Source organism: Onychomys torridus, chromosome 1 (genome assembly GCF_903995425.1).
Source record: "Onychomys torridus chromosome 1, mOncTor1.1, whole genome shotgun sequence".
NCBI classification, from domain to species: Eukaryota; Metazoa; Chordata; class Mammalia; order Rodentia; family Cricetidae; genus Onychomys; species Onychomys torridus.
In genome coordinates this window covers 176,835,622-176,907,710 of record NC_050443.1, presented here as the reverse complement: position 1 = coordinate 176,907,710, position 72,089 = coordinate 176,835,622, and the positions used below count along the sequence as shown (strand labels likewise).

Below are 72,089 nucleotides of genomic sequence, written 5' to 3'. Positions count from 1 at the left end.
CAATCCTCAAAGAAAAAGTTACAACGTTAGAGTAATGCACAGCTATGGCTTATTTTTAGCTCAGCAATTTCAACCCAATTTTCACACCAGTGTTTTATTACAATCAAACATTTCCTGGACGGTTTAAAAACATGAAGAAATCTGGCCCTTTTTTGAAGCTCGTGAATACAGCTTTAAAAATTTCCCAAGAACAATGAGATTTCACATGAAAAAGAATTGAAGCAGGGCAGGCCAGATGGCTAAGTGAGTATGGACTCTTGCCATCAAGGCTGGCCACCCTGGAACCCACATGGTAGGAGATGAAAGCTGGAAAGTCACCCTCTGAGCATGCACACATAGGAGCCTCCAATAAATAAACAAATAAGCCAGGTGGTGACGGTGCACACCCTTAATTCAAGCACTCAGGAGGCAGAGGCAGGCAGATCCCTGAGTTTGAGGCCAGCCTGGTCTACAGAGTGAGTTCCAGGACAGCCAGGACCACACAGAGAAACCGCCGTGAAAAACCCAAACATAAAAGTAAGTTCGAGGCCAGCCTGGGCTACCAAGTGAGTTCCAGGAAAGGCGCAAAGCTACACAGAGAAACCTCATCTTGAAAACAAAACAAAACAAAACAAAACAAAAAATAATAAATAAGTAAATGTTAATAGAAATAAAAACTAAAGCAACACCCAAGGATGGGTCTTCCTTTTTTTAAGAAAAAGAAAATCAACTTGCTGTACACATTAAATAATTCAAATCAATGATCCTTTTAAGTCCCTAGCAACGGCATGAACCAGTGGGGGAAAGCCATCTAATACTTCATGCATTTAGGGGATTACACTAGAAAGACTTTTAGCCTGATTCTGCTTTTATGAATGCAAATGTATGCAGAGCAGACAGATTGGAATCTGTACAATTTAGCAGTGATCGAAACTTGTAATTTTTGAAAGTGGGACAGATGTCCGGACTAGTTACGTCAAGATGCTTCTTATTGAAGAAGCCAAACAAACCGCGCTCTCGCCTCTGTTAAGCGGAAACAAACAAACAAAAGCCGCCTCAAACTGCGGCACGCTGTGTATAAGTCTCGCTTCCTTCCTGGGTTCTAAAGTTGAGCGGCAGCTCGGGGTAGCAGAATTAATCTCTCCTGTGTGATCACTGCATTATTTATCATCCTGTTCTCGAGACACAGAAATGTGGGAAACGGTTGCCCACTCGGGACTAACTACACCGGGAGAAAGTCTAAATTAAAGAACAGCTACGTCTCCTGGGCGTGGAGCATGCTCTCTTTGAGACTGGCAAACCCGAGGCCCTAAGAACACTGCGCATGTGCTGGATGAAGGCCGGCTCACTTGTTCTAGCCACTTAATCTTGATGAGCTTCCATTTGGAACGTCACAGCTTCCGAGATTTATTCAAGGATGTCGAGGGCCTCAACTACACCAGGCACTGGGAAATGTAGATGAAAAGCGTTTGCGCCCACAGCCTAGCAGGGAAGACAGGCAACTAAACACACTATTAGAACGGGGTGTTAAGTATAGTAATAAGCTTATGTATGAGGTGTTGAGGTAAATGAAATGAATATGGATTAATTCTGACTGAGCCATTAAAAAAGACTTCGTGACTATAAGTTTTAACTTGGGCCATGGAAAGGCACGGGAAGGATGCTTCCATTAGGAGCTGGCCTGAGCCCACTCCCACATGCTCCTGCGCTGGAGATGCCGCCGTCTTCAGTGAGGCACTGCTGAAGGTAACGAAACCTTCAAGTGTTAGGGGTCCAGGGAAAGATGGCTGTGTCACTCAGAGTGCGATTTCAGAAGGGATCAGCGTTGTTCTCATGGGCTTCCAGTGGGTTCCCACGAAAGTGTGACACTGGCCTCATGCCTGCCTCCTGCTTCTTTGACTTACAGTGTGATTGCTCACGCCATAATGTGATCTACAGTGATGAAGCTCAGGATGACAGCTGCTAGCGCACCAGCTCTGGACGCGCACAGCTGCGATTTCTCTTCTAGACATCCCACCAAGCCTCAGGTTTTTGTTTCAGCGACCCACACTGGCCTAAGAGAGTAGTGCACACATCCTATGTGGACTAGTATGTACAGATGTGGCTACACTTGCGTATATATGCACGTGGAGACCAGAGATGGAGGACACGTATGTTCCTCTATTGCTTGATTATTTAGGCAAGGTTCTCTTGCTGAATCTGGGGCTTGCTGACTCAGTTAGACTGGCTGGTCAGCAAGTCCCAGGAATCCTCCTGTCTCCACCTTTCCATGCTAAGATTACAGGTTCATGCCCCTGGACCTGGGGTTGGTCTGTCTGTTTTTGTGGATCTGGGGAGAAAACTCAGATCCTCCTGCCTGCATGGCCCACACCTTCCCAGCTGAACCATCTCCCCAGCTGCTGGCAAACACTTTTTCTTTTGGTTGGTTGTTTGAGACAGGTTCTCACTATGCAGCTCTGGCTAGCCTGGAACTCTCTTTGTAGACCAGCCTGGCCTCCAGTGCAGACAGCCACCTGCCTCTGCCTCTCAGATGCCGGGATTAAAGGCCTGTGCCAACACCAGCCTCCCTGACACATCTTTATATGAAGATGGTGCCAAACACCACCAATGAGGTGGGAAAACTAGGTCTGGCTCACCCAGCTTTTTTTGGTGGGTTTGGGGAGCTTAAGAAGGGAAAGTGATACCTCACTAGGCAGAGGATGGCATGGAAGGAAGACCCAGGAAGTTTAACGACCTCTTCTTCAAGAGCCCTGGTGGGCCTAGCCCAAGACAGTTACTGGGGCTACAGAAAGAAGGCATGCAGCACACATCCCACTCCAGTCCCCTTCAGGGAGTTTCTGTGCATCCAGAATCACCTTCATATAAACCCATCTCCACCTCTTTCTTACTGCCGCACACTGGCCTAGTTGTACGTTCTAGAAAATTTCAGACACGACAGCTCCTGGGATATCAGGCTTTGTTCATGCTTGATTGCCGTCAGCAGCATCCAGATCAAATATTTATATTCCTCCAGCAAACTGAGAAGCAGACAAGGCCTACACAACAAAAGCTCTTTAGACTTCCTGCCATAAACAATCAAAGCAAGAAGGTGAGGTGAGGTCTTCTTAGAGAGGGGAAATGACGGAATGAGTTTGCTTTATAAATTCTTCCTTAAAAAGAAAAAAAAAAAATAACAAAAAGCCTGCAGAGCTTCGAGGCTCACACATGCTAGGCAGGCACGCTGTCAATGAGCTAGACCTCCAACTCGATTCTCTATTGTTTTGATTTGGGCTTATTTATTTTTGCATGTGTGAGTGCAAGTGTGTTCAGGTGTATCTCTCCAAGTGTGTGTGCATGTAGAGACCGGAAGTTTGCATCTGATGTCTTCCTCTATCACTTTGCATCTCTCACTCAAACCCAGAACTCATAGCTTTGACTAGTCTAGCTAGCCATCTTGCTCTTGGGAGCCTGTCTCTGCTTTGACATGTTGGAACTACAGGCTGGTCACCAGGATACCCATCTGGCGTTTATATGGGCACAGGGGATTCAAATGTGGTTCCTACTTGCCTGGTGAGCACTTTTACCTGAAAAACTATCTCCCCAGTTGGTTTGATTGTTTTCTGTTTTTGTTTTAATCTCTAGATTTATGGATGTTTAGTGGGGTTTTCAAATATTTCCCTTCCTGCTGAACCTCGAAGCATATGACTCTTAATTCCAATGACCTGAAAGGCAAGACAGAAGTACTATAAATCAGCTGAGCAAATATCAAACTCACCTCCACTCTCATCTAAACACACACACACAGATGCACACACACAGACCCCCCCCACAGACATACATGCAGACATGCACACACAGAGATGAACACCTTTTCAAATAACCCAAACACATCAAACTCACTTCTACTGTCATCTAAACACACACACACACACACACACACTCCCCCCTTTATGGATGACCTTTTTCTTCCCAAACTCAACAAGAGGAGACTGTTTCTCCATTTGAGAGACCAAGATTCTGTCATTCCAAAAACACCAGATCTTCCCTCAATGACAGAAGATCAGGGACGGCCTGTGAGAAGTGGTTCAGCAACCTGCCTTTCACCTTAAGAGACCCATCTCTGGGAATGACACAAGAGAGGGGCACTGCTAAGGATTTTCTATTTTTTCCAAGACAGGGTTTCTCTGTGTAGCTTTGGAGCCTGCCCCAAAACTCACTTTGTAGACCAGGCTGGCCTCAAACTCACAGAGATCAGCCTGCCTCTGCCTCCCAAGTGCTGGGATTAAAGGCATGTGCTACCACCACCACCAGCGCTAAGGATTTTCTTGACTTCCACCTACATCTTTAGAAAGGGTCTTTCATCTCAAAAGAGCAAGATGGACAAGTTCCTGGGTCCTGGTTGACTAGAAGTCTGTTCACCCAATGGGAGGCATTATAAGTCCCAGAGCCCAGGGACAGGTGAACTGTTGAATTTTGTTCAGGAAAACGTAATCAACTATGGTGATATTTTATTTGTACTGAAATGGATTTTATTTGTATGTTAATAAATAAAGTTACCTGGGGGTCAGAGCTGATAGCAAGCCATAGCAAGAGCCGGGCAGTGGTGGCGCATACCTTTAATCCCAATCACATGATAGACAGATCTCTGTGTGTTCAAGGATACAGCCAGCATGGAGACACACGCCTTTAATCTTAATACCAACCATAGAAGACCTGGAGGTCTGTATAGACAGGCAGTGACAAGGAGGTCATGTGGTTGGGTTTACAACCAATGAGAAGGCAGAACAGAAAGTCAATAAAAAGACAGATACACAGGAAGAAGGTCTTTTTCTGAGGGGAAGGACGGCAGTGACAGCGAAGGGTAAGAAAGGTTTTTTAGTCTCAGCTCTTAGCTACTGCTCTCACCTCTTGGGCTTTTAACTCTGCATTTGGCTCTGTGTTTCTTATTTAATAAGACTGTTACATCTACAGTCAACACTTTTTTTTTTTTTTTTTTGAGACAGGGTTTCTCTGTAGCTTTGCACCTTTCCTGGATCTTGCTCTGTAGACCAGGCTGGCCTTGAACTCACAGGGATCCGCCTGCCTCTGCCTCCCGAGTGCTGGGATTAAAGGCATGTGCCACCACTGCCCAGTGTCATCAACACTTTATTGTTAAGGTTTGCAAGCATATGAGAAAGCAGAGAAATAGTAAAATGTACTGACAGTACTCCCCTAAGAGTCAGGTGATCATGATTTGCCACTCTAGCTTTATCCATCCTTCTTTCTCTCCTCTTCTTCCTCTGTTCTTCCTCCCTTCTATTTCTTTCCCCTCATCTCTTTCTTTGCCGCAGTGTTATAAAGCAAATCTCTTTATAAGTTTGTCGTATGTCAATAATCCAGTGTATATAACACTGGAGAAAAGACTAAACCTTTCATTTATTTACTCTGTGTGTTTGGTTTGAGTAATAATAAGCTCAGAGTCACCAATAATGTGTCAGTGTCACATCAAGGAAAGACATCCAAGCACTTCCCCTGGATGTCACTTAACCAAGTGCCAGCCAAGATTAGAATTCTCTAGTTTACTGTTCTTGTGTCTTCTGTTGTCCTCTGTCTGTCTGTCTATGAGTCTGAATCTGTGCCTGCCTGAAGGCTGTCCTATCCATCTGTCTGTTCCTCTCTTCTCTCTCTCTCTCTCTCTCTCTCTCTCTCTCTCTCTCTCTCTCTCTCTCTCTCTCTCTGTGTGTGTGTGTGTGTGTGTGTGTGTGTGTGTGTGTGTGTGTTGGTCTGTCTGTGTCCTAACAGAGGGTTTGGCTCTCTCTTTTATTGACCAACAAAGAAAGTATCACATGGGGAAGGAATGAGGGATTTTTTGCACAAATCTTTAACAGAGTTTTACGTGGCATAAAGTCACTGACTTCAACTGACTCCACCTGACCCAGATAACAAACAAACACAATCAAGCAATATCTGAATGCTGCTTTCAGAATGTATGGTGGATACTCATATGGCCACTTTCATCCTATTTGATACTTGCAGCAAAAAAAAAAAAAAAAAAAAAATGCAAACACAAATGTATTACTCTGGGTCAGGGGCATGAAAGAACATAACTTCAGATTACAGCTAAGCATTAGCTTAAGTTGTAAAAGTTGTTTAATCCAAGGCAGGTAAGGTTGATTGTTACATTGTCCTCCTAAGGCAGGTTAAACAAACAGCCTGAGTACAGAGTAGGAGAGCAGTACTACATGACCTCAGGGCGTGCTATGAACTCTGGCTGTGAGTCCAGCAAAAGTTCAAATCTCTTAGGATGTAAGAGATACTTTTATCATAATACATTGCCACACATGTGACATGTGTGTCACAGCATTACATGAAAAGGTCACAGGGCAACCTGCAGGAGTCAGTTCTGCCTTTACACCACGCTGAGTTCTGGGGAGCAGACTCAGGTCATCAGCCTCAGTGGTGGTGCTCTTAGCTGTGGAGCCATCCTGCTGGCCCTCCCACTTTTGGTTTTGGGGACAGGGTCTCATTTTTCTAGGTTGGCCTCAAGCTTGCTACATAGTCAAGGATGATCTAGAATTTCTAATCCTCCTCCCTCCACTTCCTTAATGCTAGGCTTACAGGTGTGTACCACCATATCTAATTATATGGGGTGCTGGGGACTGAATTTAGGGCTTTATGTATACCAGGCAAGCACTTGACCAATTGAGCTGTATCCCCAGCCCTGACATTTCCTTATCCAACCATAAGGCCATTATCACACCTGACCAAATGAGTCACAATGCTCTAACACCTAATACCTAGTTCCCAAGAAAGTTTTAAAAACCATAAGGCTTGAAATTTCCATGGCTTCTCTAGAGAAAGGCTGTGCCACAGCCAGCCTTAATAGATTCATTATCAGGAAAAATTTTATATGCTCAGCTTAAGTTTTTATCCTATTATTGTACATCATGCCCCTGTGTGTTGTATTAAATGAATAATCTCCCTTTTTAGCATTTACACACTTCAGATACTTGTATAAATTTAGCCTCCTCTCTCATATTTGCTTGGCTGAGCTGCACATATTTAAATCTGCTGATCTGTGCTAATAAATCCACCAATCAGCTCCTCCATCATGTTGCTGCTTGTCTTTGAACTGTGCCCCGCTGGATTTCATAAAAATCCATACCAAGAAGTCCCAGACCAGATGTAGCCCAAGAGGGTCTCACCCAAGTTAAACCACTGCCGGTTCCACCCCGTGCTCAGTCTCAAACCAGAAGTATCTCATTTTCTGCCATGCTAAAATGGAAGCAAGTGTCTTTTTATTTAAAATTGTTTTCTTTTCTTTCTTCTTCTTTTTTTTTATTACAACATGTGTTTCATCCCTCCCACTAAACATCTGTGCCTCAGAGCACTTCTCTCCAGATGTGATCCAAACAGCCCTAACCCTGCCACACTCCTGGTGCACCTCTTGGGGAGTCACCATGCCCCCAGTGCCTCTTCAAATTCTTCACCTAAATAAAGACAGACCTACTGACCTCACAGGATTACCTGGAAGGGACTAATGAAATGTGAGTGAAAGGGTTTTAAGGTAATTAGCCCCTTCTTATTGCAGGGGAGCATTCCAAGCTCCCCACTGAATGCCTCAATCTGCAGAGTACAAAACTCACGTGTGCCATCTTCTATTACACATCTATGATATAAATGAGGCAGTAAGGTACAACTGACCACTAACAATAAAACAGAATGGATGAAAAACACTCTAATAAATACTACCTAGAACTTATGAAATGTTTGTAGCTAGAAATTCCTATTTTATATTTTCAGATAGTGACTAACTACAGATAATGAAACTGGAATGTGAAACCACAAAAGAACTGGTGTGCTAATGTTAATGCTGTGTCTGTATATGTATAGACAAATCTGGCTTGGGATTTCTTGGTACTGTTTTATAGAAAACAGCTGGGCATGGTTCAAAGACAAGCTCTTAGATGGTGGGGGTATGATGGGAAGGGCCTCCAAGCAAAGAGTAAATGGATTAAATATGTGCATTCAGTTTAGGGCACTCAGTATACCTGCTGTGCAAACGTGGATGACTCTGTTCTCTCAAGTCTTTTCCACTTGCATCAGTGGCTTTACCTCACCATTTAATAATGTCTGCTGCCACCATGTAATAATGTCTGCTGCCAGGAAAGTGTAGTTCACATCTTGTTACTCAAACAAGAGAAGTGCATGTGGTTAGGACCCACAGACCAGAGAATGTCACCTCCTCCTCCTCTGTGTAAAGTCAGGTGTGTGGTAAATGCGGCTATTCCCTGCTCGCTATTTCCTGGACTCTAAGACTCACACTAAACACCTGTCTGAATCATCTAATTTGGAGTTCAGGACTGACTTTGTGAAGGAGAGTATTAACACCCACTTGACAAGCAAGGAAACTGGGGCTTAGGAAAGTGAACTAACTTGTCTAAGGTTAATAGCTAATGGTAGCAGCAGGGCTGGGAAAATGTCACCCAGAACCCACACATTCAACCACTAGCAAGACTTAGTGCTTCTATCACAGTTAGGAAGCCCTATCTAGACCAACATCAGCAGACTCTACACACTACACCCTCTGGAGAGCCTTTCCAAGAGGCTCACCCTCTGGTAAAAGAGGAGAATGCATGGTGGATATCCCCATCACAGGCAACTGTTATCAGCTACTCAATGCCTAAGAAAATGCTACTCATACAAAATTTCAGCTTCATTTCCTTCAAGAAAAATTATTGCTAATCATTTTGTCCTTCAATTTCATAACCCTCAATTATCTAGCAAATCACTAAGGACCATCAATTTCTTTTTTGCTGTTCATTCAAATGTCCATTACCTAATGATACTTCAGTTTGTAGTTTATGACTTCAATCTGCTGTGACTGCTCCATACTCATTTCTGACTGGGTGTCTGCCTCCTGTTTCTACCTACTTAACTGTGTTAGTGTAACCTCCTTAAGTAAAGCTGCCATATGAGCCAGTCTGTCCTCTGAAACATCACTGAATCCTGATGAGACTTCAAGGCTCCAAATGACATCATCCCAAATGACTCAGACCTTTTCCTCCATTCAGACTAGACTCTTACTTACTGACCATGCCATGCCCTCTGCCATCTTTGCTGGATTAGTCTCTCCCTCGGCTGCTCTGTCCTCTGGACTCTCTGGATATACAGTTCAAGAGTGACTCAAAGCCTGTCTGTTCCAATGACATCCTGTGTTCTCTCCTCTCCATTCAGCAGGAGTGTTACAGATGTTTTCAGGAACCAATCATTGTTCCATTAAACTCTTCTTGACAAACACACTCACTGATGATGGTACATAGCCCTGCACTGCTACGTGTTTGTGTGTGTGTGTGTGTGTGTGTGTGTGCTTTTTGAAGTCCCACCTCAAGTTAAGTGAAAGCTCTTAAAGGCCTGGACCACGTCTTTTATAGACCATACCTTATCTCCTCAGAGGAAAGTCACTTGTGAATATTTTGACAACTGATTTATTTAAATTATATAGAATAAAATGAACCAGTCATCACCTTTCAATCATATTGCCAGCTCCGTGGACCCAGAGAACATTAGTGACTTGATACCTGGCCTCTAAGTGCTGTCCTGGCTAATGCAGTAATTTGGAGGTAGAAGCCACTTTCCTGCGCTGTCTTCTCTTGTAATGAAAGGATGAGAAGGGGAAATGTTCCAAAGCATCCCAATACAGGACCAATTAAATGTTTTCCTTAGCGCTTGACAGATTATGACTTTTTTCTTTTTTCGAGAAAGGGTTTCTCTGTGTAGCTTTGTGCCTTTCCTGGAACTCTTCTGTAGTCCAGGCTGGCACTGAACTCACAGAGATCTGCCTGCCTCTGCCTCCCAAGAGCTGGGATTAAAGGTGTGCACCACCACTGCCCAGCCAGATTATGATTTTTAGTGTATATATGTGTGAGACTGTGTATATGTGATTGTGTCTGAGTGTGAGACGTGTGTGTGTGTGTGTGTGTGTGTGTGTGTGTGTGTGTGTGTGTATGTGTGTAGGCCACAGCTCAACCTTGGTTCCCTTTCCTCAGGAAGCCTTCCACTTTGTTCTCTGAGACAGTCTTTCACTGGCCTGGGATTTGCAGACTGGTCTCAGCTGCCTGGCTGGGGAGCACCTTGTCTCTGCCTCCCCTGTGCTGAGATCACCAGCATGTGCCATCACCTCTGGTTTTCTACATGGATTTGGGGTTGAACTCAGGTCCTCACGCTGTCACAACAAGCATCCTGCCAACTGAACACTCTCCTTCACAGATTGTTTTCTAAGGAACTAAAATTAACTACATTAGTTTCTTAAACACTTTTAGGATACAGTGGGGGTCCATTTTTACCAAAAATAGACGAAATAATCTCAAAATGCATTCAACTATAAATGCTGGGGGGTACAATTTAAGTACATAGAAAGCCTCAAGAGAGTATCAAATTCTACCCTAATCATAACAAGACACTGGATAATGCTTTGAGACATCAGGGTGTGAATGATGCAAGGTAAATTCGAAGGGGTAAGAAATTCCTCTAAGAGATGAGGAACAAACATACTTTGGGCAAAATACAGAACAGGCAGGCAAGATTGAAGTGGCTGTCCAGTCATGATTCTCCAGTAGAACTAATAGTAGATAGGCTAGATGGATGGACAGATAGGTGACAGATGGACAGATACATAGAAGACAGATAAAAATAGACAAATAGTCATTTTGTTGTTTCTGGTCTTTGAGTGAAAGCATTTGTCTGCTTTTTTGTTTAAATAAATATGTTGCTGGCTATAGGGATTGCCAAGATGTAGGTTATCTGGTTGTAAAAACTGCATGTTGTTAGCTCTTGGCATGTTTGTAGTCTTTACATGGTTATGATTCCATTTAAAATGATTTCCATTGTGATGTATCTTTTACCCATTACGTTGTTTTGAAGTTTGTTATTTGTTGTTTCTAAATACTAGAGGAATTCTGATTGGTCTCTTAATTTTATTTTGTTGGAGATCACAAAACACATGACTATAAAATATATGGCTTTAATCTCATAAGTGTGTTACAAGTTGCATTAGGAGACCGAAATGGTTGACCTTGTACTGACTTATGTGCATTCTTTGCAACTGTGTTCCCACTGTTGGCAGAGCATTCTGTAAGTCACTTAGGTCACATGATTGCTAGTGTTCAGTTCTTCCATAGCATTACCACACTTGGTTTTGTTGTACCCACTTTGTCCACGAGTCAGAGGGAGAGCTGATGTTGCCAGTTCTGACAGTCTTCCCTGTTTCTCTCTTCAGTTCTGTCTTTCGCTGTGTACCTGGAGTTTTATTACAGGCACATACACACTTCACATTTGGAGCAGTGGTGCCTCTGGTGTACCTGGCAGAGCTAATCTCCATGCCTCTGCAGGGATGCTCTGGAGCAAGTCACTGTCCACACAAATAAAGATTCCTGGAATGAACCCAGGACCCCACTTTGCAACACAGAGGACAGTCTGCCTTGGCTGAGAATTAGGAGATTTTAAAAACCAGTATTAGAACATACTCTGTAAGAATTTGAGATGAGTGAAGTAAGACAATGCCTAAATGTGAATGAGGTCCTGGGTTCAATCCTTCGTGCCATGGAGAGGGGCACACAACCCACACAAAAGAGAGGCAGATTTTAAATAATACATTATATATGATATACTGTGATGTTTTAGAAATAAAACAGAATACACCAGTCACTGAAGTAAATAATTGGTAATAAATAAAAATGGCAGAAGGAAGCATTTGGAAAAAAGATTTGTGGAAACTAAGGATTCAGCACAAAGGGATGAAGGGATGGGAACCATGAAAGAGGGGTTAGATGTCCAGAAGGAAATGTGAGCATACGAGAAGATTAATAACCGGAAGACATGTACTATGCAAAGAAATGAAGGGTGAAAATCTCCCAGAATCAGTAAATGTCATAAACTCTCAGTTCCTGAGGAACGAGTTCCTGAGAACACAAAACCCACTACTCGGCTGTGGACAGTCCTAGAAACAGGCCAGATGGTCTCCTTCATCTCAAGGGTGAGTGAACTGAGTCCCTCAAAGATAACATGATCCATCAAAGAGCTGAGAGATGGTATACACAGAAACAATCTTATTACATCGTTTTCTAAGAGAATTGAAACAGAAAACAATACCTAACAACGTTGTGACTGGCTTCAGCATTTTTAACATCAATCTGAAAACATAGTATTTGAAGAACTTAATTTACATGTTACTAAATGAAGGTATTGCTGATCTAAGTGACGAGTGATTCCTGCTTAACATCTGTATTCACCAGAGGGCAAGGCAAGCTGAACTGCGCACACCTTAAGAACCAAACACTCTAAGACAGTCCTTCTATCTAAATTTTATGGCTATTAGAATCATTTCAGTGCCCAAACTTCACACTGTTGTTTCCCTCTGCTTAATAAATTCACGGCACTTTAGAGTGCTTTTGAATCATGTTTTTCCATTATCCAGATCATGATACGATGTAAATTACTTTCTTCCTTTGAAACAGAATGACTCACCATCTAATTGAACCTCTAAGTGTTCATTGTATGTTTGATATGGATTTCAAACTAGTCAGAGGAGTATAAACTGTCCCAGTTGTTGTTAGGTGGGGGATCCCAGTGAGTCTGCAACCATGAATTACTTCATTATGGGAGATCCCGTGAGCACAGGGAAATGTGAGTTTACCCTGCTTACCAATCGCGATTTTGAGTTTATAAAGAACAAATTCCCATATTTTGATGTTTGTGGACTCAAGGTCAGAAAATAAATCCTATGACTATTTTAAACAATTTTCAGGTGAACACAGTATTTCTCAGAAACGTAAGGGTTAAAGAATCAAAATGAGGTGATTGGGTATGTTCCATGCTGGGGTATCTTCAGAAAACCCTTACTTGCCTTTTGTCTGCAAGTAAAATGTTTTATTATGTCATGTATCTTAAGGCCTAAGACACATAAGTCACATATATTTCTTCAATGTTTTGAGTAAAATTTAACAAAGGATGAATCTTGAACTTTTTCAGAGTTTGTGTCTTGGTTTCAGCTACCCATGAAAGTTAAAATATTTTAAATTTTAATATATTTTAACCACTCATATTCACACATCTGATGATGGCAGAGGGAAAAAATGAAGAAAATGAGTCAGCAAACACAGGCAACAAAACCCAAGTCTAAAAAGCAAGGCACCTGTTCTTGGTGCCGCCAGCTTGGCTGGCTCCAGAGCCTCCTGGGAGACGGGCCCTGGGCATGCCTGGGAGGATGATCTTGACAGGCTAATTGAAGCAGGAGACCTGTGTTAACTTAGCAGTGTGCAGGGCCATTCCCCAGGCAGGAGTCCTGGATTGTGTAAAATGGAGAAAGCCAGTGAGTACCAGCATTTGTGGCAGAACAGTCTTGACGGTGGGGCTCTGAGCAGCATGCCTTCCCTGCTCTGATGGGCTGCACCCTTGAACTGGAGCCAAAGTAAGCGCTTCCTTTTTAGGTCACGTTTGTCAGGGCACTTAATCACAGGACCTGGAAAAGAAACTAAGACAGGTCATGGAAAATACTTCTGCTAAGCACTTACTATAAATCACTCATGCACTCATATAAAGAAACCATCCAGACATTTATTTATACAAATGAACAGAGTATAAAGACAAATCAAACAAAAGCAGAGAAACTTTTGCAACAATGTATAAAATCCCAAATGGTGAGACTGTAAATGTGGGAAGCGCAGAACTGTTCTTACTGCACTACCTACAATAACCACACTCAGAGAACTATCCTAAGAAAACTGAGAAGCACTTACTTACGTGTGCACCAACAGGACTGAGTTCATCATCAAGACTAAACACACTCAGATAAAAACCACATGAAAAGTCAATCAGAGCATAGGTGCCTGGATTATGTAAATAAAAAGGGAAATACAATATGAAAATAAAATCTAAAATGGCTGCATTAGGATGGGGAACATTATGAGTAATTTTTCTAACGTGTACAATTTTCCTCAGCACTTTCAAACAAAAGGAAAAACTGGCTACCACCTCTAGAACTTACCTGCCTTTTTACAGTCTACTCTTTCCTATCAGAAGAGTGTATGTGTAAAGTTTATATTGAAAAAGAGAAGAGAAATCCCTCAGATGTGTGGCCTATTCGGACTTCAGCTGTTGGTGAAGACAGATTATTGGCAGCCTGTGCCGTTCTAACAGGCAGGATCTACTGCCGCATTTACTTCCACAAATTACAGAGAACTAGACAGGAGCAAAGTTACAGACTTACAGGGCCTCACTCCATAATCCTGGCTAGCCTGGAACTCACTCTGTAGCCCAGGCTGGCCTTGCATTTACAGAGGAGATCCACCTGTCTCTGCCTCCTGAATGCTGGGATTAAAGGTTGCACCATGACAACTGGCTCAAAATTACAAAACTTCTAATTTATAAATTTACCCTGATTTTTCTGTCTTATACTAAGAATTAGTTTTTCAATTAAAAAAGTTGTTATTCATTTTTTATGTGTGCAGGGGTGGGCATAAGTGTGCACGTGCTATACAGTGGACGTGGACAACTTGCTGGAGTGGTTCTCTCCCTCCATCACATAGGTTGTCTCGGGACCAAAGCTCAGTTTTTATCAGGTATGGGGTAAGTACTTTTCTTTGCCTGCTGAGCCATCTTGTCTGCCCAGAATTAGTTTTAACATTCTTATTAAAAATGTTGCCAATATACTGAGAATGTTCTGTAGAAGCTTCTAACTTTTTATATTAGGTTTACATTACAGTAACCCTAATAAGACCATTAGTCTACTTATTTAAAATATTTTTAGTTAAAGGCAACAACCTTTAAAAAGGATGGCAATCCAAAAAGTATAAAACTTGTATTTTATGAAATGTTTAGTAAATCTTTTTGAAGCTATACTTTAGGAAATGAAGATCTGAATGTTGTCATAGATGCACAGTATATTACATCCCTACGTGACATAGCGGTGTATGCCTGTAGTCTCTACATGTGGGCATAGCTGCACATGTATTGTATCCTACGTGAGATAGTGTGTGCTACTGTAGTCACTGCACTTGGGAGTAGAGACAGGAGCAGCCCTGTACAGTGAGTGAGGCCATCCTGGGTTAATCCATATACCTTTTAAAGTAACTATTTCATCTGTGTGTGTATGGGGGCATGTGTGTTCACAGGTGCCCACAAGGACAGAAGTGGGTGTTGAGTTGCTTTGGGTTTGGGTAGTAGGAGGCACCTGATGTTAGTGCTTGGATCTAACCTCTGAGGTATGCTGATAAGGAACCGAGTCCTAACCATGGAGCCTCTTCTCCAGCTCCACTACCCTGAGTTAAGGTGACCTTATCTCCAAGAACCCAAAACACACAAATAAATGAATAAATAAATATTCCCATAACAAAAAAATTAGGCACTCATGGAATTTGCTATTTTTAAAAGTGATCACATTCTCAAGATCCTATTACAGGGGGTGAGAGCTTCCTGAAGCTACGTGAAACCAGCATTTGAGAGTTACAGAGGAGCTGGCGATGCTGGACCGTGCTCTCCACACCACAGTATCACCTGAAGGAGTAAGTAAATACAGAAACCATGTCATGGGGATCAGCTCCATGGAGAGACACAGACACACACCGACGAGCAGGCAGGGCCGAATTTTAATCCAAGATACATTCTTTAGTTTATATCCTAAAACTCATGTTTTTAGTTATTTGATGTGATGTGGTCGACCACAGAAACAGCTGCCACAATACACAGCTACAGGAGCCAGTTCTGCCCTAGACAGGAGACAAGACTGACCACATGTTAACCCACCACATCCTGTCAGTGGTAGAAGCAGACAGAGGTTTATACATTTGCAAGCATTCATTAGAAATACGCATTCAGTTTCAAGATCTAAGAAACACAGCCCATCAGTACAGTGCTTCACAACAGCCCTGAGCTTTGCAGACATACAGGACAGTTCAACACTGAACACTTCAAATACACTCAAAGAATTTCAGAACAGTGGAAGCCCCTGGCAGTTTAAACAAAGCAAATGTGACACTTGGTCCACTTGTTTCTGTGACACTAACAGGGCTACTTGTTTCCCGTGACTAGAAAATTACTTTTTCATATGAAAAGGACTAAGGAAAGACCAAATTCAGAAAGCTTATTTATCTGAACCCAATCATAGTCATCATTCAGTGATATTAAGACAACTTGCAAAGAAATGACCACTCCTGGGTCGGGTGCGCACACCAACCAGGAAACAACCTTCCCCCTGGCTGGTCTCAAAGTGTCTTGATTGCATCCTCTTCACTCTTTGCCTCTCTTAGAGTTATATATTCATAGCTTAAAGCCTGGTCACTGGATTGCTCAGATCTTGATTTTTTAAATGCCAGCTCATCTGGCAGAAGAGATGTGCAGTGCTCCAGGGACTGTGCGATGTCATCGATGGTCCACCTGTCTTCAGGGAGGGCATGCTCTTCAAGTGTAAATGGCCCCTGTTTGGTGCGGATCAGCTCCAGCACGTTGGCACAGGAAGAGAGTTCTACAGCACCCAAAAGTGAGAACAGAAGGTGAGTCACCTGCAAATTTTCAAACATCAGAACTCTACTCAGACGTCTCCGGGTACTAGCCCAGTGCAAGAGTCCAGAGCCTGAGCTTAAGCAGGGAAGACTCTTTAGTGGTTTAAACTTACTTACACCTGCTTTTCAAAACCATTTGGCATTTGAAGCAACCCCAAGAGGCAATTATTCCCCTTATTGTGCATATAAGATAATGTGTCATGTGACCAGGGAACAGGAGAGGCAGAACCAGAACTCTCCAGGTGCTTGTAAGATTGTGGCTTCCAGCTTAAGAAAAAAAAAAATTGATTTGTATCAATGTAAATAGTTTTTAGACGGATAAATCTTTTTGTTCCTGACATCCACTTTGAGTTAAAATGTTCTTTACTTGAAAAAAATGTTGGTTTTTTTCATCCATTATCACTGTGTTCATTTTCTGCTCCTCTGTCTGTTTCCGCCCACCCCCATTTCCAGCACCTCACTGCAGCAGCTGGGGCTTGTAAGTGCACACTATAAACCCACAATGCATCTGAGCTAAAAGCAGCAACAGTCCAATCCTCAGCCAGTACTCAGGAAAACGAAAAACAGAAAATTCCCTTTCTCATCAAAAAGGAGCATTGCTCTCCAAATGATAATTCATAATTCAGCCTTCTGCTTACCTCTGCCAATGTCACTGACCAAGCTTCTGATGTAAAAGCCTCCTCCGCATTCAACATCTGAAATGTTAGCAGGGACATGGTAAAAGGCTGACCTCCTCAGAGATCCACTTTACATAAAAATGATGCTCTTCAACACATGTAAAAACGCACTATGCAAACAATTGAGCCATAAAATATTTATGTGCTAAACCATAAATTATTCATCCAGCGGCATATGTGTTTGTGAGATTGAAAAGTCAGAGTGTGGAGCAGGCAGAAAGTCATGAACACATTTTAAATTAACTGGCAAGCCACATCACGTTCATACCTCAGCCCTGTTCATTTAATAGGTTTTAAATAGAAATCCCAGCTTTGCTATCATGAGCTATAGATGCTAAAAAACATTTTCAGATTTGTATACTTTGTTCATTTATTATGTTTGAAATGGTCAGAAATCTCAGCTTTTCTATCATGAGCTGTAGGTTTTAAAAATATTTTCAGATTTTATAACATTTGAAAAAATGTAACCAAACACCAACCAAAAAATCCCTTTGGCAATGAAAAGAACCATGCTTAGGGTGCTAAAAAACATAAAATGAGATAAAGCCATGCACTGCAGTAAAGTTGACAGTGTTGCATTCAGCACCGCCTCCCATGCTGGGTGGAAACCAAGGCCTGCAGGAGGGGGCTCATCAACGCCCTGGCGGGGCTGCCCAAGAGATTCCGAAGGACTAATCCAAACTCTGCACCTGGAGGCTTTGATTTTTTTCTACAGCTCAATACCAGGGTTACTGAGACAAGAAGGGAGCAGAGCACCGGGATCAACCTGGGTTGTGGCAACATTTCTGAGTGGCACTTGAGAAGACAGCTGCTCACACACGCCCTTCACACTCCAGTCAGTACAGTCAGGCAGCCAGGAAATCCTGATCGCTCATGGCATCTCTGCGCTGCCAAAGAGGAGGCTGCACTTTCTTGGAGCAACCGGAAAGGACCACTCTGTAAGTCCTTTTTTCCTTCATTATTTGTCAAGTCATTTAGAATGAGGGAATGTAAGCAAAAGTCTTGTTTCCTTAACTGTACCACCTTCTGCAGGAACTTACTATGTGTGGAGTAAGAAAGCCAAGGAGAAGCAGTGAGAGCCAGGAGAAGCAGTGAGGGTGAGGAGAAGCAGTGAGGTGAGGAGGAGCAGTGAGGTGAGGAGAAGCAGTGAGGTGAGGAGAGGCAGTGAGGTGAGGAGAAGCAGTGAGGTGAGGAGAAGCAGAGAGGTGAGGAGAAGCAGTGAGGTGAGAAGCAGAGAGGTGAGGAGGAGCAGTGAGGTGAGGAGAAGCAGAGAGGTGAGGAGAAGCAGTGAGGTGAGGAGGAGCAGTGAGGTGAGGAGGAGCAGTGAGGTGAGGAGGAGCAGTGAGGTGAGGAGGAGCAGTGAGGTGAGGAGGAGCAGTGAGGTGAGGAGGAGCAGTGAGGTGAGGAGGAGCAGTGAGGTGAGGAGGAGCAGTGAGGTGAGGAGAAGCAGTGAGGTGAGGAGGAGCAGTGAGGTGAGGAGGAGCAGTGAGGTGAGGAGGAGCAGTGAGGTGAGAAGCAGAGAGGTGAGGAGAAGCAGTGAGGTGAGAAGCAGAGAGGTGAGAAGCAGAGAGGTGAGAAGCAGAGAGGTGAGGAGAAGCAGAGAGGTGAGGAGAAGCAGTGAGGTGAGAAGCAGAGAGGTGAGGAGAAGCAGAGAGGTGAGGAGAAGCAGTGAGGTGAGAAGCAGAGAGGTGAGGAGGAGCAGTGAGGTGAGGAGGAGCAGTGAGGTGAGGAGGAGCAGTGAGGTGAGAAGCAGAGAGGTGAGGAGCAGTGAGGTGAGGAGGAGCAGTGAGGTGAGAAGCAGAGAGGTGAGGAGGAGCAGTGAGGTGAGGAGGAGCAGTGAGGTGAGAAGCAGAGAGGTGAGGAGGAGCAGTGAGGTGAGGAGAAGCAGAGAGGTGAGGAGGAGCAGTGAGGTGAGGAGAAGCAGAGAGGTGAGGAGGAGCAGTGAGGTGAGGAGGAGCAGTGAGGTGAGAAGCAGAGAGGTGAGGTGAGAAGCAGAGAGGTGAGGAGGAGCAGTGAGGTGAGGAGGAGCAGTGAGGTGAGGAGGAGCAGTGAGGTGAGGAGAAGCAATGAGGTGAGGAGCAGTGAGGTGAGGAGGAGCAGTGAGGTGAGGAGGAGCAGTGAGGTGAGGAGGAGCAGTGAGGTGAGGAGGAGCAGTGAGGTGAGGAGGAGCAGTGAGGTGAGGAGAAGCAGTGAGGTGAGAAGCAGAGAGGTGAGGAGGAGCAGTGAGGTGAGAAGCAGAGAGGTGAGGAGCAGTGAGGTGAGGAGGAGCAGTGAGGTGAGAAGCAGAGAGGTGAGGAGGAGCAGTGAGGTGAGAAGCAGAGAGGTGAGGAGGAGCAGTGAGGTGAGAAGCAGAGAGGTGAGGAGCAGTGAGGTGAGGAGGAGCAGTGAGGTGAGGAGGAGCAGTGAGGTGAGGAGGAGCAGTGAGGTGAGGAGGAGCAGTGAGGTGAGGGAAGGAACAGCTTTGGGAAACGCCATCTGAAAGGGATTCTAATCACAATTACAGTGAAATGAAGGGCTAGATTGATTTCAAGGAGTCCAAGGACTAACAGCTACATTCTAAAAACTACATAGACAATTTTTAAACTATAGAAACAAGTGTTTCTTCGGTTTTTAAATTGACTTCAAATATGGGTCACATGTTCAAATTGACAACCTGAACTAAAAATGTGACCAGGTGTCCAACAAGACATTTGTCTCACTTATTTCTCCCATATTTTCCCATCATTGGTACTAACCTGCAGGTCACAAAGAGTAACGGGATAGAAACCAGTTCACTTTTACAGCCTTTTATCCCAAAACTAACTAAACATGCTCTGTCTCAAAGGGGCACATCAATGTTTACTCTAAAATGAAATGCATTAAGTATGAGTCAAAATGGAAGGAAAAGTATCTGTAAGATAAAAACTAAAAAAACTTTAACTTACTTGTATTTTTATTGTTACATGTATGGGGAATCTATCTGCACAGGTGTCTGTATACCACGTGTGCACCTGGTGCCCAAGGAGGTGAGAAGCAGCACTCTTGGAACGACTGAGACTGAGTTATGGAGGCTGTGAGCTCTCATGTGGGTGCTGGGAATCAAACCTGGGTCCTCTGGAAACACAGCCAGTGCTCTTCACCACTGAGCCATCTCTCTAGGCCCCAACTCTAAAATCTTGAAAACACACATCCTCTACCTACTTCTCTGAAGAGATCTAAAGTATTCAACTCCCAAATTTATAGTAAATTGATAGCAAAACATCTGAAAACCAGCCTAGTTAGGTATTCTGAACCGCTACGGAGTTAGTTAACATTTAACTCAAGAAATCAAACCATAACTTTTCTTATATTCAATGAAATTCCAAGACCAAAAGGATCCATTCTAACTATGTAAAATTAGCCAAACACAAAATAAAGGTATGAGCAAGGCAGATGATTTCAAACCTCTCCATCGTACCTAAAGTGAACAGCGGTGGCTGGAATCTCAGGAGGGAGATGCTGTACACAGTCACCGGCCTGGCAGGTCTGGCCTCGACCGCTTCACCTCTCTTCATCAACGCTGAAAGCCTTCGCCCATCCTTCTTCAGTGCAGAATAGCTTGTGGTAAGGAGAGAATGGGTGTTGAGAGTAGTTCCCAGAGGCATGGGATGAAGGATGGCGGGCAGCTCCTTACACCGAAGAGCCTCCTAAAATTCAACAGTCTTTTCTCCTGGTCTGCTACTGTCCTGGGGATGAAGTCCCCACGAATCTCTGAGACAGATATAAACAGTGAGCAGCATCCATTTTCTTCTTTAGCTTTCCTGGAGATGACCTTGTCAGCTCCCTTCACTAACCCCCAGCTCAGAAGCAGCTTCTCCCTGAAAAATGTCTCACACAGGAAACAGAGCTTAGCTTTGTGTTGTGAAAACTCATGACACCACAAACCCATGGATAATCACAGAAAATGCTAAAGAAGTTCACATACAAAAAACATATATATTTAACTTAGTCTAACAATGCAGCTTTTCCTAAAAATTTCAAATTTTATATTTGAGAAAAATGTTCTTGGAGAAAACAAAAACAAGATTTCTAAACACAAATAAAACATAACTTCCTAGTAATATCCTAGATATACCCTAGTAATGTGCACACAATTATGGCTAAGTGGTACGGTGGTCTGACCGACTCCCCTCCCAGTCACCTGCTGAAATTCTAAGTACCAAGATGATGGCATTAGGAGGAGGGGCCTTGGAGGGTGACCAGGTCACAAACCAAAACCCTCAAGGAAGTGGTTGTTGCCCCAGACAGACGCTGCACCAGGGCAGCATCTATGAGAAGGCAGCTTTCCCCAGCAAAACCATCTGCCAGCGCCTCAGCCTGGACAGAACCTCCAGGACCATGGGAAGCAGCTCCCGAGTCTGTGGTGTTTATTATAGGCACCCTATTGCACCAAGACAAGTGGTGAGGCATTTATACCCACATTTTTTACAAACACAGCTTTTATCTGTTGGGTATGCTGTACAGATTTGGAGGCAGGTACGCAGCACACACTGCAACTCTGAATTACAGGTATGTTGCTTTAACACAGTCCTGTCACTTAATTTCAGGGAAAGTGACATCCCTGGACTCTGTTACTGCCCTGTTATCTACAGACAGAACTTGAAGAGTCAGTGAGACAGGACGCACATAGGCCAGGCTGTGCTAACATCCAGCACAGATCTGAATGCTCTTCTGTCTCGGGATCAAAGCTTTGCATCCAGGCTGAATCTGTCCATCTTTTTGATTATTTACAATGTCCAAATTAAAACAGAACAAAAGAAAAACCCACTTTATTCTAATTATTGATGTTAACCTATAGTTGACAAAATTAAATAAATTTAATAACTGAACTTACAGTGGGGGTACTTGCATTATATTCCCAGTAAACTTCTGCAGAATGCCTTCAATATCTTCCTGTGTTATCTTATCTGCCAAAAACAAACCAAGAAAAGATGACATAGCCATAAAATCAATAGCCCCAGTAGCTCTGAAAAGTCATTATTATGATTTTTCAATAAAATACAAATTACAGGGGTTGGAGAGGTGGCTCAGTTGCTAGTTCAGCTCCTAACACCCACACGGCAGTTCACATCTCTGTGATTCTAATCCCAGTGAATCCGGTGCCCTCTTCTGGCCTCAGAGGGCACCAGGTACACAGTGGTGTACAGACATATGTACAGGCAAAACACCTATACAAACAACTAAGAGAAAAAAATCAAACATCATTTAATTGCAATCTATGTCTTGTAGGCCAAATGCCACCTTGTTGAAAAGAATAAAATGCATATTAATGAGATGAAAAGCAAAGAGAATTTTATGCTATTCTTCATAGAAACTTAATTTCCCTTAGTTCAAGTCCTACCCTACCCCAGTTATTCCTCACCTAAAAATGATGCATCATATATGTATTGGGAGATTCTAATGGCACCTTTAGAAAATCCAAGGAAGATATGAAATTAGCTACAGACATGGTCCTATAGTAATCAACACTGAGTGATCAAGGGCAGACAGGGAGTGCCCACACTTCTGTGCCTCGTTTCTCTAAGTCCGATGTCTGAGTATCTGTTACAGTATAGAGGACAGTGGGCACAGCTGTACCTTAAGTCTCACTTGCTAGAATTTAAACCATCCTATGCTATGGAATAATTTCATACACACACTTTCAACTCTGTCTCCAATCTGAACTACTGATCTGTCTCCCTGATCCTTCTCTGCCTGGGACTTTCTCCACTTTTAAATGACCACTCTCAGCTCAAAAGCAAGCCAGTAGAGAAAAGGAATACACACAGCAAGAACTTTGGCATGCTTACTGAGCATTTTAAAAGGCAGATTTTAGAAAATTTGTACCAACTTATGTAGGCGGAAGTTTTCCTGTGTCCCACCTGGTCTCCCAGCTTCTCAGTCTTGAGTAAACACATAGAGGCTTGCATTAATTGCAAACTGTATGGTCTAAGGCTCAGGCTTCTTGCTAGCTAGCTCTTACATCGTAACTAAACCCTTTCCTAGTAACCTGTTTTGTCACGTGGTTTTGAGCATTACCTGCTCTCTCACATCTTGCTTCTCCTGGCTGTGGCCTGCAGCATCTGCCTTGACCCCACCTTTCTTCTCTCTCATGTCTCTTGGATCTCCCTCCTGCTCCATCCTGCCATAGGCCAATGCAGCTTTATTTATTAGCCAATGAGAGCCACACATATTCATAGTGTACAGAAAGACATACAGCAATTCCCCCTTTCTGTCTAATCAAAAAGGAAGGTTTTAACTTTATCATAGTAAAATTATATATAACAAAACAGTTATCAAGCAAGCAAGTATTGTTCAGGAGAAACAAAGGGTAATAACATAAACAAAAATGGAACTACAACCAACAAGAACAACAGCAAACAAGAAAGACATGCTAAATGTCCAGATCATAGGTAAATGGCAAGCTACTGAGATTACTCCAATAGCTGTCCTATCCTGAAGAATCTAACTTTAGTACCTAAAATGTTCTTAGCTAAGATATGAGAGGATAAAACAATCTAGTCTTCAACCCCAAACAGGAAGTGTAAGCAAGCAACTTCCAAAAATTGCGAGAATAGACAGAGATAGCTGGCAGCCTGGACAGTCACCTGATGTTTCTCAGCACTGTTAGGGCATCCATTTTTGGCTACAGGCCTAGAATATCTGACAGACCATTTTCAGAAGCAGGAATTTTGAAAGACTGTCTTACTCTGTCTTGACAAGGTTCAGCAGTTACTTTTCCTTGTGTCCTGCTCGTCCACAAAGGACAGCATGCATATTGACAGCAGTTGAGACAAGGGCAGTTCTTTGCTCAGCAAGCCATTTTTTGCCAAGAAGACAAACTTCCAAACAGAGAGTCTTTGAAGCTTAACAATGAGCCACATGAGGATGGATAGTGCACATAACATCTGGATTATGTGTATCACTGTGTTGTCTTTAAAATTTTTGACTGCTATAAGACATTTGATTCTAAAACTTCTGGATTAAACCAACCCACATGTTTTAAAAAAGTCTTGACTCTAAAACTTAAGTCAAAAGGTATGCCACTTTGACAGGGAGGTTATGCTTTTATTTCCATAGGAAATGAGGGGCTATGGATTCATTCAAAATTAAAGATAAAAAGATATGATTGAGGAAGACCCCCTGAAATCCTGACTACAAACATAAAAACATAAACCTGAAAGAGATGCACGACACATGATGTATATTTTACCTGTTCAAACACATAACAAGAAATTGTCTTTGGCTGACTTGTGTATAATGCACAGTCTGTACTTGTATTAATGCTGAGATATATGTTACCTTTAAAAATGTATATATTTTTAGGATAAGGGGACCAGACACCAATGGAAACAGATGGTCCCAACATTTCAGAACACTTCTGTTGCAGTTTCCTCTGAGTTCTGCACCGAGAAAGGCTTCAAGGCTGCTGCTGGCTGAAATGATCCAGCTGCTGAAGGAACAAGATGCCAGCAGACCAGTAATGCCATGGCCATGTGGCAACATACAGATAACAGACAAAGGTTATTTAAGATGAATGAGCCACCTAGCAAGAAGCCTGAGACATAGGCCATGTAGTTTGTAATTAAGCCTCTGAGTGGTTATTTTATAACTAGCTGCAAGAGCGTGAGTGGAGAGATTCATCCAACCATGGAGTTAGTTGGGACCGAGAAACTTCTACTACAGACTTATATATAAAGCTTTTCACATGTCAGTCATGTATTCAGGCTCTTTGTGGTGCATCCAGAAGGACACAGTCTTATACTAGCTCAAATTCAGTATTTGGGTTTTCATACCTGCAGATGATCAAGAACAAACCATGCCTTGGAAATATTCTATAACTCATTTAGACTACTGTCAATGCTTTTATTATTTTGTAGCAAATTTAAACTTTTTTGGTAAATGTGCATTTGATTTTATTTGAAAAATATTAGACAAAAATTATTGTGCTCTGAATTGTTCCAATACCATGATAAAACTTAAGGGACATCAGTGTACACTCAGCAAGACAGTCTTAGCCTCACTGTGACCTTGTAAGCTAAACACAAACAAAACTGGAATCTTCGAGGCTCAGCCACTGGACAGCAACCCCATATTTTCTGCAGCAGCCTCCAATGCCCACCCAGATCTCAGATGGCAGCCCCGCCCCTACAGATCTCAGATGTCCCCCCACTCCTCCCTGGCGCCCCCCCTCCACCCCCGCAGATTACAGACAGCAGCCCCACCCACCACAGATTTCAGACAGCAGCCACGCCCACCACAGTTCTCTACTGTGACATTAAATAATTACAGTTGGCACTTTAGTTATTCTATTCCGAGCTTGCCAAACGTAGGTGGCCCATGCTACCACCAGGCTGGCCTTGCAGACAGGAATGCCATAGTTGGTAAAACTGCTACAGTGCATTAACTTAGCCAGGTAGTTCAAAACAAGAGAGCTCTCTACTCCTGCTAGGTTCGGCTCTTCTCTGACATTCCTTTCCTGTGAACATGCTCTCCTTTGTCCTGGTTCAGTGGCTTTCTTTCATGGATACACACACACACACACACACACACACACACACACACACACACACATATACATTCACAAGGATGTACACACACACAGATGATGTACACACACACACACACACACACACACTACTGAGACATGCTCCATCTCATTACACTTCTGTTGAATCATCTCCCTTTGACTTTATAGCTTAGGCATCTGTGTGTGTGTGCTGTTCATTCTGGCCATTTTCAACAGCATGCTGAGCTACTAACTCACCAACAAAATCCTGCGCTTTGAAGACAAAGACAGTTTTTCTTCTGTGATCACACACTATTAAGATGGCACTCAAGACGTTCTTGCTGAAATCTAATTTGCTCAGCGTAATAGATCTCCAGGGTGAAGGGCATTTAAAAGTCACCAGGCCAATCATTTGTGCAATGTTAGGACAACCACACAGAAAGCCTCCAGAGCAGGGGATCTCATAACAAAAGTCAAGCTGTGGCACATGGGTATGAAGTGAAACACTGCTGTGTCTAAAGCCTGGTCTTAGTCCCATCAGATAGCTGCCCCATGATTTAACAATGCTACCACAAGATCTAAAGATGCAGATAAAGTTCTCCACCCCAGGGACACCCAGGGATGAACCCCAAAAAGAGAGGTGCAGCACAGGTGTAAGGGACCCGGATACTTCATTCTTAGGAGCCACCAACACGACAGCGTTCATCTGACCTGCATTTTAAAAGGTCATTCTCTAGGCTGGGCTTGTAGCTCAGGGGGAAAGCAGCGGCCTAACATGGAAAAGGGTCCTGAGTTCAATCTGCAGCAACACACACACACACACACACACACACACACACACACACACACACACAATCACTACAGACATGAACAAGCTGTGCAGTCCACTACTCGCTTGCTCCCAATGCATCAATCCTTCCTTCCATGCATGCACCACGGTGCTTGCTACTGACCTGAATCCAGAGTGAACACACAATGACAGTTAGCGTAATATTCTACCACAGTAAGCCACTGCGGGACGGTCCTGCTGCCATGGCAGCTGCTAAATCACCCCGTCCTCACTCACCCCTGTTTCTGGCCGTTACAGAGCAGGGAGTAAGGACTATGGTCTGAGAAGAGGCGAAAAAGACAAACATCTCAAAATGTGCTTCTGCCTAGAGTTCAAAAATTCGTAATTTGAAACCTTCCTTATAAAAGAACATCCCAGAGATGTTACCAGTAAGTACTACCAAATATTAGAAAAAGAAGTTATTTCAACTGGACACAAATTCTTCCAGAAAAAAGAAAGGCTATTAAGAGACAAGATAAACATGGCCAAAGGCACAGCCCAGAGGCAGGGCCACAGTGAAGGACTGGGCTCTCTCTCTAGCACCACCAAGATAAAACAACATTTAAAAACAGTAACATCTTTCTTACATCAACATAATTCTTCGGCCCCACCAGAACCCTGAGAGGGTGAAGTTGGGGGCAGGGGACAAAACAAACAAACAAAAAAAACCAAAAAACAAAAAACAAAAACAAACAAACAAACAAAACCACAGGGGCACTCACTCACAAATACAGATGCAAAAGCCCAAACTAAATATTCACCTATGAAGTCTACCATGAATCTATAATACATGCTGACCAAGTTAACTCAACTCCAGAAATGTGCAATTAATTTAACATTTGAATATGGAGAAAAGAATATGGAGAAAAAAATCAGAGAAAAACTTTGTTAAGGCTGTGTTCTGGACAAGACATGAATATCCCACTCATGAACCCAGGGCAGCCATGGTTACCTGCACATGATCGAGACAGCCCACAACCCCTCCCAAAATTCACTTTCTGTTCACGATTTAAAAGGAAACCAATTTCAGCAAGGAAATAAAGAAAAAGATGAATTCCTTTCATAAAATAGCTATTTTTAAGGGGGGAGTCTATAATAAAAAGTGGGGAGGTGTATTTTTCCTCTAAGATAACAGATCCTTTAGTGTTGAGACAAGGATGGACCAACTTACTGAGCTGACGATGCAGATTCCAGACAAACCCCCATGCCTGCTAAGGCACTTGATTTGTGACATGCAGAATTATGGAGAAAGCACCAGGCCAATTGGACATCCAGGAAGGGAAAATGATGGATTGGACATGTACTGTCAGAGGCAAAGCAATAAAAATTTCTAGAATATAGAAAAATATTTCTTGCTTAAAACATTGTGTGTGTCACCTCTGGACACCTGATTTTCGACAAAGAAGCAAAAATTATACAATGGAAAAAGGAAAGCATCTTCAATAAATGGTGTTGGTCTAACTGGATGTCAGTATGTAGAACAATGCAAACAGATCCATATTTACACCCTGCACAAAACTCAAGTTCAAGTATATCAAAGACCTCAACATAAATTCAGGTACACTGAACCCAACAGAGAAAGTGGGAGATAATCTGGAATGCATTGGCACAGGAGACCACTTCCGGAACAGAACACCAACAGCACAGGCACTAAGACTGACAATTAACAAATAGGACCTCATGAAACTGAAAAGTTTCTATAAGGTAAAGGACACTTGCTAAACTATGTTCACATCAGCTTTATTTGTAATAGCCAGAACCTGGAAACAACCTAGATGTCCCTCAACCAAGGAATGGATAAAGAAAATGTGGTACAGTTATACAATGGAGTATTACTCAGCTGTTAAAAACAAAGACACCAGGAAATTTGAAGGCAAATGGATGGAACTAGAAAAAAAATCATCCTGAGTGAGGTAACCCAGACCCAGAAAGACAAACCTGGTATGTACTTACTAGTAAGTGGATATTAGCTATAAAATAAAGGATAACTATGCAACAATCCACAGACCCAGAGAGACTAAGTAACAAAGAGAGTTTATGGGGGACACCCATATCTCCTGGAAAGGGGAAACAGAAGAGTCTGTATGAGTGGACTGAGGGCAGGTGGGGATGGGAACATGAGTATCGTGTTGGGACGGAGGGGAAGAGTGCTGAGGGAGACTGTTAGGGGGGCATTTAGGGGTCAGGTAGAAGCCTGGCACAAAGGAATCTCCCAGGAGTCTACAGGGAGGACTCCAGCTTAGACGCCTAGCAATAGTGGACAAGTAGCCTGAACTGGTCTCCTGTGACCAGACTGGTGCCTGACCCAGTTGTCCCCAGAGAGGTGCCATCCAGCAACTGATGGAGGCAGGTCAGAGACCCACATCCAAACATTAATTAGGTGGAGCCCGGGAATTTTTCAGTGAGGGGAGGGAGGAGGAGGAAAAAATAGTATAGGAGCCAGAGGGGTCAAGGACAACACAGGAAGGCTCACACAATCAACTAACCTGTATAGTGGGATTTGCTCCACCCATAACCTTGGGCTATAGGCTGAAGGAGGTGATGTTTCTTGCTGTTGTACATGACCTCTTAAAAGGAAAGGGAGAGGGGTCACAAGGTCCCTTCTCCCTGCTTCCTGGTGTGACCGAATGAATTGCCAGGTGTATTCACTCCCGGTCAGATCAGAGGATTTCTCACTTTACTGGTGTCCAATGTGGGGCATGAACCCACAACCCTGAGATTAAGAGTCTCATGCTCTACCGACTGAGAGAAATCCACAGGAGTCTGCTTAAGGAGTGTTAGGGAATTTACTAGGATGTAAATTGAGGAAATACACTCATGGTACAGGACCGAGTAGACAGCTGAAGCTGTCCTCTGATCTGACAACTTCAAGTCCACACCGGCCACCATGCCTGCTGCTGCACTTGCCACACTAGCTGGCCCGTAACATCTGGAGATTCTCCTGTCTCTGCCTCCATTTCCCACTAGGAGATGGCACAGCCCTACCTGGGTCCTGGGGATGGGAACTCAGGCATTCATACCCAAGGAGCTGGCTTCACCCATGGAGCCATCTCTCTAGCCCTAAGCTTTCTTCAGCATAAACAAAGTTACGAATTAACAAATACAATGCAGAAAATGTTAAGATTCCAAAATGCTTATGGCCAGGAAGAAAGCATTCCCCAATCTTCCACTCAATAAATGGCAGCATCCTCTAAGTATTTCTGTAACCTCAAATCCTAGGTCACAACTGTCCCCATCCAGTTAATCACCAGGCTGCGTCCCTTTAACTCACTAGTCCCTTCTAACTAAAGTTGTCTCTGGCTCTACCACTAGCACCTGGCCCAAGTTACCTCCAGTTCTGCCTCAGCTACTACTGGATGCTGATGATGACGAGGTGTCTGTGTGGTGCCCTGTCACCTGTTAGCAACAGCATGAAGCTGAATCATTATTTGGCAGATGACAAACAGAGCTTAAGAGATGCTCAGAGCACAGGTTAGGACAGGGAGTAGAGTCGGTCCTCTGCTGTGCTCCCTCCACACTGCCCTCGTCCCGTCCCTGTGGACGCTTGGCCAACAGAGCCAAGGGCAGAGCAGGGTGACTTATCTGTGTGTCACTGTCGCCAGCATCCCTGGCATACTCAGAAAGTCTGTTCCACCTCTTGTCTCAGGCCTCTTACACCTTAAAAACCCACGAGCTGAAAGTTATAGCTGGGCTTCAACTAAATATTGGTATTTAGTTGAACTGCCAGTATTCACCAATTCCAATAATAATTTCACAGATACTTCAATATCTAAGCTGTGGAAATAAATCAGTGGTCTTAATTTTCATTATACTGCTTGATTAACTGAGTGAGGTACTAGGGCGCAGAGACGTTAGCAGGGCAAGTGAAGCCATTAGGAACAAGAAAAGGTCGTTCTTGCTACTGTCCTAATATGGAATATGCAGTAAGGGCAATCAACACAGAGGCCCAGGGAAGCAGACACTACAGTGTCTGCAGTCAAATCAGGAAGAGTCACACACGGGGAAAGACCAGAATGCCTACGAATAATCACAATCATGACATAACAATGACAGTACTGCAAGGCTGCATTATAAATAGCTCCTGTGCATGTGAGTTGCTAGGAGACCAGTTCACTTATCTCCCCTTTCTTAAAGCAGGGAAAAGAATAGCAGACAAAGTACAGTGGGCCCTGGGGAGTCCCCACTACTTCAAAGAATTAGCTCTCTCCTGTTGGATCTTTTCACTCCAAAACATGGGCACATGATGACTTCTGCAGGACTAACCCAGATGCATTCATTTCAACAGCTGGGAAGTCCATTTGAAAAAAAAAATTAGAGGCATGACACAGGTCAAATACAACAGGATACTAACTGCTTTGTTACTCATTCATGAGGAAAAACATCCTAAATTCCAGCTATAAATACAAATAATTCTGAACATTACGAACACTTATGGGGAAAAACACCTATAAAGTCTCTATAAAACTTACAGCAAATAAGCTGTGATGTGATGAGCAATTTCCAATTTGCTTAAGCTAGAGAAATGTACTCTGAGATGTGAAAATATCAAGCAACATTTGTTTGTAATTCTGCTGTGACTGTTCTTTCGGGGCAGATTCTCACTAGCCTGGCTGGTCTGGAACTTGCAATCCTCCTGCCTCCACCTCCCAAGTGCTGGGATTACCAGTGGATGCCACCACATGCTACTTAAGTTCTGCATTTTGTAATCACACAAACTTTCTTTAAATGCAGAGGAAAACGGCATTAGAGGCTCCATACCGTAAGGCTTCTCATCTGTTACCTTCCCGGTAGCATCTAGAGTGTCGGTGGCTTTTCCCAGCTCTCCAATGGCAATATACCTCTAAAGAAGGAAGTGAGAAAGGCGGCCATGAGTAATTCAGGACTGTTAGCTGTGCCTTCTAACAAGAGAACTTTACTAACACTACCAACCTGAAACAAAGTAAAGGCAAAAATAACACACTGAAATTGCCCTGTTGGTTTGTTTCTGTTGTGTGGGAAGCATTTGTAAGCCCAGAAACACAAACTCCCCACACCACCCAACAAGAGAAAAACAAAACCCACTAAAATGGTTTTATGGCGTATATGTACACTCTTATTGCAAACTTCTAAAACTATTTTTATACTGGGCACACTGGTTTTTAAGGAAATTGCAAACATAGTTGGTTTTCAGCGTCATGAATTCCACATCTACACATTCAATCAACCATAGATTAAAAATATTCTAAAAATAAAAAGGATGTGTATGATTATGTACAGACTTGTCATTATTCCCTAAATAATCCAGTATAACAACTGCTGACACAGCATTTCCTCTGTAGGAGGTGCTGTGTGCTACAAGCCTAGAGACACTTAGAAGTGTGAGAGGAAGGACTGGGTTGCACACATACATTGCACTGTGTTTGAGTAGGAGTCTAAGACCCATGCACTTTAGTAGCTACAGAGGCCCTGGAACCTGCAGTCTGCAGAGTGGGAGCATTAAATGCCCATTAACGGAAAGAATGATACAATAAACCATAACACGGCCTCACAAGAATCAATCATTTTACCAGACATGCAATGAAAATGATTTCAAGTCAAATGATCTGGTCCTATTCCATAAATACTAACACCTGTCTTGGTAAATATATCACACCCTTAAATAAAAGCTAAATCTTGGAAACCTCTGGCTAACACCAGACTAGAACACCAAGTACAACAGAGGCACCCTTGGCCAGCAGTGTGTTCTCAATGAAGACAGCTGATACTAGAGCTGTGTGAAGGGAAATGGTTGTAGATTGATCACTATCCATATAGGACATTAGCTCTCACGGAATTAAGACAGCTCAGCTGGAGGTCTGGGCCAACTCTCTAGTCCGGGGCCCCTTCTCTGGTCTACCTGCACCATGCACTCATGTGGTGGTATTGTGTTCCCCACAATATTGTGCACCCTAATAAATTTATCTGGGGTCAGAGAGCAGGACAGCCACAATACTAAACATGAGGATACCCAGTGATAGCACACGCCTTTAATCCTAGCATTTCAGAGATAGAAATCCCTCTGGATCTCTGAGTTCAAGGCCACATTAGAAACAGCCAAGCATGGTGACCCACGCCTTTAATCCCAGGGAGTGACAGCAAAAAGAGAAAGATTATATAAGGCGTGAAGACCAGAAACTAGAAGCATTTGGCTGCAATTGGATCAGTGTTTCTTATTTAACAAGACGGTTACATCCACACACTCACTCTTCCTACTACTCTTCTGGACAAATTCGGGTTTTGTTTCACATGATATGGTGAGAAGATGAAAGGACTATAATTTCCTGAGAAAATAATCTGTACTTCTCTGACTTTTAAGGAGACACTCAGGCCAGGTATGGTACTACACCCTTTAATCTCAGCACTTGGGAGGCAGAGACAGTCAGATGTCTTCGAGTTCAAGGACAGCCAGGGCTACATAGTGAATTCCAGATGGGCTACATTAGTGAGATTCTGTCTGGGGGCAGAACCTCAAAGTATTTTGTAGCAATGCAAATTTATTAATGACAAACTTGTATTAGTAAAGGGACTAAAAAATGAAAAGAATGTTAAAAATTGTGACTCCCACAAATATACAGCCATGACAACAAAAGCCTTTGATGAAGCCGGCTTCACATCACACAGCTCATGTTGCTCAGCACAAATGCAATGCAGGGGAATTCTTCAATGCATTTGGACCATTGTTTTAAAACTTCATTAAGACTGGCAAAAAATTAGTGCCTTACAACTCTACACTCAGTCCCATCACCCGAGACACACTTTTCTCCTCTAGCTCACGGCAGCCAACCTGGGTCAGTGTACCTCAGGGAGGACACAGAAGGATAGTGGCAGAGCAGAGGCTCCAACTCTAACAGGCAGGGTGGCAATTACAGCTCCATCCCAGATGGTAAAGTGCTTTAAGTACATCTTAATTGCTTCAGAATCAGTTCGTGTTAAAGTAGGGAAAAATAATAAGTGCCTCATGAGAAGAAGCAAAAATTTAAAACAATTTCTGTCCCTGGTAAGCAATGGATAACAATCACTATCACATAAAAAAACACAGAATGATTCAGAGTTAGCAGTGGTCAGAGTGACTCTCACAGGTAGCTCGAAAGCTGGCTAGGGAGATGGCTCATGCATGCTACACAGGGAGGGCCCAGCACATACATCAGAAGCCAGGCACAGTGGTGTGCATTTCAAAAGGAGTGCTCAGAGGGCAGAGATAAGTGGATCCCGAGGGCTTGTTGGCCAGCCAGGCTAACCTAATCAGCAAGCCCTGGGTCTTGATAAGAGACCTTGTCTCAAAAACCAAGATGGATGGCTCCTGAGAACAGGTACCCAAGGTAGACCGCTGGCTTCCACGTGCATACAGAGCAGCACACACAAAGTGGGGTGGGGTAACACAACTGTCTGAACTTATAGGAGAAAGATGATGATGTGTTATATACTGTGACTTCAAATTTATCTGTAGTGGTCTGTTATATAACATGTTTGAACTGGGTGCCTTATGCTTGCATTTTGGTTTCTGGATTCTAGATGTCCTTTACCTTGGATCAAGCCAAGTTTACTATTGGAGAATATTATTTTAAGGTAAGGCAGGGCGGGCAGGCAGAGAACATACATAGAAGGAGAAATCTGGGAAGAAGGAAGTAGCCAGAGAAGGAGGTTGAACTCCAGGGGTCAGCCACTCAAGTACCTAGCAAGCCATGGAATAAGAGTAAGATTTACAGAAGTAAGAGAAAAAGAAAAGCCCAGAGGCAAAAGGTAGACGGATAATTTAAAGTTTCAAAAAGTTGGCAAGAAACAAGCCCAGCTAAGGCTGGACATATATAAATAAGAATAACCTCCATGTGTGATTTATTTGGGAGCTAGATGGCAGGACCCTCAAAAGAGCAAAAACAAACAACAGTCCACAACTTTGATTATTTTCTCTTCACTAAGTATCAAACCCTTTCATTTTTCAAAGCCACCCTGTTAATCTCCCCTGCCTCAGAGCTTCCAAAGCCCACCTCCAGAAGATGGACAACAGAAGGTAATCAACATAAATTGTACACATAAAAGAACGGAAGGCTGGTTCAAACCAGATTCTACCACATGCCCTAGGAACTATGGAAGGACAGGTCTTCTTCTCAGCATGTGTGACATTCCCAGATACAAACAGGTCACAGTGACTCCATACCCCAGAATGTTACTTTGTGAAAAGGGAAGACACTGAAGGTGACTCAGCTGAGGGTAAAGAGCCTGGCAGTAATACCTGACAAGGGCCACTTGATGGCTCATCCTCCTGGGCTCTCACACTGTGCTGCTTGGCACATGATCTCTTACCTTCATCCACTGTTTCCCATGTTTCATAAATTGATCTGCACTTTCCCAAATAATAAACAGCTAGAAGGATTGTGGTGATATTTTATCTGTGTACCCCAATAAAGCTTATCTGAGGATCAGAGGGAAAAAAATCAGCCACTATAGTAAACATAAAAGTCAGGCAATGGTAGCACATGCCTTCAATCCTAGCATTCAGGATGCAGATCCATCCAGGTCTCTCTGAGTTCAAGGCCACACTGGGAACAGAGCCAGGCTTGGTGATACATACCTTTAATCCCAGCACTAACCATAGAGTCTGGAGGTCTGTACAGACAGACAGGAAGTGATGTACCTTGGTGAAGACAGGAAGAGAGATGGCAGAACAGAAAGGCAAATAGGCGTGGGTATACAGGAAGTAGGTCTCTTTGGAGGCTGAGGAATTGGTGAGGTGAGGTTGGCTGTGGCTCATCCTATTCCTCTGATCTCTCAGTTTTCACCCCAATATCTGGCTCTGGGTTTTTTTTTTTAATAAAAAACCCCACAGGCTTGAGGAGTTTTGTGTGTGCAATCCTTCACACTTCTGCCAGAATATTAGACATTAGGCTATACTTGACAACTCTCCAAGCATTCCTGCATCTTCCTTGTGTCCAACAGCATGCTGGATTCTTTTCAGAGGACATGATATCTACATATCAACAGCATGCTGGATTCTTTTCAGAGGACATGATATCTACATATCAACAGCATGCTGGATTCTTTGCAGAGGACATGATATCTACATATCAACAACATGCTGGATTCTTTGCAGAGGACATGATATCTACATATCAACAGCATGCTGGATTCTTTGCAGAGGACATGATATCTACATATCAACAACATGCTGGATTCTTTGCAGAGGACATGATATCTACATATTGATTTAAGAACCTCAACATGTACTTAGGACTTGCTGAAATGCCCTGGCATCATCTTTTAAAAAGTAAGATTTATTTATTTGTATTTTATGTGCATGTGTTTTACATGGACAGGTGTCTATGCACTACATGACTGTCCAGTGCTGGCAGAGGTCAGCGGAGGGCATCAGATCCCCAGAAGCAGAGTTACAGATGGTGAGAGCCACTGTGTGGCTGCCTGTAACTGAGCCTGAGTCCTCTACAGGAGGAACACATACTCTTAACAACTGAGCCATTTCTCTAGTCCTGTTGGCAAAATTTAAAAAAATACATAGCATACCTTTCAATATTTCCTGTATCAGAAATTTAAAACAAACACATACATCCCATTCACCATCACAGCCATCACACTGCACATCTGGTAGAAATTCTGGCTTCTTTCTTTGTTTCTTTTTTGATTTTTTTTTTTTTTAATCCTGAGATTGCAAAGAGAAAAAAAAAAGCCAAAATTATTAACACAGTAGTGATTCAACAGAATCATTGAAAGTCTTGGGAGTCCTTTGACCACACTTTGCAAATAGATTATCCAAATCACAGCTGGATTCACTTTATCTTAAACTGGCATCTAATGAGAATTAACTTTCAGTTCGACTTATTATCAATAAGCTACTTGGAAAGCCCATACAGACAAACCTAACCTCCAGCTCACCACCAACAAGATATGGAAAAGAAGAAACAAGACACAGGAATACAGTTGTTGGAGGATATTGATCCACTGTGAACCCCGAGTCTGCATTTGAGTTAATTAAATAAAAACAACCCTGGGTCAGGAGGCTGGGTTAGCAATTAGTGGTTGATAGAAGGTAATCATAGAGCATCAGAGGGTGTACAGGACAGATAGACACCGGAAGTAGCAGGGAGGGTTTTGAGTGGTGCAGCCTTTTCTGGCTTGGTGAAGCAGAAGCACAGGTCTTTCAGAGATGCCAGCAAGAAGGGAAGGTTAGCTAATTACGACCCAGCCTCTGTGAGCTAGCAGGTTTTTGCCCAAGCCTTTGAATCTTGAGTCTTATTTATAAATAGAATGATAGAGATTTAATTAAAGCTACCATTAGCGGTACCTGTGAGAAGAGAAATTTCTCCCCCTCCCCCAGGAATCATGTCAGCTGGCTCTGCTGCAGTTGCTATCTGGGACTCTTACAGAGCATTCACAGCAGGCAGCTGCCACTTGCCAGGACTCCAGAAAGCAGATCCCCGTGGACACCACCAACAAAGTACTGAGAAGTCAGCAGATTGGCGATACCTGGGAAGTTCTTTAGGAGAGGGAACAACACAATGCAGGTGCTAGAACCCTGTGTAGTGCTACTATGGATGATTTGAAAATGGAAAACTTAAATGAGGGGATAAATGACTTAGCTGAGATTTATTAATATTAGCTAGGACATTACATAATGTCAATTGTAATTACTATCAGTTTGGTAATTAATATTTTCTCCTTTAAAAAGTGGTTTGATAACTGTGCCAAGTATGATAATTTGACTGATAAGATATCAGCATTAGAAAGACTCACCAATGAAAATGAGAAAAATTTGCTAAGATACAAATCTTAGAAGGACTTACTATTGATAAGATACAAGCTTTAGAAAGACCTACTAATGAAAATAAGAAAAATACTCAGACACAGAGGAATTTAGAGCAAAACTTAATATGCCATTGCATTATGAAACTGAAGAGGAAAGGCCCAAGGTTATTAGAACACCAACCTTAATTTATCCAGTTACCATACAAGAACAACCACCAGATGGTAGGTACTCCTAAAGCTATGCAAAAGTTCATTGGAATCCTGTAGAAATGTTAGATTTGAAGAGATTTAAGGAAGCAATGTCTCATATGGTATGCATTCACCTTTTGTGAAGCAGCTATTAAATTGATGGGCAACTCAGAACAGAATTATTCCACAAGACTGAAAAGATTTAGTTACAGCAGTATTGGAAGCTGGCTCTCAGTTACAATGGAAACATGGTGCAGAGAGGAAGCTAGGGTCATAGAACAATGAAGTAGGACTAGAGGTAATAAGATTCCCCAAGGCCAGCTTTCAGTGAGGGCCATTATGCTGATTTGCAAAGACAGTCTATGTTTGATGAACATACATTGATTCTATGCCATATAGCTACTTCGAATGCTTGGGAGTGTTGAAGAATCGGGAAAGAGGACTAAGTAATTTACTAAAATTATACAAGGCCCAGAAGAAGCCTTGGCTGATTTTTTTTTTTAAACAAGGATTAACTTCAGCTGTAAACAGAATAACATCCAATCCAGACATTAGGCAAATATTAATTGAATTTTTGGCTTTTGAAAATGATAATTCAGGATGCAAAAGGGTGATTAGGCTTTTAAAGACAAGATCAGCACCCATAGAGGAATGGGTCCAAAATACAGCTCATATTGAATCTCACACTTATGATGATACTTGGATAGGAGAGGTGATTTCTAAAAACTTAAAGAAAATCAAAAGGACAGATGTTTTAATTGTGGTAAACTAGGTCATCTGAAAAGAGACTGTAGGCAAGGTATTCCTAGAAACAATGTTTTTTCTAGAGGTAATTCAAACAGAAGGCCCCTGCCTTCTGAAGTATGCAGAAAGTGTGACAAAGGCCAACACTGGACTAATGAATGCAGATCAACAAAGAACAGGCAAGGTGACCCCTTTGCCATCTGGAAACACCTTGGGGAACCTCCCACAGGCCCCCATGTCAAACTTGGTTCAATCATTTTCTGTCACCATGGGGGAAACTCCTCTACAGAGCAATTAAAAGACTTAATACCTGTTGTTAAAATCCATAGTGCTCTAGATGACAGAACAGCATCAGCAGATAAAACAAAATTTTCAGGAAAGGCCATAAAACAAGTATTTTGGCAAATTTCCACAAGTAATTAATGACTAAAACTAAAAATACAAATAAATGGCATTGAAACTGAGGGTTTGATACACACAAATGCAGATGTAACAATCATTTCACCAACATCTTGGCATCCAGATTGGCCTCTTCAGGAGGTAAATGTTCAGCCTCTAGGTATTGGAACTTAATCTCAGATAAAACAAAGTTCCAGATGGGTAAAGTGTATAGGGCCAGAGGACAGATAGAAAAATTAAAATCATGTCGCTAACAAAGCAATGTATTTATGGGGACATGATTGGTTTATTACAGCAATGAAAAACACAGATAACATTCTGACAACCTCAGAAACAAACTATAAATTAATGTATGCTTCTGAGAGAAATATTAAATGGTATTATCAAGGGCAGCCACTGAATATTCAAGTTGTACATAAGCAAGGCATAACAGCTGTTGGTCTTTCAAAGGTACCAACAGCCCTACCTTTATAATGATTAACTGACAAACCTGCCTAGGTGGAACAATGGCCTTTAACATCAGAAAAATTACACGCCTTAGAACAAGTGGTACCAGAGCAGTAAAATACTCAAGATAATGAAGAATCGACCAGTGCTTGTAATTCTTCTATATTTGTTATTAAAAAGAAATCTGAAAAATGGAGAATGGTAACCAATCTAAGAGCTATTAATAAGGTGATTTAGCCAATGGGCTCTCCACAACCTGGAATTCCCTTGCCTTCTCTATTACCTAAAGAATGGTGTATTATAGTGAAAAGACTTAAAGGCTGCTTTAAAAAAAAAAAAAAACAAAACAACAAAAAACAAAAAAAAAAAACCTATACCTTTACAAGAGCAGGATGGAGAAAAATTTGCCTTCATATTGCATATTTATAATAATTCCCAGTCTATTAAAAGGTACCACTGGAAAGTCCTTCCACAAAGAATGTTAAACAGCCCACCTTATTTCAAGATTTTATACAACAGCCATTAGAACTAATCCATAAACAGTTTTCTTAATTTATAATTTACTATTATATGGATGATATCTTATTGGTTGACTCAGAATCAGACACCTTAAAAAAGTTTGATGAAGTAAAGAGAATTTTGCCTTGTTGGGGATTACAAATTGTTCCTACAAAAACACGAAGAGGAGATTCTATTAATTATTTAGGAGATATATATCTGAAAATTTCAGCCACAGAAAAGTACTAATCAAGAGAGATCAATTATAAACTCTAAGATTTTCAAAAAACAATTTTTTTTATTTTTTTGTTTTGAAAGACAGTGTTTCTCTGTGTAGATTTGTGCCTTTCCTGATCTCACTCTGTAGACCAGGCTGGCCTTGAACTCACAAAGAATCGCCTGCCTCTGCCTCCCAAGTGCTGGGATTAAAGGCATGTGCCACCACCGCCCAGCAATTTTCAAAATTTGATAGGAGATATTAACTGGCTATGGCCTACACTTAGATTAACAACTCAAGAACTAAGTAATTTATTTCAAACATTATAAGGTAATAAGGATTTAAATAGTACAAGAAAATTATCAGCTGAGGCGGAGAGAGAATTGGCTTTGGTAGAGGTGAAATTACAGGATGCACATATGGATCACTTGTTTCAAGAGCTTAATTGTATCCTGGTCTTACTATCTTCCATGAATCCTGTGCAGGAATTCTTATACAGAGAGACGATAATATCTTAGCATGGATATTTTTGCCACACAAATAGAATAAAAGGTTAAATACGTATGTAGAAAAGGTTTCTGAATTGACATTGTGGGCAAAAATGAACAATGTCAAAAAGCTTGCAGCAATTTCTTGGGAGAGATTAGTAACAAATGCCTCAAAAGCAAGAGACTTCAGTTTATAAAAAAGAACTAATTGGATTCCCCCTCATATAATAAAGGTAACAACAATGCCTAGAGTCCCTACATTCTATATCGATGCAAACAAATCAAGAAAGGCAAGTTATAAGTCAGGGAATTTTAGTAAAGTGGTTCAAAGCCTTATGATTCAGTTCAGAAATCATAATTATATACTATTCTCATGGTATTATTAGATTTTTTCAGAACCTCTTAATATAGCTACTGACTTGAGAGTATATGTTGAGACATGCAGAAAGAGTTGTTTTACATTTTGAAATTGTTGAATTTATTCCAGAAGATTCAGAATTAACATTGCTATTTATTCAACTACAACAGGTAATCAGAAATAGAAATAGCCTTTGTATATAACACATATCAGATCCTATATGGGTCTACCAGGCCCTCTAGCACAAGCTAATGATGAAATTGATCAACTAATTATAGGAAATGTGCTAGAAGCCTCAGAAGTTCATAAGAAACACCATGTTATTAGCAAAGGTTTGAAAAAAGATTTTCTATCATGTGGGAAAAAGCCGAAGAAATTATAAGGAAATGTCCTACTTGTTCTTTGTATAATCAAACTCCATTAACCGCAGGAAGTAACCCAAAAGGTACTAAAAAAAAAAGATATTTTGCAAATAGACATGTTTCATTTTGCAGAGTTTGGAAAATTAAAATATGTGCATCATACCATATATACATATTCAGGATTTCAATGGGCAATTGCTTTAAGTTCTAAATAGGCTGATTTTATAATTACACCTTTATTAGAAGTCATGGCCATAATGGAGATACCTATACAAATTAAGATTGACAATGCTCCAGTATATGTCTCTAGTAAAATAAAAGTTTTTTGCATATTATAAAGCATATTACAGGTATACCACACAATCCTACAAAACAAGCAGTTAGAAAAAGAGCTAATGAACTCCACAAGATATGATGCTTAATAAACAGAAAGCGGTAGTAAAGACCCCCAGAGATAAATTACACAGTGCTTTTTTGACTTCAAAAATTTTTAAAGGAACAATGGCTGCAAACAGACATTGAATAATAGAAAAAACTGCTGAATTAAATCATCCTATATATTTTAAAGATGTGTTGACCTCAGAATAGAAACCAGTGTAAACAAATTTCTAAACAGTCTTATTAAATAAGAAACACAGAGCCAAATACAGGGGCAAAAGCCATAGAGATCAGAGCAATAGCCTCCAACTAACCTTAGTGCACCACATTGCTGCAGCTTCCCAACAGAGCCTCTTTCTGTCTAACCTGCGCCTTTATTGCCTTGCTGTTCTGCTTCTCATTGGCTCTTAGCCCAGCCACCTCACTTCCTCATCACTGCCTGTATATACAGACCTCCAGGTCTCTATGTTTTGCACTGGGATTAAAGGCATGTGTCACCATGCTTGGCTGTGTCCTTGATCACACAGAGACTCTGCCTGCCTGTGATTAGATTAAGGGCATGTGCTACCACCACCTGACTTCTGTTTATGGCTGACTATGTCCTTTGATCTCCAGGCAAACTTTATTTATTAACATACAAATAAAATATCACATTTCAGCACGAGTGAAATATCACCACAAACCAGGATAAATGTTATGTTGGATAAGATGTTTTACTTTGTTTCCTCAGGAGAAGAAAAGCTATGGATACCATCAAGATTGATAAAGATTAGATTCAAACAGGACAGACTGATTAAGAGGCAAGAGTTCATCAAACACCTTGGTCATTAAATCCAAACTAAACTTATAAGACTGAAAAATGTGTTTCATTTGATCAGGTAATAATAATAATAATGATAATAATAACAATTTCTTATTATTAAAAGATAATACTTTTTCTGTTGGCCCAAAATATTTTGTTTTTTTCTTTTATGTTTTTTGAGACAAGGTTTCTCTGTGTAGCTTTGGAGCCTTTCCTGGAATTCACTCTGTAGCCCAGGCTGGCCTTGAACACACAGAAATCTGCCTGCCTCTGCCTCCCAAGTGCTGGGATCAAAGGTGTGTGCTACCACCTCCTGGCTCAAAATATTTTGCCTTAACAAAGATATAACTTGACAAAAAAAGAAACTCCCTAAAGTTAAGGTTGGGGCAGAGTTTTGTTTGTGTCTTTCCAGGAGAATAAAAGCCTCCAACTAAGGAGTCTAAAGACCACTGAGCAAATGAGACATCTGAAGAAGGATGTATCATCCAGAGAAAATGATCCAAAAAGAGTAAATTGGCCTAATAGTACAGCACATTTCTAACAGGATGAAATTTCATAAATCTTCCCAAATATTTGTTTCTGCTGCTCTCTATAAACATTAGAGGCAAATGGTCTTTTTATGGCCCCAATTCAACTAAAAATCAAAGCTGGCTTTGGAGTTGGAGCATGGCTCTCTCTAAATCCAAGCATGTTTGTTAAAGAAAAATCCAAAATCTCTGCCTCATGTCAAAAGACCCACCTGATATGGGACAGAAGAAAACCAAAATTAAGGGACTATCTATTGTCATTAAGGTATAAATATTATCTTATAAATTTATGTATACATACATACATTATATACATTTAAACTTTCTGTCATGATATTAATCATCATATAGAGTACTAATTCTAGAAATAGATTTCATCTAGCTTCCTGAATGTGATTTTGGGCTTCAGTCTGAATCAGGTAACTAGGAATTAGGTTTGTGTATCCTAAATATATTTAATAGATTGCGGTCCTTTAACCTCTCGGAGATCTACATAGGACATTTAAAATGTTTAAGTTTTCTGCAGTGAACTTTGACCACACCTAACAGCGGCCTTTAAAGTCTCCAAAAAAATTATGGGGCCCCACAATGACAATTCCACCCAGATTATGATAATGCCATTAAGCTAACAGATACCACCCAAAGATCAGCTTTGAACTACAAACTGCTCAAGACAATTTCAAGGTGGTTAGCTGAGATGGTCCAGCCTCGCAGACTATCCAGCCAAGACCTCAGATAAGCTCTACACTTTCCCATCACACAGACACTAAACAGGAAAATAATACTGGTAGCTTTCCCAAGACTTGATCATTATCTCAACTGTCTCAGGTTCCCCCAAAAATGCCATCACCCCCCCACAACAGGAAGTAATTTTAAAAATATGACACTCACATTCCCAAGAGGTGAGGTGGGTAGTTTTTGATCTTTGGGTGGGTTATGAATGTTTGTCAGCGTTTAGTGGGGTTGGTTGCAAATTGTTACTGGTCATAATAAGGGAGGAAACCAAGCAAGGGAGGTTGGATTCAAGGATCTCTTTCTGGAAAAGAAAGAGGGGGGATATGGAAAGGACAGAAGAAAAGGGTAGATTATTGAATCTACTTTAAACTAAAAGCAACTATTAATCTCAAATATTTTACATTGGTATGGATTTTTATATACTGATACAAATTAAAGATTATTTTTGGTAGATTATTGAATCTACTTTCAAACTAAAAAGGGAACTGCCAGTCTCAAATAGTTTACGTTGGTATAAATGTTTGTATATTGATACAAATTAAAGTTTATTTTTGTATACTGTATACATGTTTCTATTTTTCTTTAATGTATTATACCTATGCAGCACATTTAAAAATATAATGTATAAGTAAGAAATATGGGTTAGTAGTTAGTCATCTATAATAATCAAACTTGTAGTTATGTTAGGTATATTTTCAAGGTTAAACAAATATATTTTAGATAGACTAGGTGGTCTTCAAACACTTCCGAGACCTGTAGAATATGACACTTAAGATATTTCAGTTACCTAAGGCTTTTCATACAGTGAAACACATCTGCTCCTGGGAGCACCAATTTACTTCAAAAAAGGATGATGGGTATCAAAAACCTCCATATGGAGTTTGCTTTCAATGTGGCAAAGTTACCCAATGGGCAAGAAACTGCCCTTGCCTTAACTGCTGACAGTATGCTGTCCAAATTAAACAAGCAGGACACAAAAGGTGACTGATGAACTTTGCCAAGAGAAGGTAGAGTAGTTCTTCAAAATTCCTGCTTCACAGAAAAGTCTGTCAGATATCTAGGCCTGTAGGCAAAGATGGATGCCCAACATTGCAGAGGAACCTTGGAGTGACTATCCAGTGAGCCAGATGTCTCTGTCATTTCTTAGTTTTGGAAGCTTCTTGCTCTGTGCTTCCTGTTTAATAAGGTAATACTATACCCCTCTTGGGTCTCTGATGGGGTTGAAGACAGCCATAGTTACAGTTTTCTTTGTCATAAAATTGAGAAAAGAAACTCCCAAAAGAGGTATAAGGTTGAGAGACACAAAAGCTTAAATTGTTTATCTAAGAAAATGTTGTTCTTGTTCTTTATTTTTTGTTTGTTTGTTTGTTTTTTGAGACAGGGTTTCTCTGTGTAGCTTTGTGCCTTTCCTGGAACTCACTCTGTAGACCAGGCTGGCCTTGAACTCACAGAGATCTGCCTGCCTCTGCCTCCCAAGTGCTGGGATTAAAGGCGTGTGCCACCACTGCCCGGCCTCTAAGAAAATGTTTTAAGGTCTAAAATGATAGCTTTGGGTTGGTAATACAAGTTAGGACAGAAAGTGAGTTAGGACTCACCAAGTTAGGAGATATAATAGAGTAGTTTCTCTGAATGTGCCAAATACAAATGGACTTAACATTGTGAATGCAATCCTTACTTGATAATTGTTCTTTTTGTACATGGTTTTACTGTGTTAGAGTTAACACATTTCTTTTTTATTTAGACAAAAAGGGGGAAATATTGGGAAATATTTGGTCACACTGCGAACCTTAAGTTTGCATTCTCATTAATTAAATAAAGTTAACCTTGGGCCAAGAGGCTACATTAACAACTAGTTGACAGAAAGTAATCATAGAGCACCAGAGGGTACCCAGAAGAGACAGAGAGACACTGGAAGAAAAAGAGAGGGATTTGGAGTGCTGCAGCCTTTTCTGGTTTGGCAAAGCAGAAGCATGGGTCTTTCAAAGGCTCTAGCAAGGAGGAAAGGTTAGCTAGTTGTGACCCAGCTTCACTAAGACAGCAAGTTTTCACTCCAGCCTTTGAATCTGGAGTCTTATTTATAAATAGAAAGATAGAGATTTAGTTAAAGCTACTTTTAGCAGCAGTGACAGAGCCAGTGTCTGAGGGAACAGAATTGTAATTGCTGGCTGAAACAGCAGTAGGCTAAGGTGCATCCATTGTGCTGAGGCTAAGACAACAACCTACAACTGAGCACTCCTTCTCACTTGCCAGGTTCTGGAGTTACTTATTCTCCAGGATGGATTCCTGGGAGTTGTTGACACTGTTAGATTGGTGTATTTATTACAGCATAATTTTATACAACAAACAAGCAGAAACTCTGTAGAAAACTCCATTGACATTTCTGCTCTTTGGGACTTGTGATTCCCAGCTAAAACAACTCCCCTCTACTCACCTCAAGCTTGATCTGAGAGTTCACAATTCAACAGTGCACAAAGAAAAGGAGACACGCTACTTAGGATGAGGAATATTTTCTTTTTTTAATTAGAAACCCAAACCATGTGGCTTTGAATGTCTTCGTTATAAACGGAACAGCTCTCTACAGCTCCTAAGTGTCAACTTTCAATAAAGCTCTTATGAAACATTTGATAATTAAGAGGACACAGAAAAGGAACAAATTGAATTGGCCTCTGAAGACTGATTGTATTGAGTCTTTCTCTGTTCTGCCACCCAAATAATGACATGGAGACATTATTAATTATAAAAGCTCAGCCTAGCTCCTAAACTTAAATTAACCCATACTTTTATTAACCTACATTCTACCACATGGTGTTACCTCTCTTCCATCTTGTACCTCCTGTTTCCTCTCTGTGTCTCCTGGCACCTCTACCTTTCTTCTCCCCAGAGTCCTCTGTGTCTGGAAGTCCCAACTAGTCTCTTCCTGTCTACTGTGGGCCCTTCAACTCCTTTTTATACCAATCACAGCAAGTACATCTTCACATAGTATACAAATATCCCATAACTGATAGAATGCCAAATCTTAAAAAACTGGCTGAATTTCATAGGTCCATTATGACTGGTGAACCTAAGATGCTGACATTCTTAGAGAAACTTCTGCCCTCTGAACACATCCAGGGTGGAAAGCTGTGGAGCAACAATACTTGTTCTGTGGTAAGACTTGCTGGCTTTTCCTGAGAGAGCACTGTGATCTAGCTCCTTGTAGATGTGGGGTAGCCTCATGTCTGTACAGTGCTAGTTAGATTCAAGTTTTCACAATAGGTCACTTTTTCTTTCATGTGCTCTGGTCTCTAAAACATATATAAAGTAGCTAACTCTAATTATCATACAGAAAACTTGTAAAGGCCACTCTCCAGAACCTCATCAAAGCCTGGGGCTTCAAAGTGCATGTGGTCCCAGCTTTTGCTGAGTTAACTGGTTCAAAGGCTAATTTCGGGGAAGTGGGGAGGCATTGCCTTCCTTTATACACCAGACATTAATCCAATCTCCTAGAAGAATTTTTTTCCAAATTATATTTTATAAAGGCCCATTTCTACACTGATTCCAAACTTTTTTCTTTTCTTTCTGAGATAGGGTCTCACTATGTAGCTCTGGCTGGCCTGGTACTTTCTATGTAGACCAGGCTGGTCTTGATAGCCACCATCTCTGCCTCCTAAAGAGAATACTGGGACTAAGCGTGTGCCACCATGCCTGGCTTGTAAACTCTTTTGAGAACCACATCTATCTATACCCTAAATCCTTTAATGTGTGAAATTTCTGTCTGGAGAAATTGCCTCTTCTTTTATAAAATAGCTTTTTCTTTTGGATGAGTGCTGTTTTCTCTATAGTTTGAGAAATTACAGGAATTTTAAAAAAGAGAAAATTAACTGCAGTCAAGAACTTGTTTGGATAAAACTGACTTCAGGTGTATATGGAACATGATATTGGAGCAATCTGGCAGGCCTGAAATTCAGAAGAGAAAGGGCTTGCTGAGATGTGAACCTCTCGGGAACAGAAATAACACTACCTATTGAGCACTTTGTATGGTGAGCAACTGTAAAGAAAACCCAGATGCTTTTCACACTCATTATACACATAACCTCAAAAGAGCCGTGAAAGAAAACACAACACCCAAGAGTAACAAGACCACACAGGCAAAGTCAAGCCTACGGTAAGGACCCGAGGGTGCAGTGCCAGGCCTCCTGGCTCTAATACCCTGACCTGAGTAAGAAATTGCAAGAAACGATCTGAATGTCAGAAGTCTCCATCTTCACAGACATTAGCAATAGTAGATGATCTGAAGATTTTATTTAAGAGCCCAATGATGACAAAAAGCCTTTAATCCCAGCACTCAGCAGTGAGTTCAAGGCTAACCTGATCTATACAATGAGTTCCGAGCCAGCCTAGTCTATACAGTGAGTTCCAGGCCAGCCGGGCTACATAGTGAGACTCTGCCTCTCGCAAACAAACAAACAAAGTAATAAAATAAAAAAAATAAAATCCAGCACTCTGCCTGTTAATCAAGAGTGGATATATGAAAGAATACTGAGAAGAAACGATTTGTAATGATGTTTCTTGGCTGCGGGAAGATGTTCATCCATGTTAGAATAGCAATGCCTCCAGTCAGGCCTGTTGTGTAAGGGGAGAGTTCACAATACGCATGTAACATAAATTGAGCAGCTACCACCCTAGAATGAAATGAAGCAACTCCACCTTATACACAGGTAAAATGTTTCAAGCAGTGTGTGATACAAATGAAAATCCACCTGCACATTTTGGAAGCAGATGGGAGTGAATATTAGTTCAGCCATTAAATCTGGGTCAAGTGGTGGCTACAGTCACTGGCATCTTTTCAAATGAGCTAGAAAGAAAATGTCAAAAGTACACAAGGGCCTGGGGAATGGTGGGGTAGAGGAGCATCTCACAGTCACGTGGTACCTCACCTAATCCCAGCACTTAAGGGCATTGGCAGGGGGATCAGGAATTCAAGGCCAGTCTTGGCCATATGAGACCCTGTTTCAAACAAACAAAGGTACATCATATATAGGATTGGAGTTATTTGGTGAAAATGTTTGCTTATATTTTACAGATGTCTGTGTGTACAGCCTTGCAATAAAGGGAATTTACTATGGCCTCTATGACAGCTAATCTCTCTTGTCACCTTGATGGGATTTAGAAGCACAATGGAAGCCAAAGTTTGGACCCGTTAGTGAAGAACTGTGCAGATTAGGTTCAGTGAGGTGGGAAGATTCACCCTAAATGTAGCTGTACCGTTCCATGGGGAGACCAGCTGAGCATCAGCATTCCCTCCTCTGCTTCCTCACTGTGGCAGGAGCTGCTGCTCCGACCGCCAGGCCTGCCCCACCACAGCGGACCGGCCCCGGGAGTTGGCGGCCCAGAGAACCCTTGGGTCACTTTTGTTACATAGTCTGTCACAGCAGCATACAAAGTAAGGAACACAGTCTATTAACAGTCTGTAATATCCATTAATAGTTACTAATTATTTCTGACTAAACTGTAATCTTCAACACACAAGTCAAAACAAAACGACTTAATCTTTTTAACAAATATGTAACATGAACTCAAAAGCATGAGAAAAGCAAACATTGATGCCTGATCCAAAATTCTGTGAAACACAAAATTAGGTTTCTGTGACGAGGTGCACCTGGGTGTTCTATTTCCGTTACAGTCATCTGAGGATCCCTAATTTCTCTGTGTGACATTCAGCTTTTCTAGATGAACACCAAAACGGTTTCTACCAAATAAAACCTGAACCAGATGTGTTTACATCTTCAGTCATCATTTTTCTGAAAATATGCCTGGAATTTGCAAGTGAACTCTTTCAGTACCACAGAGTGCTGCATGTGCCTATGATTTTGTAGAGAGGGATGAACAGCAAATATTTCAGTAACCTCAACCGATTCTAGCTTGGGGAGAAAGCCTGAACAAATTATTAATGTAAATATGTCTTTTTGTTACTGACATAAAAGTGATTTGTCTATTGTAAAACTTTTAAAAGACGCCAAATAATGTAAAAAATAAAATAAATATAATCCTTATTCCCCTACCAAATAAAATATTTTGTAGTTAAGAAACAAAGCAACTGGCAAAAAATTGTATCCAAAACAGATTGTAAACTGCACGGCAGTGCTGAAGAACAACGTGCAATCGACTAGAAAGAAATGACTCACATGTTAACACTTTTGCATGTATGTGGGTTGTATGTACGTGTGTGGGTTGTATGCACGTGTGAGGAGGTGGTGCTAGCCTATAGAGGGTGACAACTTTGGCATCCTAACTTTCTCTTCAGTGTTCTTCTATCCTGCTGAATCCCCCAAGGGGTTCAACTTCCTCTTTCTCCCCTCAAGTGCCTAAAAAAGTACAGTTGGATTTAGTCAAGGCTACCTCTACAGACAAACAATATAACCATCTTAAAGGGGTCCTGCTGTCTTCTTGTGAGTGTGTGTGTGTGTGTGTGTGTGTGTGTGCGCGCGCACGCGCGTGCAGGTGTAGGTGAGGGAGGTATATGTGTGTGGAGGTAAAGGTTGACATTGGAATATCTTCCATGATGTCTTTCCACTCTATCTTTTGTAGGTAGGGTCTCTCACTGAACCTGGAGCTTACCATTCTGCCTATGCTGGGTAACCAGCAAGCTCCTGGATCCACCTGTCCTGGCACCTCAACAACAGGGTCGCAGGTACATGTCACCATGCCAGCATTTGATTCTGGGTGCTGAAATCTGAGTCCGGTCTTCATGCTCACACAGTCAGCACTGCTGAGCTATTCTCTGAGCACCTCAGTGTCTTCACTTTACAGTTACTGAACAAGGCACGTTTTCATTAAAAAGTACACACTTAACAAAATGGTTCTGTTTTTATAAAAATCCCAAGGCTAAAAAACAAAAAAACAAAAAAACAAAAAAACAAAACAAAACAAAAAAACAAAAAAACAAAACAAAACAAAAAAACAAAAACAAAAACAAAACGTGTGGAGATGATAGCTCAGTGGGTAAAGCTCTTGCTGTGCAAATACTATGTTCAAATCCCCCAAACCCTGAAGAAGAGCCAGGCACAGTAGCACTAGCATGAGTGTTCTCACACACACACACACACACACACACACACACACAATCTTTCAGTGGAATTTATAATCTATAATTTCCTTTCATTATTAAGAAATCCAAATATAGACAATTTAAAATATTTTTAGTCTAATTGTTCAATTCATAGCCTTATGTTTACAAGTATTGTGATGAACAGGAAAGACACTTGTCCATGCAAATTCTTCTTTCTTACGTTGTTTGTTTGTTTGCTTGTTTTCTTTCTTTCTTTCTTTCTTTCTTTCTTTCTTTCTTCTTCCTCTCTCTCTCTCTCTTTCTCTCTCTCTCTCTCTCTCTCTCTCTCTCTCCTTCTCTTCCTCTCTCTATTTATTTATTTATTTATTTATTTATTTGAAGCTTTGAGACAGTGTCCTATGTAATTCAGACTGGCTCTGAACTTGCAACAGTGTTCCTATGTCAGCATCCCAAGTCCTGGAATTACAGTCCTATACTACTATGTCTGGCAATTTGTTTTTTTTATTATGATTGAGGGATTTTAGATTTTTTAAAAAGTGTGTATGAATGACTCGTCTGCATGTATTTTGCCCTCAAAAGTCAAAAGATGGTGTCAGATCCCCAGGAACTAGAGTTATGGCTGGTTGTGACTATCATATGGGTGCTGGGATTTGAACCTGGGTCCTCTATAAAAGCAGCAAACACTCAAAAACTCTGAGCCATCTCTCAGTCCTCTGGGTTTTTTGTTTGTTTTTATTAAGGAAATTCAACACATAGGTCATTGTGGTAGTTTGAGTAAGAAGGGCCCCCATGTGTTTCAGTACTTGGTCCTCAGTTGGTGGAACTGTTTAGAGACAATTAGGAGGCGTGGTCTTGTTGGAGGAGTGTCACTGGGGGTGGGCTTTGAGGTTTCAAGACTCCTATCATCCCCAGTGTGCTCCCTGCCTCCTGCTTGTGGTTTGATGTGAGCTCCAGGCTGCTGCACCAGCTGCCTGTTTCCAGGTCTTTGCTCCACCACCACAGAATCTAACCTTTGGAACTATCAGGCTAACTGGACAGTTCCAGGTAGAAGTTGTCCTGCTCACGGTGATTTGTCACAGCAATAGAAAAGTAAAACAGTCACTGAGAAAACATCAAAGAAGAAAGAGAAACGTTCTGACAGACTTACCTTGGACCCAGACAGCATACTGGACAACATTTTTGTTCCTCTTCCAATCCCAACCACTACAAACAAACAAACAAAAAATAATATGACAATCTATTCTGAAATCAAAGTTTGTCAAACATTTGCATATCTTGTTTATAATTCACTGGCCTATGCAGTTCAAGGTTATAAAAAATACACAGTAACAGAACTTGGAGTCACTATTAATCCAACTAGATGATGTCAGGCAACTAAGAATTCTGAATAGGGAAAGAGAGAAAAGAATATTTTCCCATTCCCACATATTAAACACAGCAGATGCCTCAACCCAGTCAACTACAGGATGGAGATTCAGAGCAATCCCAAAGGATGTGGTGGGATTGTGTATGGGTACCATAAGATAGACATGGTACAATTAGCCATGTTCAAGTGGGCTGATGAAATCCTGACAGGATTCATTACTAAGCAAAGTAAAACGCATCTTCGTAGCTAACAAACCATTACAGATGATTAGTAGCAGGCAGCATACAATCAAGAAAAGGAAAACATGGCTGATCAGCCAACAGAAAACTAACCAACCAAACAAACAAACAAACAAACAAAACCTACAGCTGGAATGAGGGCCAAGAGAATCGCTTCAACCCAGACCGGCCAACCACAGCATGGTGGCTGTAGTTCGCTGCTATTTCAAACATGACTTATTGCTTGTCTGACCTTCATTACAGTGACTTGCTTTAAACTACTAGGGCTGTGCAGCTAAGGCCGCAGCCTGGGGGAATTCTGTTCCCTCAGATACTGTCTCTGTTGCTGCCGCTAAAGGTAGTTCTAACTAAATCTCTGTTGTTCTAGCAAAACTGGAGATTCAAAGGCTAGGGTGAAAACCTGTGAGCTCAGAGAGGTAGAATAGCAACTGGCCAGCTTTCTCTCTTTGCTGGCTACCTGGAAACACTCCCTTTCACACCACATTAACTAAAAAACCCACACTAAGCTCCTCCTTGCTACTTCCTGTCAACCAGTTGCTAACCCCACCTCTCTGAGCCCAGTTTAATTTTATTTCATTAATGCAAAAGCAACACATCTTTAAATAGGTGACAAATGCAGCATAAACAAATGTTAACACATCTTTGCCTACTTAAATAAATATTCCACAACTTATCCTTACACATCACAGCTCACAAAGGAGAATAGAGTGGATTTAATAATTTCTTTTTATAAAAGCGGGCAATTTTTTTGTTTGTTTGGTTTTTGTTTTTGAGCTGAGGATTGAACCCAGGGCCTTGCGCTTACTAGGCAAGTGCTCTACCACTGAGCTAAATCCCCAACCCCACGGGCAATTTTTTGTAAGGCTCCAAGTATTTACCTTTAGAAAAGAACATAATATAATCACACAACTCAGAATTAGAGGAAACAAGGCAAAATGGCTAAAACTGAAAAAGACTATCATCAATATTTGAGCAGCTTACCATTTAATTTCTACTCTTTACTTTCATTTATTATCTCATTCAATCTTTCTAAGTTATATCATTATCTCTACCTCAAACATGAAGAAACTGGGGACTGCAGAGACTAAGGATGTTGATCTTTTCACAGCTCAAGAAATACAAGGTGGAGTTGAAGTTCAAACCAAACTGTGTGTTCTCCTCACCCTGCCACCCCAACCCAATCACTGCACATCTACCCCCAGCCTTCCTTTCCTAAAATAGATCACTTCATAAGTGTTTCTGTAACCCTCACTGTGCACACTGTGTAACCCACACTATGTTCACAACAAACCTTCATGAGGCCCAACACACAAGTCCCAGCTCCGTAGTTGTAGATGTAACCATTTTGTTAAATAAGAAACACAGAACCAATTGCAGAGTTAAAAACCATAAGGTCAGAGCAAGAGCAGAAAACCTTACCCTTCACTGCTTCTGCTGTTCTTTCTCTCCGCAAGAGACCTACTTCTGTGCGTGCTGTCTATTTAAAGACTTTCTGTTCTGTTTTCTCATTGGTTGTAAACCCAGCCACATGACCTCCTCGTCACTGCCTGTTTGTACAGACCTCCAGGTCTTCTATGGTTGGTATTGAGATTAAAGGCGTGTGTCTGCCATGCTGGCTGTATCCTTGAACACACAGAGATCCGCCTAGCTCTGCCTCCCAAGTGCTGGGATTAAAGGTGTGCACCACTACTGCTCGGCTTCTGCTCTGGCTTGCTCTGACCTCAAGGCAACTTTATTGACATACAAATAAAATCACATTTCAATACAAATAAAATATCACTATATGTAGTATTCAAAGTTCAACCTTCAAAATATAGCTCAAGTCTCAACTCATTCATACCCCAGCCTCCTCTGAATGCCCACACCACCCACTAGGATCAGTACTTTACCTGTAAGTAGAATCAAAATAGTTCAAGATCTAAGATAAAAGGCCACCTGCCTTCAGTAGCTCTGAAGACCTCAGGGTTATTCAAACGGCAGCACTTGCTAACACTGATGGGCAAACACTTTGTATAATAGCAACAAAGATTTGATAATTCGATCACATGCAGATGAACCCTGCTACTCCGTGTGTGTGTGCACAGTCCTGAGAGGACAAGAAAGAAGCCAGAGAACTATTTCTGACTTTGAAGCGTGTGTTCTCAGTGGAAACAAATAAAAACAGGGAGAAATCACAGTGTTTAAAACTGTTGTCCCAACTAATGGGTGAATAATGCTAACTGACATGTGGCAGTGTATATAAAGTGTCAATGTGAACAGACGGAGAAGCCGCTGGGGGAGATGGCAAGAAGGACACCCAGAAAGCTGAGGCCAGAGAGGCTTCAATGAACACAGCAAGTGGAATAAATTGGCAGGGAATGCATGGGAAGAGAAGCACATTCTACAGGAATAAACCGCACAAGTTCTCAGACACAAGAGTGGGGCAGTGGTTCATCAGCCACACAAGCAGTTAACATGGGTGATTTTAACTCAGCTACATGCTGCACTATGACAATGGCTTCCAGCCTAATTAGATGGTCTAGAATGCTGGAATTTCAAGGAGACACTTGAGAGTCACCCAGTGTGGTGGTATTGTGTTCCCCAAAATATTGTTCACCCTAATAAACTTATCTGGGGTCAAAGAACAGAACAGCCACTAGATACAGATGCTAGAAAATGGTGGCACTCACACCTTTAATCCTAGCATTCCAGAGAGAGAAACTGCAGTTATAAGAAAGCAGGCACATGGCCTGAGAAATGTGGAATGTAGGCGGTGTTCTTCTGTGTCCCAACAGCTGCTCCCAAATAACCATTCAAAGACTTATTATTAACTCTGGCTGCCCCTTGTGACATAATCTGACACACTGAGGGGTTCTAGAGATGAAGACAAGATAACTCCAGGCAACAGCTCTTATATTAGTTTGTTTTGCACTCTCCCATAACACACACACACACACACACACACACACACACACACACACACACACACGCATGTATATATATATACATACATAACACATACATGTATATATTTATAGATGCATATATATTAAAAATCCTAATTTGTCTTTCAAATGTACTTTTTACCTTAGACCTTGAATCTGTACCATTAATACAAAGAAGAGCACTGTCTCTAAAATGCATAAAATACTTCCCAGTAAGACGGCAGATTAAAAGCTGCCCCATATGACATGTAGCAAGAGCAGAGTCAAGATATGGAAGAACGGAAGCGTGAAAGTAAGAAAGGGAGAAAGAACACAGAAAAGTCACAGAGGGACAGAGGGACGTCAGGACAGCTCAGTGACTCAGTGGGGGAAGGGGAGACGCCAACCATCATCCCCTCCAGCCTTATTCTCCCTGGCAGGGGAAGCAGAAGCCTGATCTAAAGGAAACAACAGTACATAAACCACAGAAAAACATAACTGTCAGTCGCAGGAAAAACAAGTCTACATGTGTATAGCTCTCCCAGGACTTCACAATTATCTCAATTTTTTTCAGGGTCTCCTAAAGATGCCATCACCCCAGACAGCAGGATGTAATTTTAAGAACATGATGCCCACATGGGGAGGTGGGGAGGGTGGTTTTTGGTCATTCATTGGGTTATGGCTATTTGTTATCATTTAGGATGGTTGGTTACAAGTTGTTATTGGTCATGGTCAAGAAAAAAGCTGAACTAAGGAGATTAGATTTAGGGATCCTGTTATAAAAAGAAAAAAGGGTGATATAGAAATAGGATTGTAGCTGGAGTTTTCTCCAGTCCTGCCCAGCCCCACAGACCCCACAACCACTTATAAAATAATCACTCAGAAGCTCATATTAATTAAACTGCTCGACCATTAGCTCAAACCTACCACTGTCCAGCTCTGACACTTAAATTCAGCTCATTTCTGTTAATCTATATGTTGCCACATGTTCCATGGGTTGACCTGCTGCCTTTACATGCTGCTCCCTGGACGGCAGGCTGGCGTCTCCTCCCCTCAGCCTTCCACTTTCAAGAATTCTCCTCTTTTTTTGCCCTGCCTATACTTCCTGCCTGGCTACTCGCCAATCAGCATTTTATTTATCAATCAATCATCTACAGCACAAGATAAAAAGGTAGATTATTGAATCTACTTTTAAACCAAAAAAAGCAACTCCTAGTTTTAAATATTTTACATTGATATGGATTTTTGTATATTGATACAAATTTTAAGTTATTTTGATTAGAACATACTGTACATGTTTCTAATCTTGTTCAAGGTATTGTACCTACATAGCTCATTTATCAATGTAATGTAAATTTCTAGTCCTTGAAAGTTATTACAAACTATTTAGGATAATAAAGAAATGCAGGTTAGTAGTTAGCCACCTATTACAATCAAACTTGCAGTCATGTTAGGTATGTTTTCAAAGTCAAACAGAGACATAGTTTAGATAGTCAAGTGGTCTTCAAACACTTCAGAGATCTACAAAATATAGCATTTATGATGTTTTAATAACATAAGTTTCTTTTTTCATGACAATGAGACACATCTGCTCCTGTCAGCACCAATCAACTTCAGAGAAGATGATGGACATCAAAGAAACTCCATAAAGACTTTACTTTCTTTGTGGCAAAAGTTAGCCACTGGGCAAGAAACTGCCCTTGCCTTGACTGCCGACAGTATGCTGTCCAAAGTGGACAAGCAGTACACAAAAGAAAGTGACTGCTGAACTTTGCCAAGACAAGGTGGGACAACCCTTCAACAATCCTGCTTCATGGTAGTCTGTCAGATATGCTAGGCCTGTGGGCAGAAGATGGATGCCCTAAGGTTGCAGAGGAACCTCGGTTGACTGTCCAGGCAGCCAGCTGTTTCTGTTATTTCTTATTTTTGGAAGTTGTTTGCTCTGCACTTCCTGTTTACTTAGATAATATTATATGCTTCTCAGGTCTCTGATAGAGCTGAAGACCAGATAGTTATAGTTTTCCTTGTTACCCATCTCAGAAAAGACACTCACAAAAGAGGTATAATGTGTATAAGGTTGAAAGACATCAAAAAATAGTTTGGGGTTGGTAATGCCAAGTTAGGATAGAATGTGAATTAGGTACAACACTTTGGACTCACCAAGATAGGATAGATAATGGAGTATTTTCTTTGAATTTGTCAAATGCTAATGGACTAGACATTGTTAATGTAATTATTGCCTGTATATATTTGTATATAGTTATAATACTTATTGTATATAGTTTTTCTATGTTAGTTAAAACTTTTGCTTTTTGTTTAGACAAAAAGGGGGAAATACTGTGTGATGTTTTGTTTGTCTTCTGCCAAAGTTTGCCTGGCAATCAGAGGGCAGAGTTAGCCACTAGCTAACCATAGAGGCAGTGGTGGCATACACCTTTAATCCCAGTACTTGGGAGGAGGAAGCAGGAAGATCAGGAGTTCAAGGCCACCTTGGGACACAAGAAATTAATTAATCTAAAAGAGAAACAGAGTCAGGTGGTGGTGGGGCATGCCTTTAATCTAAGTACATGGGAGATGGAAACAGGAATACAAGGTGGGAGGAGACAGGATCTCCGGCCCATTCAGCCTGAGGATTCCTAGAGGTCAGAAGTCTCTCTAGTAGCTGCTTCTCTTTTAGCTTTTACCCTCAATATCAGACTCCAGGTATTTATTGTTAAGACTAATTAGGATTGTGCTTCATGTATACATTCACCTGAACCCCCACCCCCAGGGCAGATTCTGGCTTTAGATGAACCAAAAGGAAGCCCCTCATTCCTTGTGCTGCCTCCCCTGCTCATCAGCACCTTTATTTTAATTCTTTTAAAAAAGCTTTTATAGGGCCAGGCATTGTGGGCAGCCTTTAACTAGCACTCAGGGAGCAAAGGCAGGTGGGTTAAATCAAGTAAAGTATCCTGTAAAGCAATAAAGGTCTGTTTCTAATACATGGGATGGAGGTGATGGGAGGCCCAGTCTATGCATTCCTGTGCCTACAGATACAATCTCAGAAAGTTTTCAAATATAACTAACTTATGGATACATACCTTAACAGTTCATAAAGAGAAGACTTCAGAACCTCTTCCAGAGTTTCAAAACAAGAAATTTAAAAGGACAAATGATTTTTCTCCTCTCAGTCAATACTACCAAGTTTTCTTCCACAAGCAATTAAACCTATAAATTTCTGTGAGAAACAAATGGCTTTCCCTCAAGAACTGTCAGGTGTATGTTCTAAAAAGTACTAATCTGAGATTATATTCGATACAGCAATACCCCAAAGTTGTACTACACCTTGTCAGTAGCCCCACAACTATCCCATGCCCAAAGACTAATAAATAGCTAGGATTTATTATTTGTAGTGTATTTATGACTTAAGGAGGTTCCCTGACATAGTAAGGAGTACCAGGGAAGGACTGGAGAAATTCCCACTCCAGCTTCCTCAACCTTTCTCCCTCCTGCTTAGGGGAGATACTCGGCTTGCTCTTTCAACAACAATGCTGAAATGCAACATCACATATACAGTGAGTGCTTCTCTTGGGGAAACATGTCAGAAACACAGTAACCAACACTTGATTTGGCACTGGGAAATGGTCACCCAGGCCCCGTGCCTGTAGCAGGAATCTTAAAAAGTTCTTATTAATAAAATCAAACCTGAGGCCAGTTATTGGGGGTGAATGGTGGAAGATCAGAGAAGCAGAACAAGCCACAGCTTCCTCACTGTGCCAGTTCCTCAGCTGGTCTTGTTTCCCCAGACTGGAAACTGCTGTGTCCTCATCCCAATTGGTCTCAGCTGAACTGCTGCTCAAAAGCCTAACAGCTTAACCAGCCAAATGCTTACCCAGTCAAATGCTTCTAGTTTCTGGTCCTCACGCCTTATACATCTTTCTTTCTGCCGTCACTCCCTGAGATTAAAGGCTCGCTTTCTGGGATTAAAGGCGTGTGTCTCCATGCTGCCTGTATCCTTGAACACACAGAGATCTGCCTAGCTCTGCCTCCCAAGTGCTGGGATTAAAGGCGTGCACCACCACTGCCCAGTTTCTGCTATGGCTTGCTCTGACCCATTTTCTAGTCACCATTTTTGGCTCTGTATCTAGTGGCTGTCTGTTCTCTGACCCTAGATAAATTTATTAGGGTGCACAATATTTTGGGGAACACAATATCACCTGTGTGGTAGCATAGAGTTCCAGATTCCTAAAAGGAAGCAGAAGTCCAGAGTCAAACAGCAAACCATGTGTATGACATAGGAAAGGGAGGAAATAGTTCCTACAAAACAGGTCCACAGATGGCAGCCACACCCACGCCTTTCTAAACATAATGGTTTCATACCTGGTGTGTTAACTGTTCTATTCAGATTCAAACCTTTGTTCAAAACCCTGTGCACACACAGAAGAGGTGATGGTGCTGTGTGCTGTGTGGTGCTGTGTGCTGTGTGGTGCTGTGTGCTGTGTGGTACTGTGTGCTTTGCACCACTCAAGGGCTTCCTAGAAGTACAACTAGAACCTTCCAAGGTGTGCTGAGGAGCCAGGCTTCAGATGATTTAATCTGCATTTACCTAGCATTCAAGTCTCTTACCCAGGACACCATGCGCAGCGCTGTCCAGTGTCCCTCCATGTCCAATTCTCAATGTCTGCCTTTGCCTCTTGTTCCACTCTGGAGTTGGCATCCCAGCTTCTACAAGAGTGATTGGGATGAAAAGAGTAGTTACCAAGATAAGTCGGGAGGAATACAGATGACAAGACCACTATTCAAACTAAAGACACAGCGCAAATGTGAGGCCACTAGCAAAAACCAGATTTTAAAATGTACAGCAAGCTGAGTATGGTGGTGCATGCTTCTAACAATGAGTGTGAGGCCAGCGTGGTCTACCTGGTCAGTTCCAGGTTAGCCAAGGATACATGATGAGACCCTGTCTCAAAAATCAAAACAACAGAAAATGTATGGCCGGCCTGGGAATAGCTCTGTTGGTAAGGCACTTACCACTCACCATAAAGCCTTACTTCAATCCTCAGGACACACATGGAAGGAAAAGCTGGGTGTGGTGATGTGAGTTTATAATCACAGAGCTGAGCAAGGGGAGACAGGCAGGTCTTGAAGACATCTACTTGGTGAGTTCCAGGCCAGTGAGAGACCTTGTCTCAAAATAGTGTGGATGGTGCCTAGGAACGACACCTCAGGTTGACCTCTGGCCTCCACACACATGTACACACACACACACACACACACACACACACACACGTATAGACACTTCCTAAACAAAAGAACAGTACTTCAAAATTGGTCAACTAGAAACTAGTACTAATTTTTTATGAAAAAAATTCTTATTTATTTATCTATTTATTTATTTGTTTGCTGTTTATGGATGCTTTGGTTGCATGTACAGCTGGGTACCACATACATGCAGTGCCCAAGGAGGCCAGAAGAGGGCACTAGAGCCCCAAGAACTAGAGTTACAGATAGCCATGAGACCCCAGTGGATGCTGGGAATCGAACCTGAGTTATCTGGAAGAGCTGCCAATGTTCTATTTTGATGAACCATTTTCCAGCCCCAGGAAAAACAATTTCAAGCATGTCAATATTTAAGCTAACTCAGTGAATTCTAGTAATACCCTGTAGTTAGAAAATGATAATAAGCTGATTTTGGCACTTAACTGCTACTTTTAAAAGTCCTCAGTAAATATCTCTAAATGTTTTCAATTTCCTCTGTCCTTCCCTGATGCTTGCTAACCTTGAAAGCACATCTCACACAGGGTAATTCTACACTGAGTTCTTGAGCTAATTTTATTTGTTGCCCTCATGATCAAAACTTACAATTCACTAAAGAAACTAATCTCAGAAAAAGTATAAGGACAAGTACAGAAACATTTAAGTTGCCGCTTAATTTCTGAAGCATTGTTTTATTGAAAACGGGTTCTTCTCTTATAAAATACATCCCATTGTTTCTCCTCCTTCCACTCCCTCCATTCTCCCCTCCCCCAGATCCACTTTCCCTCCAAGAGCAACAAGACAAGGTAAAAGCCCTCATATGGAGGCAGGACAAGGCAACCCAGTAGGAAGAAAAGAATTCCAGGAGCATGCAGAGTCAGAGATACACTGCTCCCACTGTTAGAAGTGCCACAATAACACCAAGCTAGCAGCCATAATATACACAGAGGACCTGATGCGGACCCATGTGTTTAATAAAAAGAAAAAAGGATCCTAACCCAGCTCATGTCACATTCCCGTCATTATGACAAGCGTCATACCTGTACCATGTCCCTCAGCCCACCTAACTTACTTTATAACCACCAACACCAGGGGACAGAAAACAAGACAGGAAATGAGAAGAAGGCAGGGCAGAGACAAGGAGAAAACCAGCGGCAGTGGGAGTGGAGAAGACAGATGGAATATTCAGAGGGCTGTGCTGGGTCACCCAGCCTCACAGCATGACTCCCATCCCACTGGTTCAGAATCTCGAGATCAGGCACACAGTCCCAGTGTCGCTCAGACTATAACGTCACCACATGTGGAGGAATGTAACTGAAGCAACCACTCTAAGGAAGTGGTTCTCAACCTGTGGGACCCTTTTGGAAATTGAACAACCCTTTCACAGGGGTCACATATCAGATACCCTGCATATCAGATATTTACATTATGATTCATAACAGTAGAAAAATTACAGCTATGAAGTAGCAACAAAAATAATTTTATGACCCCCTCATGTTGGGGGTCACCACAACATGAGAGTCTGTATTAAAAGGTCGAAGCATTAGGAAGGTTGAGAACTACTGCTCAAAGATTAGGCCTGGACTTCAAATGCTTCACCTTCCAGTGCTTTGTGGATCTTTGTCAGGGTTGCAAGAACACATTAGGGAACTCTTGATATTTCCAACTTGAGACGCCTCACAGTATGAACATCTCATAAATCCAATCATCTTGTCTGAGCCCAAATTTATCTCTAACTTACACACATAATGTCTCTGCCACACTTCTGAAATTTTGTTCACTCTTCTGAACCAAATATTCAGAGGAGTGTTTCTGGATGACCACATAAGATCCTTCTAACTATGAAAACCTGCTATGCTTCAGGCCTTGAAAGGTTCAAAGTCATAGAAGAGAAGAGATCCTTCAGTGGTGGAAATCAATGCAAGGACAGGTGGGGAATGTCTACTAAGAGCCTACGGCTGCTGACTAAGAGTGAGCCAGTGTTTGTCAGACCTGGACAGGTCACAATGTGCTATCATTAAGTAACCTGCAAGGCGATTCTGACGGGAATTAGGATGGCATTTGGGAGGCACAGTTTAGCTAATATAGATAAACAGAACAGCCAATGACAAGCACTATAGACAAGGAGGGAGGAAGGAGGCCAGCATCTCCATGATGCTGTCCAGAAACCAGCCTAGTGACAGCCTTGAGATGGCCATCCTAATGAAGTGTAACCAAGAAACTTTAAAGTTTTGATCCTATGAAAAGCTTCCCTAAGAATGTTAATCTCTGGTCAAAAAAGCCAGTTTACTAACAAACCAGGCCAGATGAAAGCAACATACCTCTGAAGGAAAAACAAAACTAAAAACATCACAGCACTTCCCTTTGATGCAATTCCTTAGTTCAATATCTGTAGATGAATTGCTAAATGGTCTTATAAATAAATAAAAAAAAAAAAAAAAAAAAAACAGAGCCAGATATCAGGGTTAAAACCTGAGATCAAAGGAATAGGAAAAGCCACAAGTCACCCTCACCTTACTGACCCTCAGCTTCCAAAAGAGACCTACTTCCTGTATACTCACACCTATATGCCTGTCTGTTCTTCTATCTCATTTGTTTTCTCTGTCCAGCTACATCACTTCCTCTTTCTGCCCAGCTCTGTCACTTCCTGTCTGTCTATACAGACCTCCAAACCTTTATGGTTAGCTAGTGTTGGAATTTAAGGCATGTGCCACCATGCCTGGCTCTGTTCCCAGTGTGGCCTTGAACTCACGGAGATCCAGACAGATCCCTGCCTCCCAAATGAAAAGATTAAAGGCGTGTGCTACCATTGCCTGACCTCTATGTTTACTATAGTGGCTGGCTTTTCCTCTGCTCCTCAGATAAGCTTTATTGGGGTGCACAAATGAAATACCACCACTAATATCCTCTGGCAGACAATAGCGTATAAAGAACTCAATGTTCTAGTATCATCAGTGATATAATAAAATATCTCCACAAAAGGTAATTTAGGAGAGTTTATTGTATCTCATGGTTCCAGCTAATTGCCTGTCACCGCAGAGCTTGAGAGAGCTAGTCACACCACATCCAATCAGGAGCAGAGTAAGAATGAAGTCATGCATGCTTCATGTGCACTCTCTCACACAATTCAAGACGCCCTGTCTAGGGGATGGTGCTGCCCCTAGCAGGCTGGGTCTTCCTATATCAGTGAATTGAATTAAAACAATCCCTCTTAGGCATGCACACAGGCCAACTCAATAGAGATAACTCCTTTCCCTTACTGAAATCTCTTCCCAGGGAATTCTAGGTTATTTTGAGCTGACAATCAATGTTAACCATCACAGTTAACAAATGAGCAGGTGCAACACCAGCATTGAGCATCTGGAAGAATGTACCTATTTGTCAATAAACATTTAAATTTGCATTTTACCTGTTACAATTAGCAAATTCCTATCTGAATAGGAATAGGGTCCAAGTCTAAAAAACAATTTAAAATCAGTTATGGAGGTGCACACCTGTAAGTCTCACATTGAGGAGCTGAGTCAGGAGGATTACTGTGAATTCCAGGCTACCCTTGACTACATAATGAGTTCAAGGCAAGCCTATCTAAAAACAAACAAAATAGATGAGTCTTCCAGGAGACACTGAACAAGGTAATATGTTTCTATACTAGTACCAAGACAGGCTTGTGGTGATATTTTGTTTGTGCTCTAACAAATAAAGCTTGCCTGGAGATCAGAGTGCGGAGCTGAGAGCCCACAACAACTTACATTTTTTTTTTTTTTAATGACTAAAGCCTGCAGAAATCACAAGACTGTAAGACCAATTAAAGGAACATAAAGCCACTGTTCATCTTTTGTCTCTACAGGACAGCAAAGATGCAGCTTAATGTGAGAATCAGATAAAACCAAGGCTCTGGAACTGGGGATTGTTCATAAGTAAAGTTCTTAAGGTACAATCATGAGGACCAGAGTTCGGACCTCCAGCACCCACATGAATACCATGTGGCATTGAAGCCTGCCTGATAGCCAGGCTGGTTGTTCCCTGGAGCAAGCTGAGTTCAAGAGAGGTACTCTGCCTCAACATGTAAAATGGAAAGCCTTCTCTAAAGATGGCCATCATCACCTCTGACCTACACACACACACACACACACACACACAGAGAGAGAGAGAGAGAGAGAGAGAGAGAGAGAGAGAGAGAGAGAGAGAGAAACAGAGAGAGAGAGAGAGAGATGGGAACACATCCATGCTCACTACACATATATACACTTGCAAAACAAAACTAAGGTTTTTTTATTTGTTGTTAATGCCACAGTTTTAAGTTATCTACTGGGCCGATGAACTATGCTTTTCTAATATTTTCCCAGTGCACATGAATCAACAGGAAGAATGCTTAGAAAAATGGCCATCTTCTGTGGTTGATATATTGTGCACCCCAATAAACTTATCTAGGGGTCAGAGAACAGAACAGCAACTATATTAAACATAGAGGTTAGGCAGTGGTAGCACATGCCTTTAATCCTAGCATTCTGGAGGCAGAAATCTGGATCTCTGTGAGTTCAAAGCCACATTGGAAACAGAGCCAGGCATGATGGCACACAGCTTTAATCCCAGGACTTGAGATCTCATGTCTTGCTTGGGAAAGACACATGCCTTTAATGGCAGGATGGCAGGAAGCAGAAAGACATGAGGACCAGGAACGGCTTTTAAACTTTTATGCTTTTTAGCAGCAGTACGGCTGAGATCCATTCAGATGAGGACTCAGAGGCTTTCAGTTTGAGGAAACAGGATCAGCTGAAAAGTTGGCAAGGTGAGGTTGGATGTGGCTTGTTCTGTTTCTCTGACCTTTCAGAATTCATCCCAATACCTGGCTCCCAAGTTTTTTATTAATACGACCTTTTAAGATTCGTGTTACAAACTTCTATTTTAATGTTCCTCAAAATATGCTCCATAAAGTACTTCCACTAGAATCTGGAGCAATTATTTAAGAGTGCAATTTCCCAAAAACATCCCAGATCTTCAGAATCACCACCTTTGCAAATGTGGAGATTCGGAACCTGTATTTGATTAAAAGACGAATTCTCATGACCACTAACAGGTAAAAATGATGTCCTTTCTAAGTCCTAGCTAATTCGGTCTATCGACTTTTCAAATATATTTTTAATGTTTTTAAGTTTGCAACTTGGGGGTACAAACCCGAGTTTCCTTTGGTGGGACTCATCCACAAGAGCCAAACAAAAACCCTGGGAGGGATCAAACCACAGAAAATTGGGTTGCAAGCATCAGGGTGGAAACTCGTGTATGCAAGTTGGCCCCCAATCTACACACACATCATGAGGCACTCACATGGCCACTGTTGGAAGTCTGCGCTTGATAAGTCCAACCCAAGATGCCCAGGATTTCTGTCTAAAATTAATTCAACGGTCGCTCTTTTTCTCTCTTGAGCCGTGAGCGCGCAAATTAAGTCAGTAAGTAAATAAATACTAAAGTAAAATTTAAAAATCCCAGGGTCCTTGCCCTGCGGCGAAGAACACCGCAGCCTGGTCCCTACCCGGGCTGCAGTACCTGCCAACAGCTTCTCTTTCAACCGATTCAGCAGCTCGGCTGAAGTGGGCCCTTTGGGCTTGTGCACGGCGAACACGCCGCTGAGCGACATCAGTTTAGCAGCCAGGGCGGCTTTGGAGACCTGAGCTTGCGATCTGGTCCGGGACGCTACCACTGCGGCTGCAGCTGCAGGGTTCGCGGCTGTTTCTGCAGCGTCTGGGGCTGAGTTTGCAATCAGCAATGACAACACCTCCGTCTCAGCAGCTGCCATGCTTTCACAGTCTGTACCCACTACCAGGAGGCGCACACAGATGACTCACGAGCCTGAGCCGCATCCTTTCCCTAGCAGTGCCGTATCCTTTCTCCGGCAGTGCCGCGCGGCCTTCTGGGAATTGTAGTCCATAGCCTCTCGGTACTGGCCACGGGCTTGCTATGGCCCCTCAGAGTTCTGATGGAATCTCCACTTTATCTCTGTTTCTAAAGTGCTCTTAATTCCCCGAGGCAGGAGTACATTGGAGTTGTCGTTGTAAAGTACCCAACACAAACACCAAATCTGTGAATTTTAGTTGTGAAGGGCTCACTTCCTGTTCACGGGCACCCTTCTACAACTAAAAGAACCCACCCCCACCCCGCCCCGGAAAAAAAATGTGTGTGTGTGTGTGTGTGTGTGTGTGTGTGTGTGTGTGTGTGTGTGTGTGTGTGTGTGTGTGTGTGTGTGTGTGTGTTTCTGAAGACTCGCCTTCTGCTTGGCTCACTGTTTTATCTGATGTTGCATTCTCTTGGATTTGCAATTAGAATGAAAAATCATCTGAATATAATATACACTCAGCCGAGCAAGGTACCTATAGACCTCATCCTGTATCACAGATGCCTCACCCGTTAGTGGCTGTATAAATATCTGGGAATGAATAAATGAATTCTAGTCACTCAATGCCCCAAAGGAACTTATAGACTAAGCCAGTGATAAATCATGTAACAAGTCTTTTTCTGTCCCACCAGCCAGATCCCAAATAATGACATGGAGACTTATTAATTATGAAAGCTCAGACTATAGCTTAGGCTTGTTCCTAACTAGCTCTTATAACTTAAATTAACCCATTTATATTAATCTGTGTTCTATTATGTGGTGTTATCTCTCTTCCATCTTGCCACATAGAAAGCAAACTCCATGTAGAGGTTCTGCGATGACTATCATCCTTTTTGGAAGTAAATTGGTGTTGCCAAGAGCAGACTTGTCTCACTGTCATGAAAAGCTGTATGCTATTAAAACATTTTAAATGCCCTATTCTGAAGGTCTTTGAAGTGTTTAAAAATAATCTATTTAAACATATCTCTGTTTAACCTTGAAAACATACCTAACATGACTAAGGGTTTGATAGTTATAGAAGACTAACTACTAACCTGTCTGTCTTTGCTATCCCAATAGTTTTCAAGGACTAGAACTTTATATTACTGTAGCATGAATCTTAAAAGTTCTTATTAATAAAATCAAACCTGGAGCCAGGTATTGGGGTGAATGCTGGAAGATCAGAGAAGCAGAACAAGCCACAGCTACCTCACCTTGCCAGTTCCTCAGCTGATCTTGTTCCCTCAGACTTCTTCTGTGTTCTCATCCAAATGGATCTCAGCTGAACTGCTTCTTGAAAGCCTGAAAGCTTAACCAGCCAAAAGCTTGTAGTTCCTGGTCTTCACACCTTATATACCTTTCTGCTTTCTGCCCTCACTCCCTGGGATTAAAGGCTCACTTTCTGGGATTAAAGGTGTGAGTCACCGTGCTTGGCTGTATCCTTGAACACTCAGAGATCTAGGTAGATCTCTGCTTCTGGAATGTTAGGATTAAAGATGTGAGTGCCACCATTTTCTAGCCTCTGTATCTAGTGGCTGTTCTGTTCTCTGACCCCAGATAAGTTTATTAGGGTGCACAGTATTTTGAAGAACATAATACCACCACACATTACATTTTTAAATGAGCTACAGAGGTACAATACCTTAAACAAAAATAGAAATATATATATACAGTATAACAAAAATAACCTTAAATTTGTAACAATATATAAAAATTCATACTAATGTAAAATATTTGAGGCTAGTAGTTGTTCAAAAGTAAACTCAACAATCCACCCTTTTAGTCCATCATTTTTATACCATACCCCCTCTTTTTCCTTCAGAAAGAGATCCCTGAACCTAATCTCCTTTGTTCACCTTTTTTCTGGACATTAACCAATAACAACTTGCATCCAACCTCCCTAAACAATGACAAACATCCATAACCCACCAAATGATCAAAAAACGACTGACCCTACTTCTTCGGAATGTGGGCATCAAGTATTCCAGAAAGCTTCCTGTTGTCTGGGGTGCTGGCATCTTTCGGGACCCTGAGAAAACTGAGATAATGTCCAGTCCTGGGGGAGGTTGCTGTGTCATTTGTTGTCCAGTCTCTGTGTGATGGGAAAGTGCAGGACTGAGGGGAAGTCATGGCAAAAGTAGTCCGTGAGGCTGGACCATCTCAGCTAGCAGCTTTGAAGATAATTTTGGAAGAAGAATTTTTAGAAAACTTCAACAGAGGCATTCTGAGAGACTGGATCACCTAGACTACTTGTCTTTATTGGTGTCTGGTCCTCTTTTTTCTGAAAACACACAAAAGATAATGTATATATCTACATTAACACAAGTATGGAATTGTGTAGTGTGCACAAGTCAGTTAAAGATGTTTTTTGTTTTATGTTTGAGCAGGAAAAAGGCATCTGTTAACCTTATAAGTTTGTTTGGACCATATAACCAAACTGTAATATAAATATCTATCCATGTCATATGAAAGGATGGCATGAAATAAATCATGAGGACTCTATATCCAACAAGATTTTATCATGTCTCATCCAGTCTCTGAGCTGTTCCCATGTCAGAGGATCAGCTTATATATCATCTGTCTTGTAGTTTTTCCTTTTGTTCCTTTTTTAAATGTTTGTAGCTGAGATTTTCAGGAAATCTCCCTCAGTCAAATCTAATCTTGATTAACTTTGGAGGAATCCATAGCTTTTCATTGTCTGTGGAAGCAAAACAACCTCTCCCCCAAAGCAACACATTTTTTACTTCCATTCTGAAACCAAGACGTCTCTAAAATATCTAAGCTGGTTTAATTCAGCAGTCTCTTCCATTATCCAGTGTCTCTCAGCTGCTGCGATTCGATCATCAGCATATAAAAAATTCAAAGTCAACAAAGCACTATACAGGATCCAGATACCCTGTGTATTTCCCATCCTTATGTGGCTTACTTTTTAAAAATATTACTTTACTCTCTCTTTAAAGTCTTTATTATTTTTAAACTATTTATTTTTATGACTATCTATACTCATTTTCTTCTCTTTCTTCAGCACCTAAGCACATATTTTTTAAACATACTGTACCTTTTTAGAGATATTCTGTGTCTGGAGCTGGCTTTTCTAAGCACCTGGAACATTCTCTGATAATGTGAGACAAATCTTAAACTGCTAGGTCAGAAGCCCCATGACTTAGCTTAGCATGTGGCATGGTACATGGCTCTGTCATCTGGCTCCAGCCTGCAGGCAGCAGCTGGTAGCTGTATCTCTATAAGATGAGCCAACCTTAGTCACCTGAGAGACCTTGGTCACCAGGAAGCCAGTCAAGAAGCCGTATTTGATTCTGTGTTCTGAACTTTTGTGTGTGTGTGTGCTTTCTTGGGCCTTCTGTGGATATACTTGGTCCCATGCTGGTCACCATGTGTAATGAGTCTTTTTCTGCCAACCAGCCAGCTCCCAAATAATGACACAGAGACTTCTTATTAAGTATGAATGACCTATAGCTTAGGCTTGTTCCTAACTAGCTCTTATAACTTAAATTAATCCATTTGTATTTATCTACATTCTTATTGTGTGGCATTACCTCTCTTCCACCTTGCACTTTCTGTTTCCTCTCCATGTCTCCTGTCTTCTTTTGTGTGCCTAGGTTCCTTCTCTTCTTCCTTTCTCTTCCTGGAAATCCCACCTATACCTCCTGCCTAGCTATTGGCCATTCAGCTTTTTATTACACCAATCACAACCCTCACATAGTGTACACATATCCCACAACAAAATCATATGAACTCACTCTGATACCTGCAGCTCTTGACAATTCTAAGATTTTTTAAAATATTCTTTTGGAGTTTCTATTCCTTTGTAGATTGGTTAGATATTAAAAATTACAGTTGAGTGAGACATGATGGCACATGTCTTTAATCCCAGTATTTAGGAGGCAGAGACAGGTAAATTTTGTGAGTTCTGGGCCACCCAGGCTTACATAGTGAGACCCTATCTCAAAAACACAAACAAACATGCACACAAACCAAAACAACAACAAAAACAAAATACTATGTTTTACATTAATAAAATTAAACTATTTGTGGACAGGGCATCAGCTCTTCTCTCTAAAAGTGTTTCAATCCACCACAAAATTCACAAACACTATTTTGATCCCAGAATAAGTCAAAATAGAGGGGGAAATTACTTTTCCCCTTCCCCTGATACATTAAATGGAAGTGTGACTATAATGGGATAGCTAAATTTCTCTTAATTGTTTTCCCACATTTCGTCACAACTGTTCTTTCTCATAGTAATCTCCCAGAATAATGTCTTGTCCCAATGAAGCTGACCCAATCAAGGGATCCCATTTGCATTTTTCCAATTAATGCAACAACTACATGTCAATACAATGATTACAAACACAGTATTCCTGGCATTGGAAGCACCAACCTCTAATTTTCTGAAGTAACCAACATCTAACACATTAGGCAAGGCTTCAACCCACAGGTCAGTTTATTTAATATTTTCTGTGGGCTGGAGTGGAGGGAGGGGGAACTGCCCTCGGGATGTAATGAGAGCATAATAAAATAAATAGACTCTACCTGGAGGTGGTGGCACTCAGGAGGCAAAGGCAGACAGATCTCTGTGGGTTACAGGCCAGCCTGGTCTACTAAGAGAGTTCCAGGCCAGTCAGGGATATGCAGTGAAACATTGTGTAGTGGTATGGATGAGAATGCCACCCACAGGCTCAGATGTCTGACTACTTAGTCCCCAGTTGGTGGCTGTGTGGGTAAGTTTAGGAAGTGTGACCTTGCTGGAGGAAGTATGTCACAGGCGACAGGCTTTGAGATTAAAAACCATGTGCCATTCCCAGTTTCTCTCTTCTTCCTGCTGTGGTTCGAGACGTGAGTCCTGGCATCCTGATCCAGCTTGCTACCTGGCTTCCCGGGGCCGAAAGACTCTTATCCCTTTGGAATCATGAGCCCAAGTAAATTCTTCCTTCTATAAGTTGCCTTGGTCAAGTGTTCTGTCACAGCAAAAGAAAAATAACTGACACACCCTGTCTCAAAATAATATTAACACAAACTAAAGTCTCTAACACTCTAGATAAAATGCCTTGTTGCCCTCAACTATCCATGTGCCACCAAAGGTAGTTTATGAGTAAGACTAAAACAAAATCAACCAGATCCAAATACAGCGCTGGGTCCCCCTCGCCCTGACCCCCAACACGCAGGCCTAGGGAAGCATCTGTACACTCTCTTCTGTGGAGCCACAGGCAGCAGGGCACCGAGGCTGCTTTGGGGCGTTACAATTTGAGTCTCCAAACTGAAACTCGGAAAGGTGTTCCTGACAGCCAGGAAGATGAAGCAGAGGATGCTCATATCTGCATTGCAAACACAGGAAAGAAAGGCACTGTGTTTATAAAGTGCAGAGAAGAGAAAGACAGCTGTCCATCTGTTTATGATCTCCATCTCAGAATTTAAAAGGGCTGGAAAACTCTTTAAAATTTTCTCTCTCTCTATGTCATTGAAAAGAATCCTAATAGGGAAGAAAATGACAAGATAATTAAAGAAATCTGTGTGGCTACACATGGGATTCTCTGCTGTGGGCTGAGGGGATTAAAGAAGGTTTAGGTGCACTTTTGGTATAAATATGTGTGAGGTTTGGGTTTTTGACTGTACATTCCTTTTGTAATCGGGAAAAATAATTGCAATAAATAAAACTTAAAATTAAGCAAACAATATTATGGTGATATTTTATTTGTGCTGAAATGTGATTTTATTTGTATGTTAATAAATAAAGTTGCCTGGGATCAGAGCTAAAGCAAGCTATTTAGCAGAAGTCGGTGGTGGTAGCACATGCCCTTAATCCGATCACATGGCAGGCAGAGTCTCTGTGTGTTTAAGGACACAGCTAAGCTGTGACCCGAACCTTTAATCTCAGTATGAACCATAGAGACCTGGAGGTCTGTAGAATCAGGCAGTGACGAGGAAATCATGTGGTTGTGTTTAAAGCCAATGAGAACGTAGAACAGAAAGGCAATAAAAAGACAGGTCA

The 72,089-nt window shown here is 41.7% G+C and overlaps 1 protein-coding gene across 1 annotated transcript; it reads right to left on the bottom strand.

The window, feature by feature from the left end:
• Window positions 1-16,065: 16,065 nt before the first annotated feature.
• Trub1 (TruB pseudouridine synthase family member 1) lies at window positions 16,066-66,061 on the bottom strand. The gene is made up of 8 exons (XM_036173743.1): window positions 65,758-66,061; window positions 59,584-59,682; window positions 51,618-51,673; window positions 31,264-31,345; window positions 22,023-22,095; window positions 20,607-20,746; window positions 17,132-17,188; window positions 16,066-16,456 (listed from the first exon to the last, which is right to left on the bottom strand). Exons 1-8 carry the CDS (start codon window positions 66,005-66,007, stop codon window positions 16,197-16,199), a joined length of 1,017 nt encoding a protein of 338 aa, XP_036029636.1. The 5' UTR covers window positions 66,008-66,061; the 3' UTR covers window positions 16,066-16,196.
• Between the last annotated feature and the right edge of the window lie 6,028 nt (window positions 66,062-72,089).

Bases quoted from the DNA above. Each gene is read 5' to 3' on its own strand.
- Trub1 (XM_036173743.1), bottom strand. From the start codon at position 66,007: ATGGCAGCTGCTGAGACGGAGGTGTTGTCATTGCTGATTGCAAACTCA. The intron at 22,096-31,263 runs GTATGGAGCCTC...TGTTTTTGGCAG, and splicing joins AACAGATGAGAAGCCTTACG to ATAAGATAACACAGGAAGAT. The intron at 20,747-22,022 runs GTAAGTTCAGTT...CCTTACCACAAG, and splicing joins ATAATGCAAGTACCCCCACT to CTATTCTGCACTGAAGAAGG.